At 59.6% G+C, this 51,680-nt stretch overlaps 8 protein-coding genes across 9 annotated transcripts; 5 read left to right on the forward strand and 3 right to left on the reverse strand.

The window, feature by feature from the left end:
• Positions 1 to 3,070: 3,070 nt before the first annotated feature.
• LOC311220744 (E3 ubiquitin-protein ligase HUWE1-like) lies at positions 3,071 to 9,558 on the forward strand (the record flags this gene model as incomplete). Its single annotated transcript, XM_084304298.1, has 7 exons — positions 3,071 to 3,092; positions 3,302 to 3,577; positions 5,970 to 6,076; positions 6,347 to 6,464; positions 6,567 to 6,748; positions 8,103 to 8,293; positions 9,370 to 9,558. 7 exons carry the CDS (start codon positions 3,071 to 3,073, stop codon positions 9,470 to 9,472), a joined length of 999 nt encoding a protein of 332 aa, XP_084160424.1. The 3' UTR covers positions 9,473 to 9,558.
• Positions 9,559 to 10,468: 910 nt separating this feature from the next.
• On the forward strand, positions 10,469 to 16,930 carry GNL3L (G protein nucleolar 3 like; the record flags this gene model as incomplete). The annotated part of the gene is made up of 15 exons (XM_084304299.1): positions 10,469 to 10,523; positions 10,618 to 10,655; positions 10,803 to 10,904; positions 10,986 to 11,102; positions 11,198 to 11,269; positions 11,347 to 11,482; positions 11,556 to 11,659; positions 11,757 to 11,901; positions 12,012 to 12,099; positions 12,717 to 12,894; positions 14,856 to 15,001; positions 15,084 to 15,223; positions 15,301 to 15,428; positions 16,609 to 16,783; positions 16,878 to 16,930. Exons 1-15 carry the CDS (start codon positions 10,511 to 10,513, stop codon positions 16,928 to 16,930), a joined length of 1,635 nt encoding a protein of 544 aa, XP_084160425.1. The 5' UTR covers positions 10,469 to 10,510.
• A 407-nt stretch (positions 16,931 to 17,337) lies between these two features.
• Positions 17,338 to 22,482, reverse strand: LOC311220746 (inter-alpha-trypsin inhibitor heavy chain H6-like; the record flags this gene model as incomplete). The annotated part of the gene is given in 19 exon segments (XM_084304300.1): positions 17,338 to 17,358; positions 17,745 to 17,872; positions 17,963 to 18,194; positions 18,196 to 18,335; positions 18,431 to 18,544; positions 18,637 to 18,675; positions 18,811 to 18,834; positions 18,920 to 18,946; positions 19,103 to 19,232; positions 19,235 to 19,272; positions 19,382 to 20,072; positions 20,074 to 20,207; positions 20,307 to 20,478; positions 20,553 to 20,669; positions 20,745 to 20,908; positions 20,979 to 21,214; positions 21,284 to 21,394; positions 22,147 to 22,301; positions 22,393 to 22,482. Coding segments are annotated over 19 exon segments (2,763 nt in total).
• A 1,810-nt stretch (positions 22,483 to 24,292) lies between these two features.
• On the forward strand, positions 24,293 to 26,403 carry LOC311220748 (non-structural maintenance of chromosomes element 3 homolog). Of its 2 annotated transcripts, none has more exons than XM_084304302.1 (11): positions 24,293 to 24,350; positions 24,524 to 24,572; positions 24,664 to 24,768; positions 24,890 to 24,953; positions 25,095 to 25,174; positions 25,267 to 25,361; positions 25,481 to 25,560; positions 25,633 to 25,675; positions 25,749 to 25,811; positions 26,040 to 26,154; positions 26,272 to 26,403. In XM_084304302.1, the coding sequence occupies exons 1-11, from the start codon at positions 24,313 to 24,315 to the stop codon at positions 26,332 to 26,334; spliced, it is 795 nt and encodes a 264-aa protein (XP_084160428.1). In that variant the 5' UTR covers positions 24,293 to 24,312; the 3' UTR covers positions 26,335 to 26,403. The 2 variants fall into 2 exon arrangements, with proteins under 2 accessions (XP_084160428.1, XP_084160429.1); XM_084304303.1 differs by having other exon boundaries at positions 24,322 to 24,350; positions 24,521 to 24,572.
• Positions 26,362 to 30,966, reverse strand: PFKFB1 (6-phosphofructo-2-kinase/fructose-2,6-biphosphatase 1). The gene is made up of 14 exons (XM_084304294.1): positions 30,618 to 30,966; positions 30,153 to 30,278; positions 29,975 to 30,071; positions 29,811 to 29,877; positions 29,588 to 29,662; positions 29,390 to 29,446; positions 29,172 to 29,293; positions 28,886 to 29,093; positions 27,435 to 27,581; positions 27,213 to 27,317; positions 26,993 to 27,122; positions 26,823 to 26,885; positions 26,630 to 26,694; positions 26,362 to 26,498 (listed from the first exon to the last, which is right to left on the reverse strand). The coding sequence occupies exons 1-14, from the start codon at positions 30,643 to 30,645 to the stop codon at positions 26,439 to 26,441; spliced, it is 1,350 nt and encodes a 449-aa protein (XP_084160420.1). The 5' UTR covers positions 30,646 to 30,966; the 3' UTR covers positions 26,362 to 26,438.
• A 491-nt stretch (positions 30,967 to 31,457) lies between these two features.
• On the forward strand, positions 31,458 to 36,519 carry HSD17B10 (hydroxysteroid 17-beta dehydrogenase 10). Its single transcript, XM_084304293.1, has 6 exons — positions 31,458 to 31,968; positions 32,069 to 32,233; positions 32,312 to 32,476; positions 33,067 to 33,195; positions 33,274 to 33,382; positions 34,189 to 36,519. Exons 1-6 carry the CDS (start codon positions 31,945 to 31,947, stop codon positions 34,377 to 34,379), a joined length of 783 nt encoding a protein of 260 aa, XP_084160419.1. The 5' UTR covers positions 31,458 to 31,944; the 3' UTR covers positions 34,380 to 36,519.
• A 352-nt stretch (positions 36,520 to 36,871) lies between these two features.
• On the forward strand, positions 36,872 to 40,591 carry NAA10 (N-alpha-acetyltransferase 10, NatA catalytic subunit). The gene is made up of 8 exons (XM_084304292.1): positions 36,872 to 36,979; positions 38,068 to 38,166; positions 38,278 to 38,336; positions 38,461 to 38,506; positions 39,682 to 39,797; positions 39,888 to 39,932; positions 40,045 to 40,129; positions 40,252 to 40,591. Exons 1-8 carry the CDS (start codon positions 36,959 to 36,961, stop codon positions 40,480 to 40,482), a joined length of 702 nt encoding a protein of 233 aa, XP_084160418.1. The 5' UTR covers positions 36,872 to 36,958; the 3' UTR covers positions 40,483 to 40,591.
• Positions 40,592 to 42,307: 1,716 nt separating this feature from the next.
• On the reverse strand, positions 42,308 to 49,275 carry LOC311220747 (uncharacterized protein; the record flags this gene model as incomplete). Its single annotated transcript, XM_084304301.1, is given in 13 exon segments — positions 42,308 to 42,361; positions 43,249 to 43,303; positions 43,472 to 43,584; positions 43,676 to 43,726; positions 43,729 to 43,755; positions 44,421 to 44,546; positions 44,548 to 44,862; positions 44,951 to 45,456; positions 46,352 to 46,459; positions 47,876 to 48,125; positions 48,245 to 48,300; positions 48,800 to 48,849; positions 48,978 to 49,275. Coding segments are annotated over 13 exon segments (1,731 nt in total). The 5' UTR covers positions 48,998 to 49,275.
• Positions 49,276 to 51,680: the final 2,405 nt, after the last annotated feature.

Consider the following 51,680-nt stretch of genomic DNA (forward strand, 5'->3'; position numbering starts at 1 on the left):
GGTTTATGGGGGGCTGAGAAGGGATTTGGGGGGGTTAGGGACTCGTTGAGGGGGGCAGGAAGGGGATTTGGGGTGGTTTGGGGGGGTTGGGAAGGGGTTTGGGGGGGTTAGGGACTCGGTGAAGGGGGCAGGAAAGGGATTTTGGGGGGGCTAGGGGGGTCTCAGATGGTTTGGGGGGACTAGGAGGGGGTTTGAGGGGGGGTTGGGAGGGTTTGGGGGGATTTGGGACTAATTGAAGGGGGCAGGAAGGGGGTTTGGAGGCACCTGGGGGGGTCTGGGATAGTTTAGGGGGGCTGGGAAGGGCTTTGGGGGGATTTGGGGGGGGCTGGAGGGGCTGGGAAGGGGGTTTGGGGGGGGTCAGGGACTAATTAAGGGGGACAGGAAAAGGATTTGGGGGGATTTTGGGGGTCTGGGGTGATTTGGGCGTAGACCTTGGACTTTGGGAGGGGATTTGGGGGGGGTCTGGAACCAATTTGGGGGGGATTTTGGAGGGGATTTGGGCTCCAGGGATAGTTTTGGGGCATCCTAAAGGTATTTAGGGTACCAGGCAGCATTTGGGGAGGGGTCCCCACCCCAATTATTCAACCCCCACCACCTCCAGAGCCACTTTTGGGGATTTTTCCCCCCTCAAACCCCCCAAAACCCCCCGGGGGGAGCCTTTTCCCATTTCGGGACACCTTCTCCCATTTCAGGACACCTTCTCCAATTGTGGGGCGCCTCCCAACCCCCCAAAAAAAACCCCTAACCCCTTTTTTCCCCCCCCCAGAAACCCACCGGACGGTCCTGAACCAAATCCTGCGCCAATCCACCACCCACCTTGCCGACGGCCCCTTCGCCGTCCTCGTCGACTACATCCGCGTCCTCGACTTCGACGTCAAGCGCAAGTACGGGGCCGGCTCCGGGATCCCCCACAGCAGCCCCAAATCCTCTTTTTTTTGCTGATTTTTATCCCTTTTCCCAGGTATTTTCGGCAGGAGCTGGAGCGGCTGGACGAGGGGCTGCGCAAGGAGGACATGGCCGTGCACGTCCGCCGCGACCACGTCTTCGAGGATTCGTACCGCGAGCTGCACCGCAAGTCCCCCGAGGAGATGAAAAACCGACTGTGAGCTCCCCCCCCGACAACCCCAAAACGACCCCAAGGATTTGGGCGCAGCTGAGACCCTGCCCAAGCGCCAGGGAGTGGGTTTGGGGTGGTGGGAGATGTGTAGGGTCAGGTTTTGGGGTGTTTGGTGGTCCCCTAAGTCTACTTCAGGGGTTGTAGGATGGGTTTGGGGTTGTGGGAGATGCTTAGGGTCAGGTTTTGGGGTGCTGGGTGGTCCCCCAAATCTACTTCAGGGGTTGTAGGATGGGTTTGGGGTTGTGGGAGATCCTTAGGACCAGGTTTTGAGGTGCTTGGTGACCCCTAAATCCTATATAAGGGTTTATGGGATGAGTTTGGGGCTGTGGGAGATGTTTAGGACCAGGTTTTGGGGTGCTTGGTGACACTGAAATCCTATATAAGGGTTTATGGGATGAGTTTGGGGCGGTGGCAGATCCTTAGGACCAGGTTTTGGGGTGCTTGGTGACACCTAAATCCTATATAAGGGTTTATGGGATGGGTTTGGGGTTGTTGGAGATGTTTAGGGCCAGGTTTTGGGGTGCTTGGTGACCCCCAGATACTACATGAGGGGCTGTGGGATGAGTTCGGGGCTGTGGGAGATGTTTAGGGTCAGGTTTTGGGGTGTTTGGTGGTCCCACAAATCATCTTCAGGGGTTATGAGATGGGTTTGGGGTTGTAGGAGATGCTTAGGGTCAGGTTTTGGGGTGTTTGGTGACCCTTAAATCCTAAATAAGGGTTTCTGGGATGAGTTTGGGGCTGTGGGAGATGTTTAGGACCAGGTTTTGGGGTGCTTGGTGACCCCTAAATCCTACGTAAGGGTTTATGGGATGAGTTTGGGGCTGTGGGAGATGTTTAGGACCAGGTTTTGGGGTGCTTGATGACCGCTAAATCCTATATAAGGGTTTATGGGATGGGTTTGGGGTTGTGGGAGATGCTTAGGGTCAGGTTTTGGGGTGCTTGGTGGTCCCAGAAATCTTCTTCAGGGGTCATGAGATGGGTTTGGGGTTGTGGGAGATGTTTAGGACCAGGTTTTGGGGTGCTTGGTGACCCCTAAATCCTATATAAGGGTTTATGGGATGGATTTGGGGCTGTGGGAGATGTGTAGAGTCAGGTTTTGGGCTGCTTGGTAGTCCCCCAAATCTACTTCAGGGGTTGTAGGATGGATTTGGGGTTGTAGGAGATGCTTAGGGTTAGGTTTTGGGGTGCTTGGTGACACCTAAATCCTACGTAAGGGTTTCTGGGATGGGTTTGGGGTTGTGGGAGATGCTTAGGGCCAGGTTTTGGGGTGCTTGGTGGTCCCACAAATCTACGTCAGGGGTTGTGGGATGGGTTTGGGGGGTGTGGGATATTTATAGGGCCATTTTTGAGGGTACACGAGGACCTTCCAGCCTGCATTAGAGGATCTGGGGGACTCCAGAGCTGGGTTTGGGGCTTCTGTGGGATCTATAGGACCACGTTTTGGGGTCCATGGGGTCCCCCAGGACCGTGTATGGGGATATTGGAGACCATGGGGCTGGTTTTGGGTTTTGTGAGTTCCTTAGGACCACGTTTTGGGGTCCGTGGGGTCCCCCAGGACTTGTGTGTTGGGTTATGTGGGACCATGGGGCTGTTTTTTGGGTTGTGTGAGTCCCCTAGGACCACGTTTTGGGGTCCGTGGGGTCCCCCAGGACTGTGTATGGGGATATTGGAGACCATGGGGCTGATTTTGGGTTTTGTGAGTCCCCTAGGACCACGTTTTGGGGTCCATGGGGTCCCTCAGGACTGCGTATGGGGATATTGGAGACCATGGGGCTGGTTTTGGGTTTTGTGAGTCCCCTAGGACCACGTTTTGGGGTCCATGGGGTCCCTCAGGACTGCATATGGGGATATTGGAGACCATGGGGCTGGTTTTTGGGTTTTGTGAGTTCCTTAGGACCACGTTTTGGGGTCCGTGGGGTCCCCCAGGACTTGTGTGTTGGGTTATATGGGACCATGGGGCTGGTTTTTGGGTTTTGTGAGTTCCTAAGGACCATTTTTTAGGGTCCACGGCGCCCCCCAGGGCCGAGTTAGAAGTCAACAAAACCCCAAATTTGCGCTTTGTGTTACACGAGCTCTAAAATAATCCCATTTAGGGTGGTCTGTGGGGTCTCAACACCATCCCCACACCGAGGGGCTCCATTTAGGGTCCCCCCCGTGACCCCGATCCCGCTCCCCACCCCGCAGATACATCGTCTTCGAGGGCGAGGAGGGCCAGGACGCCGGGGGGGCTGCTGCGGGAGTGGTACATGATCATCTCGCGGGAGATGTTCAACCCCATGTACGCGCTGTTCCGCACCTCGCCGGGCGACAGGGTCACCTACACCATCAACCCCTCGTCCCACTGCAACCCCAACCACCTCAGCTACTTCAAGTTTGTGGGGCGCATCGTGGCCAAGGCGGTCTACGACAACCGCCTGCTCGAGTGTTACTTCACCCGCTCCTTCTACAAGCACATCCTGGGCAAGTCCGTCCGGTAAGGAGGGGGACGCGGGGTGCTGGACCCCAACTGGAGGGTGCTGAACTCAACCACAAGGTGCTGGACCCCAACTATAGGGTGTTGAACCCAACTATAGGGTGGTAGAGCCCAACTGTAGGGTGTTGAACTCGACTACGGGGTGCTGGAACCCAACTATAGGGTGCTGGACCCCAACTGTAGGGTGTTGAACTCAACCATGAGGTGGTGGACCCCAACTGTAGGGTGTTGAACTCAACTACGGGGTGCTGGAACCCAACTATAGGGTGCTGGACCCCAACTGTAGGGTGATGAACTCAACTACGGGGTGGTGGAGGCCAACTACAAGGTGGTAGAGGCCAACTAATAGGGTGTAGAACTCAACTACGGGGTGCTGGAACCCAACTATAGGGTGCTGAACTCAAATACGGGGTGGTGGAGCCCAACTACAAGGTGGTAGAGCCCAACTAATAGGGTGTTGAACTCAACCATGGGGTGATGGACCCCAACTGTAGGGTGCTGGACCCCAATTGTAGGGTTTTGAACTCAACCATGAGGTGGTAGAGCCCAACTGTAGGGTGTTGAACTCAACTACGGGGTGGTGGAACCCAACTATAGGGTGATAGACCCCAGTTGTAGGGTTTTGAATTCAACCATGAGGTGGTAGACCCCAACTAGGGTGTTGAATTCAACTATGGGGTGCTGGAACCCTACTATAGGGTGCTGGACCTCAACTGTAGGGTGTTGAACCCAACTACGGGGTGCTGGAACCCAACTATAGGGTGCTGAACTCAACTACGGGGTGGTGGAGCCCAACTACAAGGTGGTAGATCCCAACTATAGGGTGTTGAATTCAACTATAGGGTGGTGGACCCCTACTATAGGTTGGTAGACCCTCACCTATAAGGTGTTGAACTCAACTACAAGGTGCTGGACCCAACTATGGGGTGCTGGACCCCATCTGTAGGGTGTTGAACTCAACCACAAGGTGGTGGACCCCAACTTTAGGGTGGTGGATCCCAACTGTAGGGTGTTGAACTCAACTACGGGGTGCTGGAACCCTACTATAGGGTGCTGGATCCCAACTGTAGGGTGTTGAACTCAACTACGGGGTGCTGGAAACCAACTACAAGGTGGTAGAGCCCAACTATAGAGTGTTGAACCCAACTGTAGGGTGGTAGACCCCAACTGTAGGGTGGTAGACCCCAACTGTAGGGTGCTGGACCCCAACTAATAGGGTGTTGAACTCAACCACGGGGTGCTGGAACCCAACTATAGGGTGCTGGACCCCAACTGTAGGGTGCTGAACTCAACTACAGGTGCTGGAACCCAACTGTAGGGTGCTGAACTCAACTACGGGGTGGTGGAGCCCAACTACAAGGTGGTAGAGCCCAACTGTAGGGTGTTGAACTCAACTATGGGTGCTGGAACCCAACTATAGGGTGCTGGACCCCAGTTGTAGGGTTTTGAACTCAACCATGAGGTGGTAGAGCCCAACTGTAGGGTGTTGAACTCAACTACGGGGTGGTGGAACCCAACTATAGGGTGATAGACCCCAGTTGTAGGGTTTTGAATTCAACCATGAGGTGGTAGACCCCAACTAGGGTGTTGAATTAAACTATGGGGTGCTGGAACCCTACTATAGGGTGCTGGACCTCAACTGTAGGGTGTTGAACCCAACTACGGGGTGCTGGAACCCAACTATAGGGTGCTGAACTCAACTACGGGGTGGTGGAGCCCAACTACAAGGTGGTAGAGCCCAACTAATAGGGTGTTGAACTCAACCATGGGGTGGTGGACCCCAACTGTAGGGTGCTGGACCCCAATTGTAGGGTTTTGAACTCAACCATGAGGTGCTAGACCCCAACTGTAGGGTGTTGAACTCAACAATGGGGTGGTAGACCCCAACTACGGGGTGTTGAACCCTAACTATAGGGTGCTGAACCCCAACTATAAGGTGTCGAACCCTAAATACGGGGTGTGGAACCCCAACCACGAGGTGTCAAACCCCAACTCTGGGGTGGTGGACCCCCTTTGTGGGGCGTTGAACACCCCCAAAAAGGTGTTGTAACTCCCAAAAAGGTGTTGAACCCCCAAAAAAAGGTGTTGAACCCCCAAAAAAGGTGTTGAACCCCCCAAAAAAGGTGTTGAACCCCAAAAAAAGACATTGAACCCCAAAAAAGGTGTTAAAACACCCCAAAAAAACATTGAACCCCCCAAGAAAGGTGTCAAAACCCCCAAAAAAGGCATTGAACCCCCCAAAAAAGCTGTTGAAACCTCAAAAAAAAGCTGTTTAACCCCCCAAAAAGGGGTTGAACCCCCCAAAAAAGGGGTTGAACCCCCCCAAAAAAGGTTCGGGACCCCCCAAAAAATGTCGCCGACCCCAATTTTTGGCCGCAGGTACACGGACATGGAGAGCGAGGACTACCACTTCTACCAGGGCCTGGTCTACCTGCTGGAGAACGACGTCTCCACCCTGGGCTTACGACCTCACCTTCAGCACCGAGGTGCGCGGGGAGGGGGGGGGACACTGATTTGGGGGACGCCAGCCCCTTTTGGGGACGCGGGGACACCCCAAAACGTGGCTCCCCGGCACCCTACAGCTCCCCTGGCTCTCCTTGGGTTGCTCCTGGGGGTGGTTGCTGCTGCTTTGGGGGTGTCCCCTCTTTTCTGGGGGTGTCCCTTCTGTCTCGGGGGTGTCCCCTCTTTTCTGGGGGTGTCCCCAAAGTGTCCCCACGGTCTCGGGGCTGTCCCCTTCACCCCCCGGCCGCCCCCAGGTGCAGGAGTTCGGGGTGTGCGAGGTGCGGGACCTAAAACCCAACGGAGCCAACGTGCTGGTGACGGAGGAGAACAAGAAGGAGTACGTCCACCTCGTCTGCCAGATGCGCATGACCGGTGAGTTTTTGGGGTCCTTTCGGGGTCTTTTTAGGGTCGGGGGGATCCCTTGAGGGGGTGTCTGAGCCCAAAATCCCCCTGACCACCCTCCCCGTCCCGCAGGAGCCATCAGGAAGCAGCTGGCCGCCTTCTTGGAGGGTTTCTACGAGATCATCCCCAAGCGCCTCATCTCCATCTTCACGGAGCAGGAGCTGGAGCTGCTCATCTCGGGGCTGCCCACCATCGACATCGACGACCTCAAGGCCAACACCGAGTACCACAAATACCAGGGCAACTCCATCCAGGTGGGCTTCACCCCCCAAAAAAACCCTAAATATCTTCCTGGGGGTGGTTTTGAGGTAATCACCAGGGTAACGCCATCCCGGTGGGCTTCACCCCAAAAAAAAAAACCCTAAGCATCCTCCCAGGGGAGAGTTTTTAGGGGCAAACACCAAGGCAACTCCATCCAGGTGGGCTTCACCCCAAAAAAAAATCCTACAAGTCCTCCTGGGGGAGGGTTTTGGGGGCAAATATCAGGACAATTTCATCCAGGTGGGCTTCACCCCCCCCAAAAAACCCTAAACATCCTCCTGGGGGTGGTTTTGGGGTAATCACCAGGGTAACGCCATCCCGGTGGGCTTCACCCCCCAAAAAAACCCTCCCAAATCCTCCTGGGGGAGGGTTTTGGGGCAAATATCAGGGCAACTCCCTCCACGTGGGCTTCACCCTCCAAAAAAAAACCCTAAATATCCTTCTGGGGAAGGGTTCTGGGGGTAAACACCAGGGTAACGCCATCCAGGTGGGTTTCACCCCAAAAAAAAAAAGTAAGTATTGTCCCAGGAGAGGGTTTTTGGGGGCAAACACCAGGGTAACTCCCTCCAGGTGTGCTTCACCCCAAAAAAAATCCTAAACATCCTCCCGGGGAGGGTTTTTTGGGGCAAACACCAGGGTAACTCCATCAGGGTGTGCTTCACCCCAAAAAAAACCCTAATCATCCTCCCAGGGGAGGGTTTTTGGGGACAACTAGCAGGGCAACTCCATCTGGGAGGGTTTTTGGGGGCATACACCAAGGTAACTCCCTCCAGGTGTGCTTCACCCCAAAAAAAACCCTAAGCATCCTCCCGGGGGAGGGTTTTTGGGGGCAAACACCAAGGTAACTCCCTCCAGGTGGGCTTCACCCCCAAAAAAAACCCAAAGCATCCTCCTGGGGGAGAGTTTTTGGGGGAAAACACCAAGGTAACTCCATCCAGGTGGGCTTCACCCCCAAAAAAAACCCAAAGCATCCTCCTGGAGGAGAGTTTTTTGGGGCAAACACCAGGGTAACTCCATCAAGGTGTGCTTCACCCCCAAAAAAAAACCCTAAACATCCTCCTGGGGGAGAGTTTTTGGGGGCAAACACCAAGGTAACTCCATCAAGGTGTGCTTCACCCCCAAAAAAAATCCTAAACATCCTCCTGGAGGAGAGTTTTTTGGGGAAAACACCAAGGTAACTCCATCTAGGTGTGCTTCACCCCCAAAAAAATCCTAAACATCCTCTCAGGGAGGTTTTTTTGGGGCAAACACCAGGGTAACTCCATCAGGGTGTGCTTCACCCCAAAAAAAACCCTAATCATCCTCCCGGGGGAGGGTTTTTGGGGTGACGAGGCTTCCACCCCACAGATCCAGTGGTTCTGGCGGGCGCTGCGCTCCTTCGACCAGGCGGACCGCGCCAAGTTCCTGCAGTTCGTGACGGGGACGTCCAAGGTTCCCCTGCAGGGTTTCGCCGCCCTGGAGGGCATGAACGGCATCCAAAAATTCCAGATCCACCGCGACGACCGCTCCACCGACCGCCTGCCCTCGGCGCACACCTGGTGGGGACAAAGGGGGACAAACGGGGACACGGGGGGGGCGTGGGGGGCGTAGGGGGACGGGGAGGGATGGGGGGATTGGGGATATGGGGACACAATGGGGTGGGGCAGGGGGATATGGGGTCAGGGGACATAGGGATGGGGGACATGGGGATATGGGACACAATGGGGTGGGGCAGGGGGATATGGGGTCAGGGGACATAGGGATGGGGGACATGGGGATATGGGGACACAATGGGGTGGGACAGGGGACATGGGGACAGGATATGGGGTCAGGGGACATAGGGATGGGGGGACACGGGGATATGGGGACACAATGAGGTGGGACAGGGGGATGGGGATAGGGGACATAGGGATATGGGGATGGGGATATGGGGACAGGGGACATATGGATGGGGGACATGGGGATGGGGATAGGGGACATGGGGGTATGGGGTCAGGGGACATAGGGATGGGGGACATGGGGATGGGATATGGGGACACAATGAGGTGGGACATGGGGATATGGGGATGGGATATGGGGACACAATGAGGTGGGACAGGGGGACTGAGGGCACAAAGATGGGGGGAGAGGGGACACGGGGATGGGGACACAGAGGTTGGACAGGGGGATGGGGACATGGGGACACAGGTGGGACAGGGGAATGGGGACAGGGGACATGGGAATGGGGGACATGGGGATATGGGGACACAATGAGGTGGGACAGGGGGATGGGGATAGGGGACATGGGGACACAATGACGTGGGATATGGGGACAGGGGACATGGGGATATGGGGACACAATGAGGTTGGGACAGGGGGATAGGGGACATGGGGACAGGGGCCATGGGGATATGGGGATGGGATATGGGGACAGGGGGATGGAGGGCACAAAGATGGGGGAAAAGGGGACATGGGGCTGGGGACACGATGAGGTGGGACGTGGGGACAGGGGCCACAAGGACAAGGCCAGGACCTGGGCTGGGGACAGGGGACACATAGGACAGGAGGACAGGGGGGACGTGGGGCTGGGGGGCACCAAGTGGGGGGCACAGGGAGGTGCCACGGGGCCCCCCCATTAATCCCACCCCCCCCCCAGCTTCAACCAGCTGGACCTGCCGGCCTACGAGAGCTACGAGAAGCTGCGGCAGATGCTGCTCTTGGCCATCCAGGAGTGCTCCGAGGGCTTCGGGCTGGCGTAGCCCCCCCGGGCCCCCCCCCCCGGGCCCCCCCGGCGCGGGACGAGAGATGGCTATAAATATATATATATATTTTTTGGTTTCGTTGAGCTTTTTTTTTTTTTTTTTTTTTTTTTTCCTTTCCCCCCCCCCCCTCCTCTCCCCTCATCCTCTCCGTTGCCCCCCCCCCCCCCTCCTCCCGCCCCCTTCCTTTCTTCTCCTCGGTTTTTGCTCTTTTTTGTGAGGTTTGAGGTTTTTTTTGGGGGGGGGTCTTAGAGGGGAGGGGCCCTGCCCGGGGGGGGGGCGGGGGGCAGGTTTGGGGGAGGGGGGGGACACAGAACCCTCCCCCCCCCAATTAAAATTATATATAAGTGGCGGCTCGGCCCCTCCCCCACCCCAAAGTGAGCGAAAAACGATAAAAAAAGGAAAAAAGAAAAAAAAAAAAAAAAAGGAATAAAAAAAGTGCACTCTTGGTAAGGGCAGTCCCGGTCGTTCTTGGGGGGCGCCATCTTGGGTGTGGCAGGGGCGAGGCGCGGGCGCCATCTTAGGTGTGGCAGCGGCGCTGTGTTAGAGGGCTGGCCGCCATCTTGGGTGTGGCGGTGGGCCGGTGCGGCCGCCATGTTGGGTGTGGCCGTACCCTGGGTGCTTGTCACTATAGTGACGCCGCCATCTTGGGTGTGGTCACTGTGGTGCGGCCGCCATTTTGGGTGTGGCGGTGTCACTATGGTGACGCCGCCATCTTGAGTGTGGTGGTGTCACGAGGGGTGCTGTTACTGTGGCGGCGGCGCCATCTTGAGTGTGGCATCGTTGGTCGGGGGCGTGGCCACTGCGGTGCGGCCGCCATCTTGGTGTGGCGGCGTTGCTAGGGGGCGTGGTTGTTACGCTTCGGGCGCCATCTTGGTAGTGGCGGCGCCATCTTGGGTGAGGCACACCACCCTCCGAATGACGTCGTCCGGGTGGGCGTGGCAACGAGCGAAGGGGGCGTGGCTAAAGCTGCCGTGGCGCGCCGGAAGTGACGCCAGCAGCGCGCCGAGAGGGCAGGCGAGCGGCGTGGGGGCGGCCATGACGCGGTCCCGTGCGTCCCGGGGGGGTTTTGGGGGGGTCGGGGGGGAGGGCTCGGGGGCTCGGGGAGGGGCTCCCCCCCCCCGTAACGCTGCCGCTCTCCGCAGGGCGCCAGGTGGAGGCCGCCCGCAAGAAGCGGCTCCAGGTGAGCCCCAAGGCGGGGAGGCCCCGGCACCCCCCAGAATCGCGTTTGTGCCCCCCCCCAACTGGGCCTGGGACCCCCCCAAACTGGGCCTGGAACCCCCAAAAAGTGGGTTTTTCACCCCAAAAAAATGGACTCCTCCTCCCCTAGGGCAAAGCCGCGAAGGCAGCAGGGAAGAAGGACCCCGGGGTGCCGCAGCTCGGCCGCTTCGCCGCCCACGTCCAGCAGCAGAATGAGAGAAAGCAGAAAAGGGTAAGAACAAACAAAAAAAGTAAATAAATAGATAAAAGGGGATTTTGGGGGTGAATTTCTGAAAATAACCTCTCCCCGCAGGCGGCCGAGGCGCGGCGGCGGCAGGAGGAGGCGCGGGGCGCGGAGCTGGGCCGGCGGCGGAGCCTGGCGGGGCTGCAGCACGACGCCCTGCGGCGGCAGCGAGACTTCGAGCGCAAGGTAGGGCGATTTTTGGGGTGGGGGGCACCCCCATATCACCCCCCCTCAATATTTTGGCTGCCCCCCCTCACCTATTAACCCGTGCCGTCCCCCAGGAGGTGACGGAAGCCCAGCCGGATGCTCAGGGCGAGGCCTCGCTGCGGCAGTACGGGCGGGAGCTGCGCAAGGTGAGCGTTAATTTGGGGTATTTTAGGGTTTTTTTGGGTTTTCACGCTCTATGCTGAGTTCCCTGAGTCTTCCACAGGTGCTGGCGGCCGCCGATGTGGTGCTGGAGGTGCTGGACGCCCGAGACCCCCAGGGCTGCCGCAGCCCCCAGCTGGAGGCCGCCGTGCGCCGCGCCGGCCCCCGCCAGCGCCTGGTGCTCGTCCTCAATAAAATCGGTAAAAGGAGGGGATTTAGGGGGGGCTGGGGGGGGCGCACGGATCCCCCCCGGTGACGTTTTTGTCCCCGCAGACCTGGTGCCGCGGGACGTGGTGGCGGCGTGGCTCAAGTACCTGCGCGCCGAGTTCCCCACCGTGGCCTTCAAGGCGTGCACGCAGCAGCAGAGCCGCAACCTGGTGGGGGCAACGCCACGAGGGGGGGGGGGGAATTTGGGGGAAAAAAAGGGGAAATCGGGTGTTCCCTCGTGACCCTGGGGTGTTTTTTTCCGTGCAGAAGCAGAGCCGGCTGCCGGTAACCGCGGCCCCCGAGGAGGTGCTGGCCGGGGGGGGCAGCGTGGGGGCCGACTGCCTGCTGCGGGTGCTGGCCAACTACAGCCGCTCGCGGGAGGTGAAGACGGCCATCACCGTGGGTGTCGTGGGTGAGCGGGGCTCGGGGGGGGGCGGGCAGCACAGTGGGACCCCCCCCAGTTTATTTCCCTCCCCTGATACCCAATTTCCCCTTTTTTTCCCCAAAAAATTCCCCCCCCAGGGTACCCCAACGTGGGCAAGAGCAGCCTCATCAACAGCCTGAAGCGGAGCCGGGTTTGCGGGGTGGGGGCCATGCCGGGGGTCACCAGGTAAGCCCCGCCCCCACGTGGGAGGAGCTTGGTGTGGCCCCGCCCCCTCTGTTGGGGCTGGCTCTACCCCCTCAGCTGGGGCTGGCCCCGCCCCTTTTGTAGTGACTCCTCCCCCTTGTAGTGACTCCTCCCCCTATGAACGTGTCCTTTATGTGGCCCCGCCCCTTTGTGGTGACTCCTCCCCCTGTGGATGTGTCCTTTGTGTGGCCCCGCCCATTTGTGGTGACTCCTCCCTCTGTGGCCGTGTCCTTTATGTTGCCCCGCCCCCCTTTGTGGGCGTGTCCTTTCTGTGGCCCCCACCCCCTTTGTGGGCCTGTCCTTTCTGTGGCCCCACCCCTTTGCGGGTGTGTCCTTTATGGGGCCCCGACCCCTTTGCAGGCGGTGTACTTTCTATGGCCCCACCCCTTTGTGGGCATGTCCTTTCTGTGGCCCCGCCCCTTTGTGGGCGTGTTCTTGATGTGGCCAGCTCCACCCCTTTGGGGGCATGTCCTTTATGCGTCCCACCCCCCCTCTCCGTGGGCGTATCCTTTATGTGGCCCACCCCCCCCCCGTGGGCATGTCCTCTATGTGACCCCGCCCCCTTTGTGGGCGTGTCCTTTCCGTGGCCCCGCCCCCAGGTGCCTGCAGGCGGTGCAGCTGGACCGCCACATCCAGCTGCTGGACTGCCCCGGCGTCGTCATGGAAACGGGCGCCCCCCCCGCCGCCGCCCCCCTGAGGGGGGCCCTGGCCCCCCAGCGCCTCAAGGACCCCCTGGGCCCCGCCGCCGCCATCCTGCGCCGCTGCCCCCCCCAGCAGGTGGGCGTTGGGGGGGGGTTGGGGGTGTTGGGGGGGGGGGCTCAGACCCTTTGGTGTGGGGTTTGGGGGGGTTTGGCCCCATTGGGGGGGGCGTTTGGGGGGTTTTGGCTCCATTATCGGGGGGGTTGGGGGTATTAGGGGGGGTTTGGGGGGTTTCAGACCCATTATCAGGGGGGTTGGGGGTATTAGGGGGGGGTTTGGGGGGTTTCAGCCCCATTATCGGGGGGGTTGGGGGTATTGGGGGGGGTTTGGGGGGTTTCAGCCCCATTATTGGGGGGTTGGGGGTGTCTGGGGGGGGGCTCAGACCTTTTGGTGTGGGGTTTGGGTGGATTTGGGACCCATTATTGGGGGTTTGGGGGTGTCCGGGGGGGGCTCAGACCCTTTGGTGTGGGGTTTGGGGGGGGTTTGGCCCCATTGGGGGGGGCGTTTGGGGGGTTTTGGCTCCATTATCGGGGGGGTTGGGGTATTAGGGGGGGGTCGGGGGGTTTCAGACCCATTATCGGGGGGGTTGGGGGTGTCTAGGGGGGGCTCAGACCCTTTGGTGTGGGGTTTGGGGGGGGTTTGGCCCCATTGGGGGGGGGCGTTTGGGGGGTTTTGGCTCCATTATCGGGGGGGTTGGGGGTATTAGGGGGGGTTTGGGGGTTTCAGACCCATTATTGGGGGGGTTGGGGGTGTCTGGGGGGGGGCTCAGACCCTTTGGTGTGGGGTTTGGGGGGGGTTTGGCCCCATTGGGGGGGGCGTTTGGGGGGTTTTGGCTCCATTATCGGGGGGGTTGGGGGTATTAGGGGGGGTTTGGGGGGTTTCAGACCCATTATTGGGGGGGTTGGGGGTGTCTGGGGGGGGGCTCAGACCCTTTGGTGTGGGGTTTGGGGGGGGTTTGGCCCCATTGGGGGGGGCGTTTGGGGGGTTTTGGCTCCATTGTCGGGGGGGTTGGGGGTATTAGGGGGGGTTTTGGGGGGTTTCAGACCCATTATCGGGGGGGTTGGGGGTGTCTAGGGGGGGCTCAGACCCTTTGGTGTGGGGTTTGGGGGCTTTGGCCCCATTGGGGGGGGTTTGGGGGTGTTGGCCCCATTATCGGGGGGGTTGGGGGTATTAGGGGGGGTCGGGGGGTTTCAGACCCATTATCGGGGGGTTGGGGGTGTCTAGGGGGAGCTCAGACCCTTTGGTGTGGGGTTTGGGGGGCTTTGGCCCCATTGGGGGTGGTTTGGGGGTGTTGGCCCCATTATCGGGGGGGTTGGGGGTATTAGGGGGGGGGTTGGGAGGTTTCAGCCCCATTATTGGGGGTGTTGGGGGGGGTGTTCATCCCTATTTTATGGGGTTTGGGGCTGTCTGTGAGCTCTCAGCCCCATTTTTATGGGGTTTGGGGCTATCAGGGGGGACTCAGCCCCATTTTTATGGGGTTTGGGCTTTCTAGGAGTTGCTCAGCCCCATTTTTATGGGGTTTAGGGTAGCCTGGGGGGGGGCTCAGCCCCATTTTTATGGGGCTTGGAGCTATCAGGGGGGACTTGGCCCCATTTTTACAGGGTTTGGGGCTGTCTGGGGCGGGCTCAGCGCTATTTTTATGGGGTTTGGGGCTGTCTGTGGGCTCTCAGCCCCATTTTTATAGGGTTTAGGGTAATCTAGGGGGGGCTCAGCCCCATTTTTATAGGGTTTAGGGTAATCTAGGGGGGCTCAGCCCCATTTTTACAGGGTTTGGGTTGTCTGTGGGCTCTCAGCCCCATTTTTATGGGGCTTAGGGTAGTCTGGGGGGGGGCTCAGCCCTATTTTTATGGGGTTTTTGGGCTATCAGAGTAGACTCAGCCCCATTTTTATGGGGTTTGGGGCTATCAGGGGGGACTATTTTTATGGGATTTGGAGCTGTCGGGGAATGACTCAACCCCATTTTTACGGGGTCTGGCTTGCGTGGTGCCCCCCCCTTAACCCCAACCCTAACAGCGTGACCCCATACGCCCCCCCCATAGCTGAGCGAGCTGTACGGGGTGCCCCCCCTGCGCCGACCCCCGCCAATTCCTCTCCCACTTGGCCCGACGTCAGGGCCGCCTGCGGCCGGGGGGGGCTCCCGGACCCCCACGCCGCCGCCGTGGCCCTGCTGGCACGACTGGACCAGGTGGGTTTAAGGAGCTGGGGGGGGGGGGGGGGGCAGCACGGCCCTATAAATCCCATAAATCTCCCCCAAAATGACTTCACAGCGGGAAAAATCTCCTATTACACCCACCCCCCCCCGAGCGAGACGAGGGGGGGGCGCAGTTGGAGGCGCGGATCCTGCCCACCTTGGGGCCGGAGCTGGATTTGGAGGCGCTGGAGCGGGGCGACGCTGAGGCGCTGGCGGGTGAGTTTTGGGGTGTCCCCCCCCCAAAAAAAAAAAGCTTTATTTCCCTTTTATGGGGCTTACCTGGTTCCCCGCAGTTGTCCCGGTGGAGGTGGAGGGCATCGAGATGTCGGCGTGCCCTGAGGAGGAGGAGGAGGAGGAGGAAGGGCAGGAGGAGGCCATGGAGAGGGATGGAGGCGCGGAGGCTGACGGCGACGGGCTGGAGGTGTGGGAAGGGGTTTTGGGGGGGGGCTTGAAGGGGTTTGGGGGGCCCAAGAATAATTTTAGGGGGGCTGTGATGGGTTTTGGGGGGGCCGTGAAGGATTTTGAGGACCCAAGAATAATTTTGGGGGGGCTATGAAGGGTTTTGGGGGGGCTGGGAAGGATTTTGAGGACCCAAGAATAATTTGGGGGGGCCTGTGAAGGGTTTTGGGGGGGCCGTGAAGGATTTTGAGGACCCAAGAATAATTTTGGGGGGCCTGGGAAGGGTTTTGGGGGGGGCTTGAAGGGGTTTGGGGGGCCCAAGAATAATTTTGGGGGGCCTGGGAAGGGTTTTGGGGGGGCTGTGAAGGATTTTGAGGGCCCAAGAATAATTTTGGGGGGGCTGTGAAGGATTTTGAGGACCCAAGAATAATTTTGGGGGGGCTTGTGAGGGAATTCTGGAGGGCCCAAGAAGAATTTGGGGGGGGCTGTGAAGGGTTTTGGGGGGTGGTGAAGGATTCTGGGGACTCCAGAAGAATTTTGGGGGGCTCATGAGGGAATTTTGGGGGGGGCTTGAAGGGTTTTGGGGGTCCATGAAGGATTTTGGGGGGCCTGTGAAGGGTTTTGGGGGTCATGGGAAGGATTTTGGGGGCTGGTGAAGGATTTTTTGGGGGTCTATGAAGGATTTTGGGGCCTGTGAAGAATTTTGGGGGGCTCATGAGGGATTTTTGGGGGTGCTTGATGGATTCTGGGGGGCCCATGAAGGGTTTTGGGGAGCCTGTGAAGGGTTTTGGGGGTCACGGGAAGGATTTTGGAGGGTGGTGAGGGATTTTCTGGGGGTCTACGAAGGATTCTGGGGACTCAAGAAGAATTTTCGGGGGCTCATGAGGGATTTTTGGGGCATGAGAAGGATTTTGGGGGGCCTGTGAAGGATTTTGGAGAGTGTTGAAGGATTTTTTGGGGGCCTGTGAAGGATTTTGGGGGGTGATGAAGGATTTTTTGGGGGCCTGTGAAGGATTTTTGGAGCCTGTGAGGCATTTTTGGGGCCACACGAAGGATTTTTGGGGCCACGTGAAGGATTTTTGGGGCCACACGAAGGATTTTTGGGGCCACGTGAAGGATTTTTGGGGCCACACGAAGGATTTTTGGGGCCACGTGAAGGATTTTTGGGGGCACAGAGGAGGTTTTGACAAGTTCCCCCACAGTTTGGCGCGCTGACGGTGGAGCTGAAGCCCCGGGCGAAGCCTGGGGGGGGCGTGGAGGAGGCTGCCCCCCCCCGCGCCCCCCGTTTGGAAGAAGTGGCCTCGCTGCCCCCCCTGCTGCAGGGCCAGGGGCTGGCGGCCGCAGGCAAGCGGAGGAAAAAGCAGCAAAAAAGAGCAGGTGAGCCAAAAACCCCCTTTTTTTCCCCAATCCTCACCCCTTTTCCCCCCCCCCAAATGCCCCCATCGGAACCATTTTGTGTCCCCCCCCCCAGAAAAAATCGCCACCAAGCTGTCGGAGACGCTGACGGCGGCCATGCAGCTCTGAGGACGGAGCTTTATTGTTAATATTTTTGCATTAAAATGGTTAAAAAAAGCGAGTTTTGGGAATAAAAACGGCAGAATTGGGGGCGTCGAGGTGTCGGGGGGGGGGGTCCAATGGCTTTAGAAGGTTTGGGGGGGGTTGCAGAGAGGTCGCCAATTTTGGGAGGGGGGGGTTAGGGGGGTTGACCCTCTCTCAGCACCCCAAAAAAATGGGGAAATCCTCCCCAAAAATGGGGAAATCCTCCCAAAAATGGGCAAATTCCCCCCAAAATGGGGAAAATCCTCCCAAAAATGGGGAATTCTTCCCCAAAAATGGGAAAATCCTCCCCAGAAATGGGGGAATCCTCCCCAAAAATGGGGAATTCCTCCAAAAAAATGGGGAAATCCTCCCCAAAAATGGGGAATTCCTCCCTAAAAATGGGGAAATTCTCCCTAAAAATGAGGGAATCCTCCCAAAAATGGGGAAATCCTCCCTAAAAATGGGGAAATCGTCCCCAATAATGGGGAATTCCTCCAAAAAATGGGAAAATCCTCCCTAAAAATGGGGGAATCCTCCCCAAAAATAGGGGAATCCTCCCCAAAAATGGGGGAATCCTCCCAAAAATGGGGAAATCCTCCCAAAAATGGGGTCACCCGCTGCAAATTTTGGGGCGGGGATGCTTTGGGTGCCCCCCCCGTTGTTGTTTTTTTATGTTTTTTTAATTTTGTTGTTTTTTATTCGGTTTTTATACCGAAGGGGGGGGCCAGGAAAGCCTGGTAGGGCCCCCCCAGCAGCTCCAGCACCTCGGGGGCGCGGCACCAGCCAGCAGTGCCCGTACCGGGCCCCCCCCCGGCCCCCCCGGGACCTTTTTGGCCACCAACGTGGCCGTCACCCCCACCTCACCCCGCTGCAGCCGCGCCGTCCCCGGCGTCCCCAAAAAAGCCAGCCGGACCCCCCGCAGCCGGCCTGGGGGAGAGGGGACACGCTTGTCACCCCCCCGCCACCCCCGAAAAGGTGGCGAAGGTGCTTTTGGAGGAGGGGGGGGGCAGCGCTTACCTAAAAGCCCCCCCGTTTTTGGGGCCAAGCCGGCGCCGTCGGGGATGTAGAAGCCGAGGTGGTCGCGCTGCAGGGCGCCGGGGCGGCCGTAGCGGTGGCGCAGCACCCCAAATCTCAAGTGGGGGCCCAAAAAGAGGTGGAGGCGGCCCCCCCGGCTCACCAGCAGCGTCAGGGGGGGGCGGCGGAGCCAGGCGGGGTGGGAAAAGGGCAGGGAAATGGGGGGCCCCCCCCCCGGTGACGCGGATTTGTTGCAGGGTGACGGTGACGGCGGCGGTGCCCACCGAGAGGGTGAGGGCGTCGAGGAAGGTGCGGGGTCGGGAGGGGGCTCGGGGCCAGGATGGGGCCCCCACCAGGTGGCCGTGGACCCTCAGCCCTAAAAGGGGGGGGGGAAACGGGGTGCCCCCGCCACGTTATTGGGGGTCTGGGGGGGGCCAGGTAGGTTTGGGGGGGTCCCACGCGTGGGCTCACCGAGCTGCTCGTCGGTCAGGAGCTGCAGGACGTCCCCTGGGCGCCCGTCGAGGGTGAAGCAGAGGGGTTGTGGGGCCCCCCCCACGCTGGCCACGAAGTGGGGGTCCCCGTCCACTGGGGGGGGGGAGAAAGGGGTCGGGGGGGGGGGCTGAGCGCCCCCCAAATCGCCTCCGGTGGCCCCCATCCCGCCCCGATCCCCCCCCTACCTGAGGCGGAGAAGGTGAAGAAGGTGGGGCTGGAGGAGGCTGGAGAAAAATGGGGGGGTTTGGGGGGGGCTGAGGACACCCCTGGGCTGTGCCCCCCCCCCCCATTCTGGGGGTTTTTAGGGTGCCTGTGCCCCCCCCCATTAAAATTGTCCCCACTCACATCCCTTTACTCACCGCTGTCGACCTCATGTGTGAGGTCTGGAAGAGAAAAAGGGGGGGGGGAGCATGGTGTGCTGCCCCCCCCCTAGAAAAAATATTTAGGGGGTGCGGGGGGGGCTGTTACCTGCAGCGTCTTCATAATCGGGGAGCCCTGCGAGGGGGGGAAGAGGGGGAGGTGAGGTTGGGGGGGGTAAATGGGTTAAATCCCCCAAAAAGGGGGTGTGGGGGGGGGATTTGGGGGTTTGGGGGGGGGATTTGAGGGTCGGGGGGGGGATTTGGGGGTCGGGGGGGGGGGGTCTGGGCTCACCTTTGGGGGTGAGGACGGTGTAGACTGTGGGGGGGTCGAGGGACTCGACGAATTCCTCGCCCCCCACCCCCGGAGCCAGCAGCTCGGCCTCAGATGGCTGCAGCAGCACCGCGTCCCCGGGGCCCCGGGGGGGGCTGAGCGTCCCCCCCAAACGTGGGGGGCACCCAGAGCTGGGGGGGCCACGGGGGGCGCGGCGCTGGCGGTCGCCGAAACGTCCCCAAACCGTCCCAGGGTGGTGGTGGCGGGGCCCTTGGGTGTCCCCGCGCTGCCCGGCGTCACCCGGGGGGTGCCCGCGGTGCCGCCGAGCCCCGGGGTGGCGGCGGGGGGGGGGTCCCGTCGAGCCCCCGTCCCCCCCCGGCGTCACCACCAGCAGGGCGGTGAAGGGGGTGACAAAACGGTGGCGCAGGGCCAGCTCGGTGGCCTCGGCGGCGAGTTTTTGGCGAGCGGCCGTGCCCTTGGCGCCCAACCGTGCCCGAAGCAGCTCCCGGATGGTGACGTGCGCCCAAAGGCGCCGCACGAAGCCCCCCAGGAGCTCGGGGGGGCGCCGGGGACAACCGGGGGGCACCTCGGGGACATCGGGGGGCACCTCGGTGTCCGCACGGAGCTCCCCGCTGCCTCCGTGCCCGGCCACGTGGACGCGGAGCCGCTCGGCGCCCGCTTCCAACCTCCCGGCCACCACCAGCTCGGAGCCTTGGAAATAGCCGGGGAAGAGGCGGGGGGCGACGAGGCGGGCGGCGGCACCGGGGTAGGAGAGCTCGACGTGGCGGAGCAGCGGGTTTTGGACCTCCCGAAAAAATTCGGAGAGCTGGGGGGCCACCTCGGCCTCCTCGGGGACCCCCCGCGCCGCCCCGCCGCTGGCCGCGGCCAAACGGCGCAGCAGGGCCAGGTCGGCGTCGTCCCCGAAAGCCAAAGCGAAAAGGAGGGCGGCCGAAGGGCTCAAAGCCCGGCGGGCGTTGGAAAGGATGCGGGGGGGCTTGCGTCACCCCCGCCGTGGGCTCCCCGTCCGTCAGGAGGAGCAGCAAGGGCACGCGGGGCTCCCCGGTGCCGCCGCCGCGGTGGCGGAGGAGGGCGGCCGCCGCCAGCAGCGCGCGGTCGAGGTCAGTCCCTGCGGGGTTTGGGGATGGTTTTGGGGACGTTTTGGGGACGTTTTGGGGATGTTTTGGGGTTTTTTGGGCTGTGGGGGTGTGCTCGTGGTGCTACTCACAGCCTTCAGCCTCCAGGGACTCGATGTAGCGGGCGGCGCTGCGGATGTGGGATGCGGTGGCCGGGACGGGGCCGTCCTCGCGCCACACGTGGGTGGCATCGGCGAAGGCCACGAGGTTGAAGCGGTCGTGGGGGCGCAGGGCGCGCAGGATGGATTGCATGGCCGCCTTGGTCTGCGGGCACGGGAGGAGTTGAGGAGGGGACACGCAGAGAAACGGGGTCTGCGGGGTGCCCCCCGTGTTGCTACCTGCTTGATTTTGGTGCCAGCCATGGAGCCGCTGACGTCGATGAGGAAGATGATGTCTTTGGGGATGGGGGGCAGCCCTCTGGGCGCGAAGAAGTGGACGAAGTACCCGTCCTGTAGCTAAGGGATTCAAAACAGCGGTTTAGGGACAAGCTTGCTCACGCCCTACCCTGTCCCCGTCCCTCCCCGCCACACCTCCACGTCCCCCACGGCGTCGCGCCGGGCCACGTCGTACTCCACCACGAAGTCCCCGGCGAGCCCGGTGGCGGAGAAAGCCGCCTGCTCCTTCGGGGTGGGGGCGAAGGCGACGCGGGCGCAGTGGGTGCCCTTCTCCACCCCGGCAGCCGGCAGCGCCTGCCCTGCGGTGGGTGCGGTGCCGTTAGGGTGCTGTCACCTCAACGGAGGGCGTTGTCACCGTGGTGGCCGTACCTCGCCGGGTATCAGCGGGCTGGAAGGGCAGCACGCGGAGCTCGCTGATGCCAGCCCGCTCGGTGATGCTCAGCTCCACGCGGAGCTCAGCCACGATCTGGCGGGGATGGATGGCGACAGCGTAGCGGTATGCACCCAAGCGGCGCTGCAGCAGCTCCTCGTAGCATAATTCGAAGGAAATGTCCCCGTTTGCTGCCACCGTGGCCGTCACACGGAAGCGTTGGCTCTCCTGCTCCCTGTAGGTTAGGAGGGGAGCGGCACAATCCCCCTCGTGCACCCCCATGTCCGCCCTCCCCGGTGCTCACTTGGTGCCCACGTGTGCGGCCGTCTTGCCCTGCTTGCGGGCTGCCTCGTACAGCTCCTTAGCTCGGTGCTTCTCCATCACCTCCGCTGCGTACACCTTGCCATCGGCCGTGCTGGTGGGGAAAAATGATTAAAATGGCATGCGGTCGCCTCTTTTTCCACAAAAGGGGCCTCTTTTTCCACAAAAGTGGCCTCTTTTTCCACAAAAGGAGCCTCTTTTTCCACAAAAGTGGCCTCTTTTTCCACAAAAGTTGCCTCTTTTTCCACAAAAGGAGCCTCTTCTTCCACAAAAGGGGCCTCTTTTTCCACAAAAGTTGCCTCTTTTTCCACAAAAGGGGCCTCTTTTTCCACAAAAGTTGCCTCTTTTTCCACAAAAGTGGCCTCTTGTTCCAGAAAAGTGGCCTCTAGTTCCACAAAAGGGGCCTCTTTTTCCACAAAAGTGGCCTCTTTTTCCACAAAAGGGGCCTCTTTCTCCACAAAAGGGGCCTCTTTCTCCACAAAAGGGGCCTCTTCTTCCACAAAAGGGGCCTCTTTTTCCACAAAAGTTGCCTCTTTTTCCACAAAAGTTGCCTCTTTTTCCACAAAAGGGGCCTCTTTTTCCACAAAAGTTGCCTCTCTTTCCACAAAAGGAGCCTCTTTTTCCACAAAAGTGGCCTCTTTTTCCACAAAAGTTGCCTCTTTTTCCACAAAAGGGGCCTCTTTTTCCACAAAAGTGGCCTCTTTCTCCACAAAAGTTGCCTCTTTCTCCACAAAAGTGGCTTCTTTCTCCGTGACCAAAGCCATAGCGTTGCCCAGCAAGGGGCTGCGGCCGTGGCAGTGGCCATGCTGATAACACGTCCTCCTCCTCCTTCCTCCTCCTCCTCACATGGTGAAGTTGGTGATGAAGGCAGCAGGCGACAGATGGAGGTCGAAGGCAGCCTGGCGTGGCATGGGGTGAGAGTTGTGCATGGCGCAGCGCACCCGGGTGGAGGCGTAGTGCGAGATGATGGCGGAGCTCACGGTGAAGCTGGTCATCGGCAGCTGAGAAGGATAGGGAGCATTATGGTGGCAAAATATTCCCCCCAACAGCTCAGATTGTGCCCCAAAAATTAATTAATACATCTGTGCTCACCTCCTGGCCAAGGGAAACGTTCATCACAGGCAGGGCAAGCAGGCAGGGCAGCGCCAAGTACCAGGCCAGGATGCGTCCCAGCTCATCCATGTTGCTTTCTCTGCTGCCTTTACTCCTCAACCTTCCCCGGAGCAGCTTTTCCTCCTCTTTTTCTCTTTTAGGGACTACTTTTTTCCACTTTCCTTCTTCCTCCACACCTACAAACGCAGCATTCACTTGAGACAAGCCGGGCTTGTCCACAGGCTGGGGGCTGGAGATACGCCAGTCCCTGCAAGATGAAATAAAAACAAAACGCCCAGAAGAACCTGTGTCTTTGAGGCCGGCTATTTTCTTATTTATTTTTCCCTCATGCTTTTTTTTTTTTTTTTTTTTTTTTTTTTTTTTTTTTTTTTCATGAGCTTAGTTCATCAGTCACTGGGGAAATTCAGGGCAAGCATGAGGCAAAAGAGGCTGTTTATTAGCCACCGTAGTGGCATGGGGATATTTATAAGGGCTGAGAGGTGGGAATTGGGTAAAAAAAGAGGCTGGAAAGGGGAAATTTTTATACTAAAAGTCATGATTCCAGTGGGTCCTTGACTGGGAACCAACATGGCGCCCTGACTGGGACACAAAATGGCGCCCTGCTGATGGGGAACTAAGGTAGCACCCAGCTCCTGTAAGAGTGGTTTTTTAATGTTTTTGCAAAGAAATGTTACATTTTTTTAGGAAAAAGGAACGTATTTTTGATAAATGCTTGTAGTGATAAGAAAGCTCACAGGACAACCTTGTAAAATGCCGACAACAACCAGACTCCTTCATGGAATTAGGCAAAAATCGGGGTGTCAAGTCAGATAACGGAACAAATATTAGCACCTCACAGAGTGAAAAATCACAGGAAACTTGAAAAATAAGAGGCTGGCAACTGAAAGCTGTGTTTCTCACGCTCCTAAGCAGGTTTTGCTCCAGATATAACTTTCCAAGACTCATTTTGGAGAATTATAAAGCAGGTTTTATTTATTAACAGCGCTGTGTACGTGGGCGGTAATTCCACCAAACACGTACACTTAAGCAAGACAATGAGTACTTATTTATGGTACAGTGATACGTATATTGAGATAATTTTGCAAGAAAGAGCAGGATTTACATTAATGGGTTATCAGAACTAATTATCATATTGTCCCTCCTAATTTTGCATGAGCAATACTCTCTTGGTTGTCAAATTTTGGGGTCTTTTGATGTAGGCTCTTCTTCACCTTGTGCTTTTCTCTTTTCTATTTTGTGCATGCTCTGTTGCTCTGTTGTCATTTAACACTTCAGCATTTTTTTTTTTCCAAAATCAGCTAATTTAAGTTCTACGTTCCTTCTTCAGCCTCGATTTTGTGGCTAGAGCTGAGTTTTATAGATAGATAGATAGATACAGCTTATATGTGTTAGCAATATGCTAACATTTATACTATGTTAGCATATTTTGAGTTTAACCTTTATGATTCTATTTTAATAACTGATGGTGCCTCAACCATCATTATGGTGCCTTTGCCACAGCCTGAGGTGAGGGGCTTGGCAGTGATCAGGCGCTTTAATACCTTTATTAAAGAAAGGATGGGGTGAGGTCAGCCACTTTGGGCCTTTTTTGTGCTTTTTTGTGTTTTTTTTTCTGTTTTATTTCCACACTTGAAGGGACGCTGGTGACAGGGAGCGACAGTTGGCCGCCATTTTCCCCGCCTGAGGTAAAAAGCGCTTCCCGCCCTTTTTCCAAACCCGAGGGGAGGGGGCGCGAGGAACCGCTACCGGCACGCGGCGGGAGAGGGGGGCGTGGCCAGCGCCTCTCGCCCAATCGCAGCCGGAGGCGGGGACGGGCGGCGGGGCGCAGCCAATGGAAAAGGGCGGGGCGGAGAGGGAAGAGCCAATAAGGGAGCGGGGGCGGGTGCGTAGCCTGCGCGCATGCGCAGAGAGGAGACGGCCCCCTGTGAGGGGAGCGGGTAATGGCGGAGGGGTCGCGGCCGGCAGCGGGGCCTCGGGGCCGCTCTAACGGCTCCTGGAGGCCCCGGGCTCGGGGATTCGGGGCTGGGAGAGGGGCGGGGATGCGGAGGGGGGCGACGGGGACCGGCCGGTAGCAGCTTGAGCCCGTGCGGCTCTGCCCTCCCCTCAGCAGCCGGGAGATGTCGCAGAGGAAGCGCAGCAAAGGGGCGGCCTTCAGCCAGGTGAGGAGAGGAGCCCTCGGTTTCTGCCCTGTTTCTGCTGGGGGGGGTTGTCGTAGACCGGCTTGTGGCATTTCTGGTTGTTGTCCCGCAGGCGGACGACGATGACGACGACGATTTTAGCCTGAGCCAGACGCAGACGCACAGCCAGGTGCAGAGGAACCTGGAGAGGCGCTCCCGGGACGAAGTGAACAGGAAGGTGAGGGGACGATCCCTGTCCTGCGGTGGGACAGCTTGACCTTCCTGCGTTCTGTTATTTTATTTACATATTTTGTTTTTTATTTACATATTTTTGCTGTTTCTCCTTCCTCACCGCATAGGTGAGTGAGCTGGTTCAGTTCCTGCTAGTGAAGGACCAGAAGAAGATCCCCATCAAGAGAGTCGGTGAGTTTAGGGGAGCTCTGGTCACAGTTTCTGGGGTTGGTCTGGACGTCGCCAAACGTTTTGGGGTTGGATCTCTCCAAAAACCTCACCGGATACCTGGGGAGTGTCTCATCATCTCAGCATCCCCCCTGTTCCCTGCAGACATCCTGAAAAAAGTCATCAGGGAATACAAAGACGTCTACTCCGAGATCGTCAACCAGGCAGGCAGGATCCTGCAGCAGGTAGCAGGGGGTTCTTGTGTAGCTGTGGGGTTCTTGGGATTGGGATTTCCGTCCCCCCTGCACTCGCTGGATTAAATCTTTGCCTCCTGCAGGTGTTTGGGCTGCAGCTGGTGGAGATCGACACCAAACACCATATCTACATCCTGACCAGCAACCTGCCACGGGTCGAGGGGGAGAACCTGAAGCGGTGAGGGGCTGGTGATGAGGGTGCTGGCATCCTCCGGGTGTTTTCTGGAGGGGGGGGGAATGGAGACAGAGCCCCCAGGTGCCCCCCTCAGGTGGGTGACGCTGCTCTCCCCACCGCAGGGACAACCAGACAGCCAAGCTGGGCCTCCTCACCATCATCCTGAGCTTCATCTTCATGAAGGGCAACTCGGCCAAAGACAGTAAGATATTTTGTGCCCCCTCTGGACCCAAATTTCTCCTTGCCCCCCCCTCCCCAACATTCTCCTTTTCAGGTGCTGTATGGGAATTTCTCCGCCGGCTCCGGGTGCACCCAGGGTAGGACATTTTGGGGTGGGAGCGGGATTTGTTGCTTCCGCACCCCATTAACCCCCCCCCTGCCACCCCCCAGGGAGAAGCACGAGGTGTTTGGGGACGTCAAGAAGCTGGTGACGGAGGAGTTTGTGAGGCAGAAGTGAGTGGGGGGCGTTTTTTTTTTGGGGTGGGGGGGCACAAAACACCCCGGTGCGCACAGAGCAGCCGCGGCGCTAGTGCCAGCCGGGCCGTTTATACCGCACCGCAGAGAGAATTCGCTGCTGTCCCCACGCCCGGTGACTCGAGGGGGTGTCACAGGGCTGGGGCGTGCTGGACACCCCCCAGGGACCCCCCCAAAAAACGGGGTTCACCCCCCCGCTCCCTGCAGGTACCTGGAGATCACCCCCATCCCCCTGACGGACCCCCCCGAGTTCTCTTTCCAGTGGGGGCCGCGGGCCGCCAAGGAGACCTCCAAGAAGGACATGCTGAATTTTGTGGCAAAGGTGAGTTTTTTTGAGAGGTTTTCCTGTTTTTTGTTCTTTTCTCCTGCCTTTTGTTTGGGGGGGAGGGCACAACCTGTGTCCCCCCCCCCCTCATTTTTTGTCGTGTTTTGTCTCCAGATCCAACAAAAGGAACCCAGCTTCTGGACGAGTCAATACAACGAGGCCGAAGCCAACCCCTGAACTTCCCCTTAAATAAAAGCGTATTTTGGGGGTGCTGTGGCCCCCCCGCTACACGCCAGGCTCGGTGCTTCGTTAAGGCAAGCTTTAATTAGTGGCGGGGGGGCTCAGTAGTGCTCGGGGACGGTGATCAGGGCTTCGGCCGGGGGGCGGCTGACGTCGACGTTCTGTGGTGCAAACAGTTTTGTGTTTGTGGGGGGGCTCTGCTCACCCCAAAATCTGATTTTTTCATCCCAAAACGTGTCCCCACCGTTGGGGGGGGCTGTAATTAATCCCCCAAATCCCCCCCCTCCCTCACCTGGGGCTTCTCACGGTGTGTATTGACTGCCTCCACGTTGAGGAAGATGGACTCCACTTCGCACCCTGATTTAATTTGGGAGGGGGGGCACAAAAGGGGTGGTATTACAGTCTGGGGGGGACGACGACACCCCAGGGTGCTGTCCCCTCCTTGGGGACATCGGGGGGGGGACACCGGGGGCGTCCCCACTCACCGTAAGCCACCGGGGTCAGCTTGAGCACGGTGTGCAGGGGGCAGCGGAGGTAGGGCAGCTCCTCTGGGGGGTGGGAGGAGGAAGAAAATTAAGGGAGGTGGCTATGAAATTGTCCCCCAAGTGTCCCTAAATGTCCCCAAATTGTCCCCAAAGTGTCCTCACGGCCTCACCGGCGCTTTTGTCCAGGAAATAGGCCAGCAGGCAGCGCATGACGGCTTGGTGGCAGATGACCAGCACGTTCTCCTGCCGCTCCAGCTCCATGATGACCGGCTCCAGGCGCTGCACCAGGTCCTCGTAGGACTGGGGGAGGGCACGGGGCGCTGAGGGGGGGGTCCCCAAACCCCGTCACCCCCTTCCCCGTTATTGTCCCCGTGCCCTCGGGGTCGTCACCTCGCCCTTGGGGTAGCGGTAGCGGTACTTGTCCTGGTCGCGCAGGGCGAACTCCTCGGGGTAGCGCTCCTGGATCTCCTCGTAGGTCATCTCCTCGCAGACCCCCTGTGGGCCGGGCGTTACTTTTGGGGTCCCGAGGGGGGGTTTTGGGGTTCGAGGGGAGGTTTGGGGATCGAGGGGAGGTTTTAGGGGATTTTGGGGACCCCCGGGGGGGGTGCTGACCGCGTCGATCTCGTTGAGCGCCTTCCACTGCTCGTAGGGCACCCCCAGCGCCTCGGCCGTCTCGATGGTGCGCTTCATGTGGCTGGTCCACACCTTCAGCTCCCGGATGCTCTGGCTCCGGATGAACTCGGCCAAGGCCTGGGCGTACTGGGAGGGGGGCGGGGCCACATCAGGCCACGCCCACAAAGGGGGCGTGGCACTGTGCTAAATCCCACCCCTTTTGGCTCATGGGGGGGCTGGGTCCTTGGCTCCACCCCTTCATGTGTGTTGGTTGTTCTGTGGGGGCGTGGCCTCCCTTAGTCCCACCCCTTTGTGCACAGCCCAGCCAATCAGTCTCAGGGGGTGTGTGGCCTCACTTATAGCCCCACCCCTTAAACCATGTCCTTCAATGAGGGTGGCTTCTGGGGGCGTGACCTCATTTAGCCCCACCTCTTCACCCATATCCCCCTACTAGGGTTGTTCCTGGGGGCGTGGCTTGCTCTGTTAGCCACACCCCTTTCCCTATATGGACGATTGGGGGAGTGGCTTCATCACACCACCATGATGCCCACCTCCCTATATGGAATTGGGGGCGAGGCCTCAGCCTCACACCCCATCCTAGGGCTTCTGGGGGTGTGGCCTCCCTTAGCCCCACCCCTTCAGCCATGGCCTGACATGGTCTCATGTGGGTGTGGCCACATCTAGCCCCACCCCTTCACCCACATCCCCCTAATAGGGTTGTTCCTGGGGAGGCGTGGCTTGCACCATTAGCCACACCCCTTTCCATATATGGGTGGTTGGGGGGCGTGGCCTCAACCCCCACCATTCATCCACTTCTACTAGGGTAGCTCCTGGGGGCGTGGCTTCTTCACCCCACCTTGCTGCCCACCTCCCTATATGGAATTGTGGGTGTGGCCTCATTTAACCTCACACCCCATGCTAGGGCTTCTAGGGGCGTGGCCTCCATTAGCCCCACCCCTCCACCTCCATATTTGGGGCACCTCCAGGAGAGGGGGGCGTGGCCATCCCTCCACCTCCTTACCTGGGGTCCTATGAGGGGACGTGGCCATCTCCCTTAGCTCCCCTCCATAGAGTAGCTCTTGGGGGCGTGGCTTGTTTAGCCCCACCCCTCACTTCCATATTTGGGGCACCTTCAGGAGATGGGGCGTGGCCAACCCTCCACCTCCCTACTTGTGATCCCTGGGGGGGGGGGGGGTTATCCTATCCCTTAGCCCCACCCCTCCACTTCCATATTTAGACCGTGGGGGTGTGTCCTCCTTTAACCCCACCCCCCTCCATATTTGGACTCACCCAGGGGGCGTGGCCATCTCCCTTAGCCCCTCCCCTCCCTCCCCCATCCCTCCCATATCACCCCACAGCAGCCTGACTGTGCGTGTGCAGGGAGGGGGGCGTGCCCTTCCCGGAGGCCCCTCCCCTTTGTGGGCGTGGCTCCTCCCCTTAACCCCGCCCACCTGGCGCCCTCGGGGGGAGAGCCCGGCGTCGCCGCCGATGCGGCCCCGCAGGTTGAGCTGGCTCTCGCCGTGGCGGCTCAGGTAGATGGCGCGCGGCGTGACGTGCGTGTTCATCAGGTAGTACACCGTGCGGCTCTGCACGTGGCCCTGCACCCGGTTCGCCAGGTACCGCACGCCCACGTCGAAGATCTTGATGTAAGACAACCCGCTGCGCGCCCAAATATTAACGGGGTTTCCCCAAATTATTCATTTTTGTTTTTTTTTGGGGTGTAAAGCGTGGCGTCACCTGTCCAGCTGCTCGTCCAGCGGCTCGTAGGTGGCTTTGTAGCACTCGATGCGCTGCAGGAAATCGGCCACCACCTCCTCGGGGGCGCAGCCCTTGTAGTCGGGGCTGCTCAGCTTCACTTGCTGGGGGAGCAGAGAGGTGTGGGGGGGTTATTTTTTGGGGGTGGGGGGGGCACGCTTTTTTTTTTGGGGGTACGGGAAGGGGAGCGCCCTCCTCACCTTGATGTTCTCCTCGATGATGGCAGGGTCGTCGCAAATGGACTCGACGAACAGGACCTGGAGGGGAAAGGGGATGTCCCCACGGTGCCAGTGTCCCCCCCAAAAGCTGTGAGCACCCCCAAAAGTTGTGAGCACCCCCAAACAGTGCCACGAGCCCCCCCAAATCCTCAGACCCCCCCCCCAAATTACTCCCAGCACCTTGTAGCCGTTCTCCCTTGCGAACTGCAGGATGAGGGCTCGGCGCTCCCGCGTGGTGTTGGTGGCATCAAAAACCTGGTGTTGGGGGGGCACATAGAAGCCGGGGGGGGGGTGTTAAACCCCCTGGGGGGATAAATTTGCCCCCTGGGGGGATAAATTTACCCCCTGGGGGGGCAATTTGCCCCTTGGGGGGGTAATTTTCCCCATTGTGGGGTTGCCTTACCGCCACTTGCCCCTCTTCAGAGCTCAGGTAGGTGCGGACGTCCTGCAGGGCAGCCAGCGCACACTGCCTGGGGAGGGTTATTTTTTTAGGGTGGGGGCATCAGCTGGTGCCCCCCCCTTCCAAATTATTCCCCTCACCCTTTTTTATTCCCCCCCCCTCCATACCTGCGGATGTGCATGGCCTCCTCGTTGTCGTGGCGGAAGAACTCGTAGCTCTTGTAGCTCTGCACCGCCTCGCGCCGGTACTGCCCCACGTTAAACACTGCAAGGGGGGGGCACGAGCAGTTAGGGGGCACCCCCAAATTATGCGTCCCCCCCCCCAAAAAAAAAAGAGAATACTCACCCCGCGTCGGCATCCCGATCCAGTTGAGGTAGCGGGTGAGCTTGCGGGAGATGTAGGTCTTGCCCCGAGCTGGCAGCCCCACCAGGATCACCATGGTGGGGCAGTTGGTGAATTGGGGTACGGTGGCTGAAAAAGGGGGGGTGGGGACAAAGTTTAGGGTGGGCTGCGGCAAATCAGCACCCCCCCAACCCCTTAAAACCCCCCCCCAAAACTCACACCCCCGCCGCCGCAAGCGGTGGGAGCTGAGGGGGACCCAAACTTTCTGCAGGGGGTTCTGCGTCAGCTGGCCCGCCGGTGCCACCGCCATGGCTCTGCCCTCTGTCCCCGCCGCCGGTCAGTGTCCCCATGGCCTCGTGTCCCCCCCCATTTAACCAACCACCCCCCCCCCCCCTTTAAACAAACACCCCCTCCCTTCAACAAACACCCCCCTCCCTTAAACAAATAACCCCAAATTCGCCCCAGTACCTGGGATTTTGGCCGATTTCTCCTCCATGCTGGCCCCGGGGGGGGGACCCGTCGGTGGCCCCCGGGGAAGGTCGGAGGTAACGCTACACCCTGGCCGCCCGCCGGGCACGGACACGGCAGCTGGGACGAGCCTGGGGGGGGGACCCGGCCCCCCCCTGGGGTGCTGGCACCGCGTCCCTGGGGCTCCCCATCCCGTCCCCGGGGGGGTTTTGCTCCTCCTGGAGCTCCCTGGGGGTCCTGAGCCTCATTTTTGGGGGTCTTGCTCCCTATTTTTGGGGCTCCTACGTCTGCGCCCCCCCCCAGGGGTCCCTATCCCGGGTCTTTTGGGGTCCTCATCTCCTGGGGGGGCCCCCCCTTAACCCTGCTGTCCCCCTGCCCCCCCCAGCCCCACGGGGGTCCCCCCCATGGCCCCATTGTGGGGGTCCCAAAATCCAGGGGGGTTCCCCGCCCCCCCCCACCCCGGGGTCCCGACCCTGTCCCCTGCAGCCGCTCGGCTCCATTCGGGTTCTTTCGGCCCCGTTCGGGTTCTTTCGGCTCCGTTCGGGTTCGTTCGGCTCCAGCCATCGTCGCTCGGCCCCGTTCGGGTTCTTTCGGCTCCGCTCGGCTCCATTCGGGTTCTTTCGGCTCCCTTCGGGCTCCGCCAATCGCCGCTCGGCTCCTCCCGTCGCCCCTCGGCTTGGCCCCGCCCACTGCCCTTCGGCTCCGCTCCTCGCCCCCTCGGCTCCGCCTATCAGCGTTCAGCTCTGGCCGGCTCCGCCCACCACCGCCCACGTCCCGCCTCCGCTCCGCTCCGTTCGGCTCCGTCCGCTTCCATTCGGTTCCCTTCGGCTCTATTCGGCTCCCTTCGGTTTCGTTCGGCTTCCTTCGGCTCCATTCGTTCCCCTTCGGCTCCGTTCGCCCCCCACTCGGCTCCCTTTGGCTCTGTTCGTTCCCCTTCGGCTCCGTTGGGCTCCTCCGCTCGGCTCTCTTCGGCTCTTCTCGGCTCCGTTCAGCTCCGTTCGGCTCCGTTCCTTCCCCTTTGGCTCCCTTCGGCTCTTCTCGGCTCCCTTCGGCTCCTCCATTCGGCTCTTCTCGGCTCCACTCGGTTCCATTCGTTCACGTTCGGCTCCATTCGGTTCTTCTCGGCTCCGTTCGTTCCCATTCGGCTCCTCCGCTCGGCTCCCTTCGGCTCCGTTCGTTCCCCTTCGGCTCCATTCGTTTCCTCCACTCGGCTCCCTTCGGCTCTTCTCGGCTCCCTTCGGCTCCTTTCGGCTCCGTTCGTTCCCCTTCGGCTCCACTCGGCTCCACTCGGCTCTTTTCGTCTCCCCTCACTGGCCTTGACCCCAAGATGGCGTCCCTGCGCAGCGTGAAGGTTCTGGGCAGCACCGCGCCCCCCTCAGCCTGCCTCTGCGAGCCCAACCCTGCCCCTTTTCCCCCCCTTTTAACCCCAAACCCCTTCCCATCCCCTCTAGGGCCTTGTAGCGCTGGTCACCGGCGGCTCTTCGGGCTTGGGCCGAGCCACAGCGGAGCGCTTGGTGCAGCAAGGGGCCCGCGTCGTCCTCCTCGACCTCCCCAGCTCACAGGGGGCCAAGGTGGCGGCGGAGCTGGGGGACAACTGCGCCTTCGCCCCCGCTGACGTGAGTACGGGGACGGGGTGGCAGCGAGGTGAAGGGGTAGGTGACAAATTGGGGGTCCCAGCGCCGCTGTCCCCGCAGGTGACGTCCGCCAAGGAGGTGGAGGCCGCCCTGGAGGTGGCCAAGAAGAGGTTCGGGAAGCTGGAGCTGGCGGTGAACTGCGCCGGGGTGGGCATCGCCGTGAAAACCTACAACGCCAAGAAGGACAAAGTGCACGAGTTGGAGGACTTCCAGCGGGTTGTTAATGTGAGTGTGGGGCCGGGGGGCTTGTGGGGGCAGGCAGAGGGGTGGTTTTGGGGTCGGGGATGGGGTGAATGGGGTGGTTTTGGGGTTGGGGATGGGGTTTAGGGGGTGGTTGTTGTCATTGGGGTGTCCTTGGGGTGGTTTTGGGGTTGGGGATGGGGTTTATGGGGTGGTTGTGGGCACAGAGGTGACTTCAGGGGGGTTGTGGGGTCAGGGATAGGGTAAATGGGGTGGGTGTGGGGTCGGGGGTGGGGTTAATGGGGTGGTTTTGGGGTTGGGGATGGGGTTTATGGGGTGGTTGTTGTCATTGGGGTGTCCTTGGGGTGGGTGTGGGGTCAGGGACAGGATCAGCAGGGTGGTTGTGGGGTCAGGGATGGGGTCAATGGGGTGCTTGGGGGCATGGGGGTGTCCTTGGGGTGGTTGTGGGGTCGGGGATGGGGTCAATGGGGTGGTTGTGGGGTCGGGGATGGGATCAGCAGGCTGCTTTTAGCCACGGGGCTGTCCTCGGGGTGACCGTGGGGCGCTCACGGGGCCGTCCTCAGGCCGCTTATGGGGTCGGGCCGACCCTAACACCTCCACCCTATATCCTATAGGTAAACCTAGTGGGAACCTTCAACGTGACCCGCCTCAGCGCCCGCCTGATGAGCCAAAACCCCCCCGACCCCGACGGCCACCGGGGTCTGGTGGTCAACACCGCCAGCGTGGCCGCCTTCGAGGGGCAGGTGAGATCCCCGGGGGGGGATTAATGGGGTCAGGAAGAGCGGGGCCACCCCCTAATCGTCCCTTTTTGTCCCCAAAAGGTGGGGCAGGCCGCCTACTCCGCCTCCAAGGGGGGCATCGTGGGGATGACGCTGCCCATCGCCCGCGACCTCGCGCCCCTGGGGATCCGCGTGGTCACCATCGCTCCAGGTATGGGGTCGGGGGCGGTTTATGGGGTGGGAAAAGCTGGAGGGCGAGCCCTCAAGCCCCTTTTTTTTTTTAATGGGGTGGGAGAAGCTGCAGGGAAAATGCTTCGTTTCCCGTTTTTTTTTTTGGGGTGGAAAAGGTTGTAGGGGAAAGGCTTCGCTCCCTTTTTTTTGGGGGTGGAAGAAGTTGTAGGGTCAACGTTTCACCGCCTTTTTTTTGGGGGTGGAAAAGGTTGTAGGGGAAAGGCTTCAATCCCTCTTTTTTTGGGGTGGGAAAAGTTGGAGGGCAAATGCTTCACCCCCTTTTTTTTTCTCCCCCTTTTTTTTTCTCCCCCTTTTTTTTTCTCCCCCTTTTTTTTCTCCCCCTTTTTTTTTTCTCCCCCTTTTTTTTTTCTCCCCCTTTTTTTTTTCTCCCCCTTTTTTTTTTGGGTGGGAAAAGTTGTAGGGCAAATGCTTCACCCCCTTTTTTTTTAGGGTGGAAAAGTTGTAGGGCAAACAATTCTCCCCCCTTTTTTTCCACCCCCTTGGTTTTTGGCATGGGAAAAGTTGTAGGGCAAAAACTTCACCCCCCTTTATTTTTGGGGTGTGAAAAACTGTAGGGCAAACACTTCACCCCTTTTTTTTTGGGGGGTGGAAGAGGTTATAGGGCAAATGCTTCACCCGCCTTTGTTTTTGGGGTGGGAAAAGTTATAGGGCAAACGCTTTGACCCCTTTTTTTTGGGGTGGGAAATTTATAGGGCAACCGCTTTTTTTTAGGGTGGAAAAGGATATAGGGTAACGGACTCACCCCCTTTTTTTTGTCCCTTTTAGGGTTGTTCTCCACCCCGTTGCTGGCCGGTTTGCCCGAACGGGTGCGGAACTTTTTAGGGCAGCAGGTGCCCTTCCCGTCCCGTTTGGGGCACCCGGGGGAATTCGCCCACCTGGTGCAGGCGCTGGCCGAAAACCCCATGATCAACGGGGAGGTGGTGAGGCTGGACGGGGCCCTGCGCATGCAGCCCTAAACGGGGGGGGACACCCCAAAAAATTTGGGGACCCCCCCCTCGAAAAATTGGGGATCCCACCCCGAAAATGTGGGGACCTCACCCCGAAAAATTGGGGACTTTTCCCTGAAAATTTGGGGACTTCTTCCTGAAAAATTGGGGACTTCTTCCTGAAAATTTGGGGACCTCTCCCTGAAAATTTGGGGACCCCTCCCCAAAAAACTGGAGACTTCACCCCAAAAAATTGGGGACTTTTCCCTGAAAATTTGGGGATCCCACCCCGAAAATTTGGGGACTTCACCCCGAAAAATTGGGGAGTTTTCCCTGAAAATTTGGGGACTTTTCCCTGAAAATTTGGGGACTTCTCCCTGAAAATTTGGGGACTTTTCCCTGAAAAATTGGGGACTTTTCCCTGAAAATTTGGGGACCTCACCCCAAAAATTTGGGGTCCTCTTCCTGAAAATTTGGGGACTTTTCCCTGAAAATTTGGGGACTTCTCCCTGAAAATTTGGGGTCCTCACCCCAGAAATTTGGGGTCCTCTTCCTGAAAATTTGGGGACTTCTCCCTGAAAATTTGGGGTTCTCACCCTGAAAATTTGGGGTCCTCTTCCTGAAAATTTGGGGGCTTCTCCCTGAAAATTTGGGGACTTCTCCCTGAAAATGTGGGGACCTCACCCTGAAAATTTGGGGACTTTTCCCTGAAAATTTGGGGTCCTCTCCCCGAAAATTTGGGGACTTTTCCCTGAAAATTTGGGGATCCCACCCTGAAAATTTGGGGATTCTACCCTGAAAATTTGGGGACTTTTCCCTGAAAAATTGGGGACTTCACCCTGAAAATTTGGGGACTTTTCCCTGAAAATTTGGGGACCTCACCCCAAAAAATTGGGGATCTCTCCCTGAAAATTTGGGGCCTCACCCCGAAAATTTGGGGATCCCACCCCGAAAAATTGGGGACTTTTCCCTGAAAATTTGGGGATCCCACCCTGAAAATTTGGGGACTCTACCCTGAAAATTTGGGGACTTCTCCCTGAAAATTTGGGGACTTTTCCCTGAAAATTTGGGGACTCCCCCTCGAAAAACTGGGGGTGAGCAGAGACTGGGGAAACCCCAAAAGTGTGGGGATGAAGCCTTGGGGTATGAAGGGGCTGGGGAAAACCCAAAATGGGGGTGTTTGGGATCCACGAGGGTCACCCCAAAAATTGGAGACCCCCCCTTTGGGGGTGTAGAGGGAATGGGGACCCCAAAATGGGGCCTCCTGGGAGTATAAAGGGACAGGGGACACCCTAAAATGGGGTCCCCATGGGGGTACACGCACAAAGGGGACCCTAAAATGGGGTCCCCCAGGGGGTACAGACACAGTAGGGGCACCCCGAAAATTGGGGACCCTTCTTGGGGGTATGCACAGGCTGGGGACACACCAAAAAGGGGGCACCCTAAAAAGGGGGCACCCCAAAAAGGGGACCTCTTGGGGGTACAGCTGGAATGGGGACACCCCAAAACGGTTACACCCCAAAAAGGGGGTACGGACATACCGGGGACACCCCAAAAATAGGGGAGACCCCAAAAATGGGGGACAACCCCCATGGGGGTACCCCTAGAAGGGGGTCACCCCATAATGGGGACTCTGGGTACACGTGGTCTGGGGACACCCCGAAATGGGGGCCCCCTGGGGGGACAGAAAGGGGACACCCCAAAAGGGGGACACCCCAAAAAGGGAGGGACACCCCAAAATTGAGTCACCCCAAAATGGGGGGGACCCCAAAAGGGGGGACACCCCAAAATAATGTCCCATGGGGGTACACGGGGACACCCCAAAAATGGGAGACCCCAAGGGGTACGGACACACTCGAGGGGACCCCCTGGGGGTTTAGGGTCACCGGGGACCCCCCAAAAAAGGGTCCCCTGGGGGGGACACCCCAAAATGGGGGCACCCCAAAAAGGGGACCCCCCAAAATGGGGCCCCCTGGGGGGTATCCACGGAGCGGGGACCCCCCAAAGTGGGGTCCCCCTGGGGGTACGGACACCATGGGGGCACCCCAAAAAGCGGGGACCCCCCCTGGGGACCCCCAGAGCAGGGGGACCCCAAAATCTCCCCCCCACACCCCCCCAATGGGGTCATGGCCCGGCCGCCCCTAAATCAATAAAGCATGTCTGTCCCGCCTCTTCTCGTTCCCTATTGGCTCGCGCGCACGCCAATCCGCTCTGCCCCCGGGCGTGATTGGGTAAGAGGGTGGTGGTCGGCGGGGCACGCCCCCCAGCGGGAGCTGCGGTTGTGATTGGTCGCCGCCGGGCACGCGGTGGGCGCGCCTCGCTGTTGCTTAGCCAGCCCCTGATTGGCTAAGGAGAAGCGGGGAGGGCGGGGTTAGTCTTCATCACGCTCGCTGATTGGCTAGCGAGGCTGTCCGCACAGCGCGGGGCAGGAGGCGAGCCCAACCGCAATACACAGCCGGGAGGGCGGGATTTAGCGAGGCTGTCCGAGCGCTGATTGGTCGCCGCGCGTTCTTCCGCCGGAAGCGGCGCCTGAGGCGAGGGAGAGGGAGAGCGGCGGCGGCGGCGGCGGGGCGGGAGGCGGCGACGGAGCCGCCGGGGCCTCCGCGACCATGAACATCCGAAACGCGCGGGTGGGCGGCTGGGGGGGCACGGGGGGGTCGTTGGGCACGGGGGGGAACCGGGAGGGGGTCGCCGGGTTCCGAGGGGAGGCCGGGAGGGAGGTGAGGGGGGAGCCGGGGGGGGTTAGAGGGGCCTGGAGGGGCCTAGGGGGGCGCTGAGGGGGGTTAAAGGGGCCTGGAGGGGCCTAGGGGGGCGCTGAGGGGGGATTTGGGGGTGCTAAGGGGGCATTTGGGGGCCTGGAGGGGGGTTTTGGGGACCTGGAAGGGGGTTCTGGGGACCTGGAGGGGAATTAGGGTGTTGGGAGGGCTCTGAGGGGGACATTGGGGTCCTAAGGGGGCACTGAGGGGGGTTTTGGGGTCATGGGAGGATAATATTGGGGTCCTAGAGGGGAATTAGGGTGTTGGAAGGGCTCTGAGGGGGACATTGGGGTCCTAAGGGGGCACTGAGAGGGGTTTTGGGGTCATTGGGGGGGGATATTGGGGTCCTGGAGGGGAATTAGGGTGTTGGAAGGGCTCTGAGGGGGATATTGGGGGCCTGGGAGGGCTCTGAGGGGGCGTTTTGGGTGCTGGGCAGGCTCTAGGGATATTTGGGGTCATGGGGGAGAAATTTCGGGGGTTCTGGAGGGGATCTGGGATCTTGGAAGGGCTCTGAGGGGGGTATTGGGGTCTTGGAGGGGGTTATTGACGTCTTGGAAGGGCTCTGAGGGGGGTATTGGGGTCCTGGGAAGGTGCTGGGGGGGGCTTTTGGGGTGCTGGGGCGGGAATTTGAGTCTTGGGAGGGCTCTGAGGGGGACATTGGGGTCCTGGAGGGGGACGTTGGGGTTCCTGGGGGGTATTGAGGGGGGATTTGGGGTCCATAGAGGGGAACTGAGGTCCTGGGAGGGCTCTAAGGGAGAGAATTGGGGTCCTGGGGGCGGATATTGGGGTCCTGGGGGGGCTCTGACCATGGAATTGGGGTCTTGGAGCCGAATATTGAGGTCCTGAAAAGCAGTCGAGGACCTGAGCCACCCCCCAGCACCCCGTACCCACATGGGGCGGCTCCGGGGCCGTTTTGGGGTCCCCCTCACCCCTTTTTGGGGTTCACCCTCCCTACCCCGCAGCCCGAGGACCTGATGAACATGCAGCACTGCAACCTGCTGTGCCTGCCCGAAAACTACCAGATGAAATATTATTTCTACCACGGCCTCTCCTGGCCCCAGGTACCCCCCCCCAGCACCCATGGGTGCTCCGGGGACACCCCCCAATTCCCCAAACCGACCCTAAACCCCGGGACTCGATCCTAAAACCCTTTTTCCCCCTTTTTTTTGCAGCTTTCCTACATCGCCGAGGATGAAAACGGGAAAATCGTCGGCTACGTCCTGGCCAAGATGTGAGTGCGGCTCGGGGGGGCCCCGTCCCCCCCCACCGCCACTTTTTGGGGTGTCCTGATAAAAAATAAGGGGTGCTGAGAGGATTTAGGGTCCCCCCTGTGTCTCATCCCGTTGTGTTTTTAGGGAGGAAGACCCCGATGATGTTCCCCACGGGCACATCACGTCCCTGGTAAGGGGTTTTGGGGTCTTTTTTGGGGGGGGGAGAAGAAATATGGGGGAAATTTTGGGGTGTTGGGGAAAAAAGGGGGGATGAGTGTGTTTTTGGGGGGCCGTGTAAGGGGTTTTGGGGTGATATGGGGCGGTTGGGAGGGATATTGTGATTTTTTGGGGAATACAATGGGTTTTTTGGGGGTGTTGTGGGGTTTTGAGGGAATATATCGGCTTTTTTTGAGATGTTGTAGGGTTTTTGGGGGGGTATAGTGTTTTTTTGGGGCATATTGTGGGGTTTTGGGGCTTTTTGGAGGTTTATAGGATAGTAGGAGGATATTTGGGGGTTTTGGGGAGAATATAGTGTGGTTTAGGGGGGGATATAGGGGTTTGGGGGGATATTGGGGGGGTTTTGGGGATACAGTGGCTTTTTTGGGGGTTATTTGGGGATATTGGGGGGTTTGGGGGGATAGAGGGGTTCTTGGGGGTATTGTGGGGGTTTGGGGGAACTTTTTTGGGATTTTCGGGGTTTGGGGGGCTATAGTGTGGGGTTTTTTTTTGACGTTTTGGGGGGATACAGTGGATTTTTTTGGGGTTATTTTAGGGATATAACAGTTTTGGGGGACTGTAGTGGTTATTTTGGGGGATATTGTGGGGTTTTGGGGACTACAGTGTTTTTTGAGGATTTTAGGGGGATACAGTGGCTTTTTTTGGGGGATATTGTGGGGTGTTTGGGGGGAAAGAGTGGGGTTTTATGGGCTATTAGGGGTTTTGGGGGGATATAATGGGGTTTTATAGGATATTAAGGGGTTTTGGGGGGAAAGTTGTGGGTTTTGGGGGAATATTGAGGTTTTTGGTGTATTGTGGGGATATTACGGGGTTTTGGGGGGAATATAGTTGCTTGGGGTTATTCTGGAGTTTTTTGGGGGGGATATAATGTTTTTTTGGGGGATATAGTTTTTTGGGGGGGGTATAGTGTTTTTTAGGGGGGATTTTGTGGGGTTTTGGGGGGGATTTTGTGGGTTTTGGGGGGCTCTTGTGAGGTTTTTTGGGTGGCTCCTGTGAGCCTGTTCGCTCCCACCTCATCTGGTGGCCTTCCACTCGATTTCGGGGACTCCTCCTGGCGGTGCCAAGCTGCGGGGGGGTCCCGAAAAGCTTTTGGGGTGCCCTAAACCCCTCGTGGCCCCCCCCCCGCAGGCGGTGAAGCGCTCCCACCGGCGTTTGGGGCTGGCGCAGAAGCTGATGGACCAGGCGTCGCGGGCCATGATCGAGAACTTCAACGCCAAATACGTCTCCCTGCACGTGCGCAAGAGGTGGGGGCCCCCCCAAATCCCCTTTTACAATCCGGGGGGGGGGCCCCTAAATCATATTTTTTCCCCCCATTTCTTTATTTTTTTTGGCAGCAACCGGGCGGCTCTGCACCTCTACTCCAACACCCTCAACTTCCAGTGAGTGCTGGTTTTAACTGGGGGGGCTGGATAAGCAAACTGGGGGGGCTGAAAGTTGAGGGGGGGGCACGAGGAACCCCAAAATAACCCCCCCTGTGCTGCTCCCCCCCAGGATCAGCGAGGTGGAACCCAAATACTACGCCGACGGCGAGGACGCCTACGCCATGAAGCGGGACCTCACCCAGATGGCAGACGAGGTTGGACCCCCCCCCTAATAAAAAACACCCCCAAATCCACTTGGGGGGGGGGCACGCGGGGTAAATTTCTCCTTTTTTTCACTCGAAAAACCCTTTTTTCTTGTTTTTTTTCGTCCTCACAGCTGCGGAAACAAGTGGAGCAGAAAGAGCGGGGTCGCCCCGCAGCCCCCAGCCCCGGTGAGCCCCCCCGGGGGGGGGGGGAGGGCTGTGGAAGCGGGGGCCCCCCCCGCCGCCCCCGGGGCGCCCCCCCTGAGGACAGCGGGGCCGATAGCAAGGACGTGAGCGAGGTGAGCGAGGCCACCGAGAGCACCGACGTCAAGGACAGCTCCGAGGCCTCGGATTCCGCCTCGTAGGGGCCCCCCCCCAAAAAAAGATAAAAATTGGGGTGAGGGGGGGCTACGGGGACCCCAAGCCACCCCGTTTTTGTTGGGGTGGGGGGGGAATAAAGCTCTCCCTTCTCTGCTTTTGTTTGCTGTGGAGTTTTGGGGGGGAGTTGTGGGCACTGTTTGGGGCTGTTTGGGGGTGTAGGGGGAATTTGGGGTGGGTTTGGGGGTTTAGGGGGACTTTAGGGTGCTTTGAAGAGGTTTAGAGGGAATTTAGGGTGGGTTTGGGGGCTTTAGGGGGTGTTTAGGGGATTTTGGGGTGCTTTGAGGAGGTTTAGAGGGAATTTGGGTGGCTTTGGGTGAGGTTGGGGCAACGGGCAGGAGTTTAGGGGCATTTTGGGGTGACTTGGGGAGAGTTCGGAAGGCTTAGGGGAACTTTTGGGTGGTTTGGGGCGGTATTAGGGGTATTTTGGGGCAATTGGAGGGATTTAGGGGTGACTGGAGGAGTTGGGGTGACTTTGGGGAGATTAGGGGGATTTTGGAGGGACATTAGGGCAATTTTGGGGTGTTTAGGGGCGTTTTGGCATGGCTGGAGGGATTTTATGGGGGATTTAGGGACACTTTGGGGTGACTTTGGGGGTTTTCAGGGCATTTTGGGGTGACTTTGGAGGGTTTAGGTTGGCTTCAGGAGGTTTAGTGGAGCTTTGGGGTGTCTTGGGGTGGGTTTAGGAGGTTTGGGGCGACTTTGGGGGGTTTAAGGCTGTTTGGGGGAGATTTGGGGGGATTTAGTGGGGGTTTGGGGCAACTTTGGGGAGCCCACGTGGGACCAGGGCAGGGGGTGAAGGGGCGTGGCTTCATGGCCACGCCCCCGCTCGCTGATTGGCCATGGGCGGGGCAAGGCTGCGGGCTGCACCGGGCGAGGGCCTCTATGCCATGGGGGCGTGGCTTGGCTCAACCCCGCTAGCTGATTGGCGGCGGCGCGTGCTGAAGGCGGTTGCTTTGGGCTGCCGGAAGCGGAAGTGGCTCATTTCTACTTCCGGCGGCCGTGCGAGGAGGAGCTGTACGCGGCGCCGGGGGGCTTCGGAGCTGGGCCTAGAGGTGGGGGGGGGATTAAATAGGAATATGGGAGGGGGGGACCCGGTACTGGGGGCAGAGGGACACCGTTTGTAAATCTTTTTTATTTATTATAGTATTTAAGATTTTTTTTTTTTTAAAAAAAGGAATTTTTAAAATTTTCGCTGCAAAATGTACAAAAATCGCTCAAGCCTCCCAAAAATCTCTCTGCGGGGAGGGGGAAAATATTGCGGGGGGGGGGTTCAGGGGGGGGGGGGATACTGAGCCCCCCCCCCCCCAAGATTAGGGGTTTTGGGGGGGGGGTCAAGGCTGCCAAACACCCTGAGATGTGTTTTTTTGGGGGGATTTTTACCCACGATATTTTTTGGGGGGGGTTGGACCCCCCCCAAATTCATCCTCTGTCCCCCTTGGGCTCCGTCCGTCTGTCCTGGGGCGGCTCAGCCACGACTTCTTCCACCCCACTGCCTGGAAAAGAGGGGGGGGGGCACCATCAGACGCCCCCTTTTTTGGGTTGGGGGGGGGCAGGAGGATTTGGGGACCCCCCCCCGGGGTTGTTTTTTTTTTTTTGGGGGGGGGTCTCTTACCATCCCCATCATCGAGGATCTCCTGCACGTCCTCGTCGTCGTCCACGATCACCACGCTGTCCTCCCCACTCTCGCTGTGGGGTGGGGGGGGGCACGGTGTTGGGGTCCCATACCCCAGCACCCCCCCCCCCCCCCAAAAAAAAATCTGTTCACCCCCCCCCCAAAACGCTGACCTTTCAGGGGGGGCCTCAGCGCCCTCATCCAGCAGGTAGAACGGCAGGTGGGTTCGGCCACAGCTCCTCCTTGATGATCTGGGGGGGGAAATGGGGGGGTTGGGGTGGCACTGGGGGCACTGGGAGGGGTACTGGGGGCACTGGGATATCCTCAAAGGCATACTGGGAGGTGCTGGGGGACACTAGGAAGGGTTTAGATACCGAAAGGAGCCCAAATACGGATTTGAGAGAGGACTGGAGAGCACTGGGATGTACTGGGAGGGGGCACTGGGAGGGGTACTGGGGGCACTGGGATGTCCTCAAAGGCATACTGGGAGGTGCTGGGGGACACTAGGAAGGGTTTAGATACTGAAAGGAGCCCAAATAGGGATTTGAGAGAGGACTGGGGAGCACTGGGATGTACTGGGAGGGTACTGGGAACACTGGGATGGATACTGGGGGCACTGGGATGTCCTCAAAGGGATACTGGGGGGTGCTGGGGCAGGGGTTAGGTACAGGAAGGAGCCCATAGATGGGTTTGAGAGCACTGGGACATACTGGGATGTTCTGGGAGGGTACTGGAGCACTGGGATGAGTTAGAACTGGTACTGGGATGGAGCGAGGAGAGTACTGGGAGTACTGGGATAGCTTTGAAGGAGTTGTGGAGTACGGGGAGGGTGCTGGGAGAAGCCCTGAGCCCTGTTCCAAAGGGTACCGGGGACCCACTGGGAGATACTGGGATGTCCTGGGAAGCACAGGGAAGTGCTGGGAGCATACTGGGAGCACTGGGGTGGTGATGGAGGGGCTACTGGGAGGTGCTGGGGGGCACTGGAGGTGCTGGGGGTGGCAAGGGGGAGCACTGGGAAGAGCACTGGGAGAACTGGGTTGTGCTTGAAGGTGTACTGGGTGTACTGGGATGTGCTTGGGGGTGTTACTGGCTATACTGGGAGCATACTGGGAGGTACTGGGAGCGTACTGGGGCTCACCTCGGCCACTCGATCCCCCGCGGGGAAGCTGTGATCCCCGAACCAGGCGAAGAAGCTGCGGGGAGGGGGGCGACCCTTGTGGGGCCGGCCCCGGGGGTCCTGCCCCTGCCACCACCGGATTGGGGTCGAGTGGGACACCAGGTGACCTGCGGGGGGGGGGCGGGGTCACTAAAACACACCCCCCGACCCCAAAAAACGAGTTTTTTACCCCGAGCTCACCCACCGGAGGGGGCCGCGCACGAATTCCTTGGCCACGACGTGGTTTTGGAAGTAGGGGTTGACGGAGAAAAAGAACCTGATCCTGCAGCCGGGCCGGGTGGGGCCGAATTCTTCCACCTGCAAGACCCCCCAGAGCATCATCCCAAGCGGGGGGGGTCCAAATTTATTTCGGGGGGTCCCCAAATCCTAAAATCCCCCCCCCAGGTACCTGCAGGCCGGTCATGTAGCTCAGCGCGTCCTCGTCGCGGTCGCTGATCATGCCGACGAGAGCTGGGGGTGGTTGAGGAACTGGGAGAGGAGGGGGGGGCGTTAAGGGAAGCAGGAGGGCGAGGTTTGTAACCAAAATAACAGCCCCCACCCCCCCCAAAAAAAATATATAGACTAAATAAAATATATAAAATATATAAATATAAAATTAGAAATATATATTAAAATAATATATATTATAATAATATATAATATAAAATATATAAAAATATATAAAAATAATATATAAATTATATAAAAATAATATAAAAAATAAAAATATAAAAAATATAAAATACATAAAAATATATAAATATAAAATAGATATATTAAATATAATATATTATAATATATAAATTATATAAAATAATATAAAAATATTAAAAATATATAAATATAAATATACATTAAATATAATATATTATAATAAGATATAATATAAAATATATAAAATATATAAAAATATAAATATATATAAAAATAATATATAAATTATATAAAATAATATAAAAATATATAAATATAAAAAATATAAAAATATATAAAAACAATATATGAATTATATAAAAATAATATAAAAATTAAAATATAAAAATATATAAAAATATATAAAAAATATAAAAAATAAATATAAAAAATATAAAATATATTAAAAAATATAAAAATATAAAATATAGAAAATATAGAAATAATAAATAAAAGGATACGGCGGTGACCCAGAAGCCCGGGATGTGCTGGATGAGGTGGTTGCGGCGCTGCAGGTGGGGCCGGCGGCGCAGCCCGAATTTGGCGCGGAGGCGGCGGAAGGCGCGCGCCGCCTCCTCCTCCACGGCCTTCCAGCTCCAGCTGCACGGCCTCCAGCGCCGCCAGGTAGCGGCCGGGCCCTTCGTCCCCCTCCTCTTCCTCGTCTTCCTCCTCCTCCTCCTCCTCGCCCAGCGAGATGACGGCGCAATCCTCCGGGTTTGGTCTCTTCTTCTGGCCCTTGGCCTCGCCGTTCCGCTCCGGGCAGGCGGGGGGTGGCGGTTTCCAGGCCTCCGTAGGGGTGGTGGCGGTTTCCAGGCCTCCCTTAGGGGTGGTGGCGGTTTCCAGGCTGCCCTCAGGCTCTGGGGTGGTCTCCAGGCCTCCGTTCTCGCTCCTGCTGGGGGGTCTCTAGCCTCCCTTTGGGCTCCGGCCTCCCTTTGCCACTTGGGTTTTGCTCTGAGCTGCTGCCATTGGTGGTTTCCAGGCTCCCCTTGACCTCCGGCCTCCTTTTCCCACTCGTGCTTTGCTCTGAGCAGCTGCCATTGGTGGTTTCCAGGCCCCCCTTGGCCTCCGGCCTCCTTTTCCCACTCGTGCTCTGCTCTGAGCAGCTGCCATTGGTGGTTTCCAGGCCCCCCTTGGCCTCCGGCCTCCTTTTCCCACTCGTGCTCTGCTCTGAGCAGCTGCCAGCGGCGGTCTCCAGGCCCCCCTTGGGCCTCAGCCTCCTTTTCCCATTGGTGCTTTGCTCCAAGCAGCTGCTGGTGGTGGTTTCCAGGCCCCCCTTAGCCTCCGGCCTCCCTTTCCCCCTCGGGCTTTGCTCCGAGCAGCTGCCGATGGCGGTCTCCAGGCCCCCCTTGGGCTCCAGCCTCCTCTTCCTGTTTGCGCTTTGCTCCCAGCATCTCCCAGTGGCGGTCTCAAGCCCCCCCTGACACCTACCACCGGCCTCCAGCCCCAATTTTCCCCTCTCCGGGCTCCCATTCGGCGTGCTGGTGCTCTCTGGGTTCCCTGGGATGGGACAAATGGCAGTTTCAAGGACCCCAGAGAACCCCAATGCTGGTTTCCCGGCCCCCCATGTTACTGGTTTCCTCCTTGCCCCCCCCCAGTCCTTTGGTGGTTTCTAGACTCCCCCTGACAATACCCTGCCCCCCCCCATTCATCCCAGGGCAGTTTCCAGCCCCCCCCCCCAGTTCATCCTGTGGTGGTTTCCAGTCCCCCCCATCCCAGTCCCCACCTGGTGGTTTCCAGGCCCTCCTCTCATTCATCACAGGGCGGTTTCCAGGCTCTCCCATTCATCCCATGCTGATTTCCAGGCCCCCCAGTCCCCCATGGCGGTTTCCAACCCCCCGCCCAGTCCCCCTATGGTGGTTTCCAGCCCCCCCGCCGCCCCACTTCGTTCATCACTTGGTCGTTTCCAGGCCCCCCATTCATTCCCTGGTGGTTTCCAGGCCCTCCCATTCATCCCATGCTGATTTCCAGGCCCCCCAGTCCCCCCATGGCGGTTTCCAGGGCCCCCTCCAGTCCCCCTATGGTGGTTTCCAGGCCCCCCATTCATTCCCTGGCGATTCCCAGCCCCCCCAACCCCGCCGTGGCAGTTTCTAGGCCTCCCCGTTCTCCTATGGCAGTTTCCAGCCCCCCCCAGTCCCCCTATGGTGGTTTCCAGCCCCCCCCATTCATCCCCTGGGCGGTTTCCAGGCCTCCCCATTCATCCCCCGGCAGCTCCCACAGCCCCCATTCATCCCATGGCGGTCTCCAGGCCCCCCACACCCCCCTCAGGGCAGTTTCCAGGCTCCCCCACATCCCCCCTCAGCAGTTTCCAGGCCTCCCCCCCCAGCGGTTTCCAGACCCTCCCCCCAAACCGCCTCAGGGCGCATGCGCGCCGGCCCCTCTCACCGCGGCCTACCGGCGGGGGGTGACGCCTCCAGGCCCGGCCCGGCGGGCGGATCCAAGCGGCGGAGCTTCGCGGGGGGGAGGACGACGGCGGCGGGGGGCCGCTCCCCCCCCGGCCCCGCTCATGGCGGGCGGGGGCGGGGGCGGCTCCAGGGCGGGCGGGGCTCCGGCGAGCCGGGAGAGCGCCCTCACCGCCCCCCGCCCTGCGCGGCTACTTCCGCCCGCGAGGGGGCGTGGCCTCGCCGCGTCACGTGCCCCCTTTGGCGGGCTCCGGGGAGAGGCGGGGGCTCGTTGCGCATGCGCGGTGCGGGCTCCGGGCACGTGCGGCCGGCGCGAGGGCGGCGCGGTGACGTGAGCACGTCAGTGGCGGCCGAGCCGCCGGAGGGGGCGGGACGTGCGGTCGCGCTCTCCCTGGAGCTAGGCCTCAAGTACCGGGGGGGGGGGGGCTTGTAAAAGGCCGGACCCCCCCCCAAAAAAAAAAATTAAACCCAGGGGACCCCCCCTGTGTGTTGCGGGGCCCCCCGGTTGGGCTGCAACGCGGGTGAGTTGAAGCGGCCTCAAGCGCCCCCCCCCCCGCCATCGCCTCAGTCTGTGCCCCCCCCCTCGCCCCCCCCCATTTCACGCACAGGCCTGGGCCCCCCCCCCCTTATATTTATGTCCCCCCCCCCGCCTTATTTTCCCTCAAGCATCTGAGGACCCCCCCCAAGTTCCCCTCCGAGCCTCTGAGGGCCCCCAATTTGCCCCCCCCACCCCCCATTTTCCCTCCTTCCCTCCCCAGGTGCCCCCCCCGACCCGCAGAGCCCCCCCCCCTTAACACAACCCCGATTTTCAGCCCCCCCCCCGCGTTATAAATCCGCCCCCCCCCCCCCCGGTGTTTGTCAGCCCGTGACCTTTGCAGGGACCTTCCCCGGGCAGGAAGCGGCTGCGACTGAGAAACGGGGAGGGGGGGGGCTGAAAATGGGGAGGGGGGAGCCCAACCATCACCCCCCCCCCCCAAAAAAAAAAAATAATTTAACCCCCCCCCTCTAAATCCCACAAGGAATCAGGGCAAGCGCATTTCCAGGGCTGTATCTACACCAGGCCACGAAATGGAGGGCGGGGGGGGGGCACAAAATTATCGAGCCCCCCCCCCCCCCAAAATGTGATGATTTTTTTTTTTGGGGGGGGGCCCCGTGTCTTAATTGGGGGGGGGGGGCGTCCACAAGGCGGGGGGGGGGTGATGAGAAATTGGCGTTCATGCGGTGATGCTGGGGGTGCCCCATGCTGCCCCCCCCCACACTTAATGACCCTTTTTTTTTTTTTTTTTTAAGGGGGGGGGCCCTTTTTTATGTGCCCCCCCCCCACGCCCCTCACGTCAACCAGGCCAAGGCCAAGTAGATCCCCAAGGCCAAAGCCGCCGTGGGCCCCCCCCCGTCGCCGCACGCCACCGGGCACCAACACGGCCAAGGCCAAAACCACCCCGCAGCGCCTCAGTGCCCCCCCCAGTGCCCCCCCCCCGGCCGGGGGGGGGCCTCGCAGGGACCACCAAAGCCCCCACCAACGGCCCCCCCCTGCCCCGTAACACGGGGGGGCTGCGGCGTCCCCCTAACCCCCCCTCGTAACGCCCGCGCCATCTCGGCCGCCAGCGAGGTGTTGGGGCCCCTTTCGGGCGCGGGGGGGGGGCAAATTGTCGGGGGGGGGGCCCCAGGGTGTCGTTTCCTGGCCCCCCCCCCCCCGCCACGAAGGCGCCGGAGGTGGGAGAGGTAAAGCTGCTCCAGCTCCCGGGCCACCGCCTCCTCCTCGGCACCCTGTTAAAAAGGGGGGGGGGCAAAAAAAATTTTTTGGGGTGGGGGGGGGGCCCAAAAGGTTCAGGGGGGGGTTAAAAAGTTGGGGGGGGGGGTTGGTTTTGGAAGGGGGGGGCGCTCACCTGTGGCTGGTCAGCTTCCGAGGGGGGTGGTAGCGGCGGAGGGTCGGGGGCAGGGTCTGGGGGGGGTAAAAGGGGGGGGGGGAAACAAAATGGGGGGGTTTAAACCCCAAATTGGGGGGGTTAAACCCTCAAAATGGGGGGGTTAAAGCCAAAATGGGGGGGTCCAAGCCCCAAAATGGGGGGGGTGAAATCCCAAAATGGGGGGGTTAAACACCAAATTGGGGGGGGTCAAAACCCTAAAATGGGGGGGTGAAAACCCCAAATTGGGGGTCAGACCCCTATAATGGGGGGGGGGTAAAACCCCAAAATGGGGGGGTTAAACCTCAAATTGGGGGGGGTCAAAACCCCAAAATATGGGGGTCAGGACCCCAAACTGGGGGGGGTCGGAACCCCGAAATGGGGGGGGTCAGTACCCCAAATTGGGGGGTTCAAAACCCCAATTGGGGGGGTCAGACCCCCAAATTGGGGGGGGTAAACCCCAAAATGGGGGGGTCCAACCCCTAAAATGGGGGGGTCGACCCCCAAAAATGATTCGGGGGGGGGGGCACTACTTACCCACGCTGCAGCAGGGGGGTGGGGGCTGCTCCTCCTCCTCCTCCTGCGGCCTATTTTTTTTTTTGGGGGGGGGGGGGACACAAAAAGGGGGGAGGGGGGGGGTCACTGCACATCACCCCAGTGCCCCCCCCACCCCCCTAAACCCCCCCCCCATTAAATTTTGGGGGGGGGCTCTTACCTTCCTGGCCCCAGCCTCATCCAGCTCCCTGGGTGCTGCCCCCCCGCGGGCCCCCCCCCAGCCCTGCCCCCCCTTGACCCCCCCCCGCTTCCAGCACCCCGGGGGGGGGCCCCCCCCAACCCCCCCGCCCCCCCCACCCCCCCGGGGGGGCCAGGGGCTGATACTGGCGGAGGTGGGCGAGGGGCAACCCCAGGGCGTCAGCGAACAGCACCCGGCGGGACCCCCCCGGGGGGGGCACGGGGGGCTCAGGCCCCCCCCCCCGAGACCCAAAGACCCCCCCCCCGGCACCCAAGGACCCCCCCCCCGGCACCCAGGGCCCCCCCCCCCGTGAGCCAAGCCCCCCCCCCAGGGCCCCAGGCTTGGGGGGGGGGCTCAGGTTCGGGGGGGTGCCAAGCCCCCCGGGGGGGGGGCGGGGAGGGTGGGGGGGGGGGTGAGGGGTAGGGGGGGGGAGGGGGGGGGCGGGGGGGGGGGCGTTTGGGAGGGGGCCCCCCCGGCGCGGGGCATGCCGGGAGTCCGGCCAAGGGGAGGGGGGGGGGGGGAGCCGGGGCGGAGGCGGGCGGCCGGGCCATGGCGGGAGGGGGCGGGGCTTGGGGAAGAGGGGGCGGGGCTTAGGGGGAGGGGGGCGGGGCTTGAGGGGGTAGCGCGGCGCAGGCGGCGGGGGCGGGGAGGGGGTGGAGGGGGCGGGGTTTGGGGAGGAGGGGGTGGGGTTTGGGGAGGAGGGGGGCGGGGCTTGGGGCTGCGCTGTGCATGTTGAAGAGGGGCGGGGTTTAGTGGTGAGGGGGGCGGGGTTTTGGGGGGTGTGGGCGGGGGTTTAGGGGGTGTGGGCGGGGTTTAGGGCTTCTGGGCGTGGCTTGGGGAAAAGGGGCGTGGCTTGGGGTCCCTAGCCTGGGCTATATGGGGTGCATGGGGGGGGGGGGGGGGGGTTGTAGGACCCCTGTTTTTTTTTTTGGGGGGGGGGGATTTTTGGGGGTGAAAGCCCCCCCCCCATTCAAGGGGGTGTCCGGGGGGGGCTGTGGGGACCCCCCCAGTGCCCCCCAGGTGCCCCCCAGGGGTGGTTTAGGGTGGGGGGGGGGATTTGGGGTCATTTCCCAGTCTTTTTTTTTGGGGTGGGGGCGTTAAAAAAGTGCCCCCCCCCCCAAAAAAAAAAAAAAAAATAATTTTTGGGTGCTTTAGAGGGGATTTGGGGTGAAGGGGGGGCCCCAAATGCTGCGGGGGGGGGGCCCTATAACCCTTGGGATTTGGTGTGTGTGGGGGGCGATTAACCCTTTATGTGCCCCCCCCAGGCTTTGGGGGGGGGGGGTTTGGGGCCCCCCCCCCCCCAAAAAAAAAAAACAAGAAAAATTGGGGTGTCCCCACCCCTTTACCCCCCCCCAAAAAAAAAAAAACCCACAAGTGAAAGTTTGGGGCGGCGCTCGTGCCCCCCCCCCATTTTTAAGAGGGGGGGGGGCGGAGGATTTTTTTTTTTGGGGGGGGGCCCCCACGACCCCCCCCAAAAGGAGGAGGAGGGTTTCTGACATCATTTTTTTTGGGGGGGGGGGGGGCACCCCATAAAAAGCGGGGTGCCGGTGGGGCTGGGAGCTTGGGGCGCTGCCGGTGAGTGGGGTTTTTTTTTTTGGGGGGGGGGGGGGATTTGGGGTCTGCGCCCCCCCCCCCCACAATTTTGGGACCGGGAGGGGGTCTTGGGGGCCCCCCCCCCCACCCCGTTTCCTGCTCCCTGGGGTGGTTTCGCCCTCCGAGCTGGGGAAATCCCGAGGGGGGGGGAAAGGGGAAACCACCCCCGACCCCCCCCCCCCACCCCGAAACTGGGGAGGGGGCTCAGAAAAAAACAGGAGCCAATTTTGGGTCGAAAAGCCGCAGATTTGGGTCAAAAAGGTGGAAATTTTCATTAGGGCCCGCAGGTGGAAAAAGCCCCCCCGAAAAAATCATTGAGGGGGGGGGGGCGCTTCCAGGGCTCGAACCCTTTTTGGAGCACTTTTGGGGGAATTTGGGGCGTTTCAGGTGGTTTTGGTGCCCTTTTTGGGGCCGTTTCACGGCTTTTCGTGGCCTTTTTTCGACGCTTTTAGGTTTTGGGGCGTTTTAGCGAGATTTTGGCTGTTTTTCTTCGAATCGAGAGCTTGAAAAACGGGGATGGGTTGGAACAGCGCGGTTTTGGGGCACCTCCGTGGCCATTTTGGGGCATTTCTCGCAATTTCCGAAACTTTGTGCTTGGCCTTTTAAAGTTTTTCCCCCTGGTTGTTTTGGGGCGTTTTCTGTGTTTTTTAGAACAACTTCACGTTGACTTTTTTTTGGCGTTTTACACAAGGCCATTTTGGGGCTTTTTTCCTGCATTTCCGCCTGTTTGCGCTCAGCCATTTTGGGGCGGTTTTGACCGATTCGGGGCCTTTTCCTATGACCGTTTTGAGTTTTTTTCCTCACTGTTTTGGGGCATTTCTACCCATTTTGGCATGTTTGTTTTGGGCCAGTTTGGGCTGGTTTTATACATTTTTTTTAAGTGTAGCTTTATTCAACTATTTTGGGGCAATTCCTTGCGTTTTGGGTATTTTGATCTGGTCAAGTTGGGTTTTAAAATTCGGTCCATTTTGGGCTGTCTGCGTCCAACCATTTTGGGGCATTTCTTGCCTTTTTGGGGTGCGTCTCCGCATTCCTTTTAAGGCCTTTAGATCCTGCTATTTTGGGTCATTTTCCCGTGTTTTGAGGTGTTTC

The sequence above is a fragment of the Netta rufina genome, assembly GCF_964035555.1.
Source record: "Netta rufina genome assembly, chromosome: 40".
Lineage (NCBI taxonomy): Eukaryota > Metazoa > Chordata > Aves > Anseriformes > Anatidae > Netta > Netta rufina.

Excerpts from the sequence above, each read along its gene's own strand:
- HSD17B10 (XM_084304293.1), top strand. The coding sequence starts at position 31,945 with ATGGCGTCCCTGCGCAGCGTGAAG. Across the intron at positions 32,477-33,066 it reads ACTTCCAGCGGGTTGTTAAT|GTAAACCTAGTGGGAACCTT; the intron begins GTGAGTGTGGGG and ends TATATCCTATAG. Across the intron at positions 33,196-33,273 it reads TGGCCGCCTTCGAGGGGCAG|GTGGGGCAGGCCGCCTACTC; the intron begins GTGAGATCCCCG and ends TGTCCCCAAAAG.
- LOC311220748 (XM_084304302.1), top strand. The coding sequence starts at position 24,313 with ATGCGCAGAGAGGAGACGGCCCCCTGTGAGGGGAGCGG. Across the intron at positions 24,769-24,889 it reads GGGACGAAGTGAACAGGAAG|GTGAGTGAGCTGGTTCAGTT; the intron begins GTGAGGGGACGA and ends CTCACCGCATAG. Across the intron at positions 25,676-25,748 it reads CGGCTCCGGGTGCACCCAGG|GGAGAAGCACGAGGTGTTTG; the intron begins GTAGGACATTTT and ends GCCACCCCCCAG.
- NAA10 (XM_084304292.1), top strand. The coding sequence starts at position 36,959 with ATGAACATCCGAAACGCGCGG. Across the intron at positions 36,980-38,067 it reads TGAACATCCGAAACGCGCGG|CCCGAGGACCTGATGAACAT; the intron begins GTGGGCGGCTGG and ends CCTACCCCGCAG. Across the intron at positions 38,507-39,681 it reads ACGGGCACATCACGTCCCTG|GCGGTGAAGCGCTCCCACCG; the intron begins GTAAGGGGTTTT and ends CCCCCCCCGCAG.
- PFKFB1 (XM_084304294.1), bottom strand. The coding sequence starts at position 30,645 with ATGGAGGAGAAATCGGCCAAAATCCCAG. Across the intron at positions 27,582-28,885 it reads TCTCCCCCCGAGGGCGCCAG|TACGCCCAGGCCTTGGCCGA; the intron begins GTGGGCGGGGTT and ends CCCCCCTCCCAG. Across the intron at positions 26,499-26,629 it reads CACACCGTGAGAAGCCCCAG|AACGTCGACGTCAGCCGCCC; the intron begins GTGAGGGAGGGG and ends TTTGCACCACAG.